The sequence below is a fragment of the Anolis sagrei genome, chromosome 5 (assembly GCF_037176765.1).
Source record: "Anolis sagrei isolate rAnoSag1 chromosome 5, rAnoSag1.mat, whole genome shotgun sequence".
Lineage (NCBI taxonomy): Eukaryota > Metazoa > Chordata > Lepidosauria > Squamata > Dactyloidae > Anolis > Anolis sagrei.
In genome coordinates, this window is record NC_090025.1 from 198561609 (window position 1) to 198625390 (window position 63782).

The following is a 63782-nucleotide window of genomic DNA, read 5'->3' on the forward strand; positions in this document are numbered from 1 at the left end:
ATGGGCCATCATCCAGTCCAACCCCATTCTGCCAAGAAGCAGAAATATTGCATTCAAAGCACCCCTGACAGATGGCCATCCAGCCTCTGTTTAAAAGCTTCCAAAGAAGGAGCCTCCACCACACTCCGGGGCAGAGAGTTCCACTGCTGAACAGCTCTCACAGTCAGGAAGTTCTTCCTCATGTTCAGATGGTATCTCCTTTCTTATAGTTTGAAGCCATTGTTCCATTGCATCCTAGTCTCCAAGGAAGCAGAACACAAGCTTGCTCCCTTCTCCCTGCTCCCAAAGAGCACACAGGCAGTAGTCTTTATGGTTTATTAAAGTAAAAGATAAAAAGTTCAAAAAACCAAAAGTATAGTTCCAAAGATCAATACAAAGATCAATACAAGTACGTGTGAAAAGGATCTTGGAGTCCTCGTGGACAACAAGTTAAACATGAGCCAGGAATGTGATGTGGCGGCAAAAAAAGCCAATGGGATGTTGGCCTGCATCAAGAGGAGCCTAGTGTCTACATCTAGGGAAGTCATGCTCCCCATGCTCTATTCCGCCTTGGTCAGACCACACCTGGAATATTGTGTCCAGTTTTGGGCCCCACAATTCAAAAGAGATATCGACAAGCTGGAATGTGTCTAGAGGAGGGCGACGTTTGGATGAGAGTCCACACCAAAGTCTCAGCTGAAAATAAACATACCTCCAGAAAGGATTGTTCTTGGCATTATCTCTCCTATTTGCTGCTACACAGATGCACCCAGGGACTGCAAAGAACTAGCCATGGCCACTCCGATGTCACAAGAAATTCAATGTGCAGATTTGACAAATAGGGATTTAATATGAGGTGTGGGAATGAATGGAAGAATGAAAGGTTGTATGAATGGAGTTAATAATTTTGGAAACGCCAGTATAATATTAAGGCCTGCAATGACTAACTACCTGCTTGCTGGAACTGTGATCAAAACCTGCTAATGAGAAACCCTGATAAGAATTGGGACAGTGATAACAGAAGTGTTTGCAACATTCCTTATGTTAAGAAGGAAGTCAACATAAGATCAACACCAATCAAGAAGATCAACATCTAGCCAGGAAACTGTTGGGGTTCAGCCTGCATGTGAACCTGACCCTGATTCTCTGATGGTATTTCCTGATGCAACTGAACAGGCTACTGAACATGAATTTGTCCTTGATGGTTTGAAAACTGTTGATTCTGAGGTCAGTGGCTTGGAAAGTGAAACCATACAGCCTGATGAGAATGTTTCAGAAGCAAGCAGGGATAGCTCTCCAGAGGAGCTAACACCTGGCTTCCTTAATGAGGATAGAAAAGAGCAGATTTGGAAAAACAGGAGTGAATCACAGACTCTGCGAAGGTCAAGCAGATTAAAGGAAAGGGAGGCCCAGGCTGCAAAGCCTGGAGGCATGTCCCAAAACAGTTTCTTTAGTTTTAAGTGCCTCTCCCCGGGCTGTCTCGTTAGATCAGGCATCGTTTAGACTGAGGCATTACCTTGGCAGATTTCCCGTGGCCTGCACCCCAAGAGGCTTCTAGTGTTCCAAGTACGGTTAGTGAAATGCTAACAGGTTCCAGGTTTTTACAGCATTGCTTTTGGCATTTTGATCTAGTTCATAGATATTCCTGACTGCTGAATTTTACTGTGGCTTTTTGACTTTGCATTTTTCTCTATTTTGTAACCATTTTTTCATCAATAAAAAAGGATTGTTTTTCCCCACAGTCAAGTGTGGTGGATGGTTATCTTATGGTCTCGTTTCCTGATCTGGATTGCAACAGAAACTGAGATGGAGCCAGGATGGAAGTCGTCTATCATTAATTTACAACTTTCGGACTGCATCAACAGAATATTCCTATAAAACACTCAGTCTAATAATGCTCAAAGTGTGGCAGACCTGAGGAGTCTGGTTCATCCGCTATGCTCCACTCCATGGGAAGGAGAGAGATAGTGTACCTATGGATAGTGGCAGATCTGCATGGGAGCAGCCTGGTCACTTTGGGGCTTCTTTCTCAAGGGAAGAGGAAGATGTGCACCTTTGGAGTCTTGGATTTTGTGCAGGGAGTCAGGTTCTGCTGTATGGAAAACAGAGATCTGGTCCTTGGCATTGTGCTTAGGGAAAAAAGTTCTGGCATTTCAGCATTTTGAAGTTATGGTGTTATGGAAGTTATGGAACTATGCATTGGCAGGCTGCAGGAAAGCAGCATCTGGCCTAAGAGGTGCTTCTCCAAGGAGGGAGAAAAAGATATGATAACATTTGGATGTATGTGAATGAATGTGTGTACATGTGTTGTGGATGTTGAGTGAAAATGTAATTCCCTTTGTTTGTTTGTTAACCAATGTAATTGTAAATCCAATGTAGTCGTATAGAATCTATATGTCTGTGTGTCCAATGTCATCCTTTGTCTAAATGTTTTTTCTGTAATCTGATAGACCCTCTCACACTGGAAATTGTAATAAAAAGAACCTATGTTTTAAAATCACTGAAAAGTCATTCATGACGTAATGGGGGAGATAAGAAAGTCCTGGTACCAACAGAGATAAGTAAGAAACAAGGAGTTTGTCTCCCTCCCTCCTGACAGGTCAAAAGAAGGCCCCTGACGCATGTAAGCTGCTCTTTAGGGAAAAAAATACGGAGACATGCCTCTTGCATGTTGGAAGATAGAATTTGATATTTCTATGATGTTTAAGGTGACGTAGTGATTATGTTAACGTATGTAGAAGCATGTTTCTTTGTTTGCATGCATTTGAAGATGTAGAAAAGGGAAAGTCAACACCTATATCAAAAACAAGTCATGCCAGACTCATCTGATCTCTTTTTTCGATAGAGCTACAAGCTGGGTAGATGCGGGGAATGCCGTGGATGTAGCATACCTGGATTTCAGGAAGGCCTTCTTTGACAAGGTCCCCCATGACCTTCTGGCAAGGAAACTAGTCCAATGTGGGCGAGGCAAAACTACGGTGAGGTGGATCTGGAATTGGTTAAGTGGACGAACACAGAGAGTGCTCACTAATGCTTCCTCTTCATCTTGGAAAGAAGTGACAAGTGGAGTGCCGCAGGGTTCCGTCCTGGGCCCGGTCCTGTTCAACATCTTCATTAATGACTTAGATAAAGGGTTAGAAGGCATGATCATCAAGTTTGCAGACGACACCAAATTGGGAGGGATAGCCAATAGTCCAGAGGACAGGATCAGGATTCAAAACGATCTTGACAGATTAGAGAGATGATGGGCGAAAACTAACAAAATGAAGTTCAACAGGGACAAATGCAAGATACTCCACTTTGGCAGGAAAAACGAAGTGCAAAGATACAGAATGGGGGACAATGCCTGGCTCGAGAGCAGTACGTGTGAAAAAGACCTTGGAGTCCTCGTGGACAACAAGTTAAACATGAGCCAACAATGTGATGTGGCGGCAAAAAAAGCCAATGGGATTTTGGCCTGCATCAATAGGAGCCTAGTGTCTAGATCTAAGGAAGTAATGCTACCCCTCTATTCTGCTTTGGTTAGACCACATCTGGAATATTGTGTCCAGTTCTGGGCACCACAATTCAAGAGAGATATTGACAAGCTGGAATGTGTCCAGAGGAGAGTGACTAAAATGATAAAAGGTCTGGAGAACAAGCCCTATGAGGAGCGGCTTAAGGAGCTGGGCATGGTTAGCCTGAAGAAGAGAAGGCTGAGAGGAGATATGATAGCCATGTATAAATATGTGAGAGGAAGCCACAGGGAGGAGGAGGGAGCAAGCTTGTTTTCTGCTTCCTTGGAGACTAGGACGCAATGGAACAATGGCTTCAAACTACAAGAGAGGAGATTCCATCTGAAGATGAGGAAGAACTTCCTGACTGTGAGAGCCGTTCAGCAGTGGAACTCTCTGCCCCGGAGTGTGGTGGAGGCTCCTTCTTTGGGAGCTTTTAAGCAGAGGCTGGATGGCCATCTGTCAGGGGTGATTTGAATGCAATATTCCTGCTTCTTGGCAGAATGGGGTTGGACTGGAGGATGGCCCAGGAGGTCTCTTCCAACTCTTTGATTCTATGATTCTATGATTCTATGATTCTATGATTCTATATCCTGGCTCTGGTTTGCTTTTGGATGAGAGTCCATGCCAAAGTCTCAGCTGGAAATAAACATACTTTTCTGCCTCCAGAAAGGATCGCTCTTGGTATTATCTCTCCTATCTGCTGCTACACAGATGCAGCCAGGGACTACCGTCCGGTCAGCCTCACGTCAATACCAGGCAAGATTATGGAACCTTCCATTCTTCCATTCATTCCCACACATCGTATTAAATCCCTATTTGTCAAATCTGCACATTGAATTTCTTGTGACATCGGAGTGGCCATGGCTAGTTCTTTGCAGTCCCTGGGTGCATCTGTGTAGCAGCAAATAGGAGAAAACTAGCCATGGCCACTCCGATTTATCTGTGGCTATTAAGGGTATCTGTATTTACAAACTCTATGTAAAGATTAATCCGTTTATCTGTTCATTCCTCATTCTATCTATCTTGCTGGTGTTTTTGCTGTTCTTTTCAGTGTCAAGGATCCCATTCCCTAATTTCCGATTGGTCAACCCATTCCTTGTTTGGGTATCAGCCAGCACGTCAACGACTTAAATCTAGAAATAGTTTTCTAAGATCTAAAGCTTTTAAGCTTTTAAGCAGAGGCTGGATGGCCATTTGTCAGGGGTGATTTGAATGCAATATTCCTGCTTCTTGGCAGAAGGGGGTTGGACTGGATGGCCCATGAGGTCTCCTCCAACTCTTTGATTCTATGATTCTAAAGAGACACTTGCTGGAACACCCCAGCAAGCGAGAGTCCAAAAGTGGCAGGCTCAAACCCAGAACCTCAATCCATGGCTGATACCAGATGAGAGACTCCCCCCTGGGCACACAGAGGACTGGGCGACACGGAAGGCGCTGAACAGACTGTGCTCTGGTACCACGAGATCCAGAGCCATCCTCAAGAAATGGGGCCACAAAGTGGAATCCACGACATGTGAGTGTGGAAAAGAGAAAACCACTGACCACCTGTTGCAATGCACCCTGAGCCCTGCCACATGATGCACAATGGAGGACCTTCTTGCGGCAACACCAGAGGCACTCCAAGGGGCCAGAGACTGGTCAAAGGACATTTAATCAACTACCAAGTTTGCAAATTTTGTGCTTTGTCTGTCTGTTTGTTTTGTTCTGTTAGAAATGTAATACAATGGTCTGGTTGCCTGACACGATAAATAAATAAATACCCATCCAAGAGGGAGCCCCTGGTGGCGCAGTGGTTTAAAGCACTGAGCTGCTGAGCTTGTTGATCGAAAGGTCGCAGGTTCGATTCCGGGGAGCGGCATGAGCTTCCGCTGTCAGCCCTAGCTTCTGCCAACCTAGCAGTTCGAAAACATGCAAATGTGAGTAGATCAATAGGTACCGCTCTGGCGGGAAGGTAACGGCGCTCCATGCAGTCATGCTGGCCACATGACCTTGGAGGTGTCTACGGACAACGCTGGCTCTTCGGCTTAGAAATGGAGATGAGCACCACACCCCAGAGTCAGACATGACTGGACTTAAGGTCAGGGGACTACTACCCATCCAAGACATGACTTTGGCAGAAAACCTCAATATTTTGCTTCAAGGAGTGAACACTTACCACCATTACATCTCAAAATATAACTTTTTAATTTGGGAACTTTGAGGAGCATTTTTAGGAATATGCAGTAATTTACATATGAAGTTGTACAGAGAAATTGCAGAAGAAGGCAAAGGCGGGCGGCTTTCTCAGACTCCTAGATCCAATGGCAACTGTTCCGGAAAAGCAAGAGTTTAAACTGGGAGGACGCGTGTTTTTGCAAGGGAAGGTCAGATTGCAGGCCGGCTTTGGGGTTTAAGGAAATCCCTCCAAGTCTGTCCCTTGGCATCTGTATATTTGGTATCCCTGCAGATTGTATCTCTGCACGTGGCCCGTCCTTCACTTTGTCTTCTCCGAGGGTTCTTGGTCCTGAGGCTCAAATTCCAACTCGGGACCGTCATACCCCTGGTCCCAGTCGTAGTAGGCATTGTACTCCGGCTGGGCCTCCGCTTCTCCCTCCTCTGCCTCTGGGAGGATGCCATGCCAGCCTTCTGAGGGTGTCGGCGGGACCCAGGGAGCATAAGGGATGGGCACGGGGTGGAACATCCGCCGCATGGTGGGCTTGTAGGTCAGCCATGAGAGGTCCACGGTGGGGACGGGTGGGTGGTAATAGATGGGTCTCAGAATGTAAGGGGGCCTGTGCTGATTTGCGGGCCTTGCGGTCAGAATTGTCGATACCACATAAGGAGGCCTTTGGGTGGCCGGGTACTGATAGGCAGGGTATCTGGTGGCGGATGGCCGATAGACAAGTGGTCTTCTGCTAGCTGGACGATAGGTTGGGTATTGGGTGGCCGGAGTCCAGGGCTGATAGGTCGGGTACTGGGTGGCTTGAGGCCGATAGGCAATTGGCTGTCTGGTGGCTGGTGGACGATAATTTGGGTATTGAGTGGCCGGAGTCCAGGGCTGATAGGTTGGATATTTGGTAGCTGGAGGCCGGTAAAGGATTGGGAATTGAGTGAATGCAGGTAGTGTCTGATAGGTTGGGTATTTTGTGGCTGGGAATTGAGTAGCTGCAGGTGGCGGCTGATAGGTTGCTTTTTTTGTGGTTGGGGGTCGGTAAAGGATTGGGAATTGAGTGAATGCAGGTAGCGTGTATTTTGTGACTGGGGGCGGTGGCTGATAGGTTGGATATTTAGTGGCTGGGGGTTGGGTGGCTGCAGGTGGTGGCTGATAGGTTGGGTATCTAGTTTTATATGGCCGATAAATGATGGGGTTTTGAGTGGCCAGATTAGGGCGGTGATAGCTTGGGTATTGAGTGGCGGACGGTGGTTTGGGGTGAAAAGGCACTGGCAGAGTAGGAGATGGCGTTTGGGTCTTGCGGGTGGTGGGACGGGTGGTGGTGGTAGTGGTAGTGGTTGTTGTTGTTGTTGTGGTGGTGGTGGTGGTGATTGGTTCCGGTGAAGTCCAGGCCTGAGCCAAAAGCGGAGGATAGCTGGGCGTGAAGATGTTCTGCTGGGTGACGTTCTTGATCCAATCGACATAGGGCTGTGTGCCGGTGAAGACGATGGGCTTCTTGGGGTTGGAGCAGGCTCTGTTGCCCCAGCTGGTGACGGCAATCACCCAGTAGCGCTCCGACCGGTCCTCCCGGCACATGAGGGGGCCTCCACTGTCACCCTACAGCCGCAAGGAGATTGAGAGAGAGAGAGAGAGAGAGAGATGGGGTCAGGAGCAGAAGTCTGGCTCTGTTCTCTTAAGTCACACCATGCTGCAACTGTGCCTTGACTCACTGCTATGAAAATGTTGGGGCTCACTGCTGTGTCCCTCTTTCTTTCTGGCCCCAAAACTTCTAGGGCCTCTAGCTAATCAGACATAGTAGAAGCAAGGAAATCATTCAATAGGTTTATTTGGCCAAGTCGCCCTGCTGGGTGGACCAACAAAAGAAAAGTGCCACCAAAAAACTAAGTCACAATTTAGCTTTATAGTCAAAACTTGGAGCATACTTTGAGCATGTGCATGTTCAGCCCTGAGGCATCTCTTCACCCAGCACCACACCAGAAACTAATAATTCAAATATAAAGAGTTTATTGAATAAAGAATAATAGGAAGGGTAAAAATGTTTATATCTCTAAAGCAGCAGGTATAAGCAGCAATATAAACAGCAGTCAGAATTCATCAAAAGTTCTTAGAAAGTTCTTAGAAATCCATAGAAACTTCACAAGAACTAGAAATCAACGTTGACTGTTAAATGCAGTCGTAAGATAGCTTCAAACTGTGGATGCTAGGCAACATCAGTGCTCTTTGGTTTGTCTCATCCCCATCCAGGCCCTGGTTCTAGGATTCCCTATGTAACCATCTATGGTGTGCAACCACTTTCTTTGCGTATATGGTGAACTCCCATCTGTCAGCTCCAGCTTCCCATGCCCAGGGGACGCCCGGATGATTGATGTATTACCATCAATCCTGCAAAGGGATTCTCAAGGTCTTGAGCCTGGGAAAGGCTCAGTTATCTCCAGGTGAAGATTTTGATAAAGCCTTGAACAGAAGAAGTGTTTTCAGCCAGCAAAGACAAACAAATCAGAAATTAAGGGGCTCAGCCAGATTAGAGAGAAGCTAGAAGTGAAACCAAAATTGAGGAAAAATACGTTCTTAGCTGTTTGGGAAACAAAGTAGGGATATAGGGACAACTACCGTCCGGTCAGCCTCACGTCGATACCGGGCAAGATTCTGGAAAAGATTGTTAAGGAAGCGGTCTGCAAACACTTAGAAACAAATGCAGTCATCGCTAATAGTCAACATGGATTGATCAAAAACAAGTCATGCCAGACTAATCTGATCTCTTTCTTCGATAGAGTTACAAGCTGGGTAGATGCGGGGAATGATGCCGTAGATGGAGCGTGTCTGGATTTCAGTAAGGCCTTCTTGGACAAGGTCCCCCATGACCTTCTGGCAAGGAAACTAGTCCAATGTGGGCTAGGCACAATTACGGTGAGGTGGATCTGGAATTGGTTAAGTGGACGAACACAGAGAGTGCTCACTAATGCTTCCTCTTCATCTTGGAAAGAAGTGACAAGTGGAGTGCCGCAGGGTTCCGTCCTGGGCCCGGTCCTGTTCAACATCTTTATTAATGACTTAGATGAAGGGCTAGAAGGCAGGATCATCAAGTTTGCAGACGACACCAAATTGGGAGGGAGAGCCAATAGTCCAGAGGACAGGAGCAGAATTCAAAACGATCTTGACAGATTAGAGAGATGATTGGCCAAAACTAACAAAATGAAGTTCAACAGGGACAAATGCAAGATACTCCACTTTGGCAGAAAAAATGAAATGCAAAGATACAGAATGGGGGACGCCTGGCTCGAGAGCAGTACGTGTGAAAAAGATCTTGGAGTCCTCGTGGACAACAAGTTAAACATGAGCCAACAATGTGATGTGGTGGCAAAAAAAGCCAATGGGATTTTGGCCTGCATCAATAGGAGCATAGTGTCTAGATCTAAGGAAGTAATGCTACCCCTCTATTCTGCTTTGGTTAGACCACACCTGGAATATTGTGTCCAATTCTGGGCACCACAATTCAAGAGAGATATTGACAAGCTGGAATGTGTCCAGAGGAGGGCAACTAAAATGATCAAGGGTCTGGAGATCAAGCCCTATGAGGAGCGGCTTAGGGAACTGGGCATGTTTAGCCTGAAGAAGAGAAGGCTGAGAGGAGATATGATGGCCATGTATAAATATGTGAGAGGAAGCCACAGGGAGGAGGGAGCAAGCTTGTTTTCTGCTTCCTTGGAGACTAGGACGCGGAACAATGGCTTCAAACTACAAGAGAGGAGATTCCATCTGAACATGAGGAAGAACTTCCTGACTGTGAGAGCCGTTCAGCAGTGGAACTCTCTGCCCCGGAGTGTGGTGGAGGCTCCTTCTTTGGAAGCTTTTAAGCAGAGGCTGGATGGCCATTTGTCAGGGGTGATTTGAATGCAATATTCCTGCTTCTTGGCAGAATGGGGTTGGACTGGATGGCCCATGAGGTCTCTTCCAACTCTTTGATTCTATGATTCTATGATAAGTGCCAAGTACTGAGTCTAGCTTCAGATGAAGCAAAGTTGGATTCACGATAAGTTCTTCATGCCAAGTTCCTGGACTTTTGTCTTTGTTGATTGCTGCTTTAAGTGCCTTTGCTGTTATTTTGCCTTTGAAATCAAGCCTCTAGTTTCATGGACTATCTGGAATATTTCTCATTGGGTTAATTGCTCTTTTTACTTTCGAATCAATTGGATTTACCTTTTACTGTGGATTACTTTTTTATTGCTTCGCTTTTTATGACCCTCAATCTACTGCTTGCTATTTTAACTTAACTGTGTGGTATTTGAAGTCAGAGGGAATCCTTCTCTGGAGTGCAACAGGAAGAGTAAATTATCGTTAAGATCAGACATACTCCATTTTGAAATTAAATGGGTGGTTTTCCATCGCACACTAGCAAACTATCCATTTTATTCAGGAATTCTCAGTTGATCATAGAATCATAGAATCCTAGAATCAAAGAGTTGGAAGAGACCTCCTGGGCCATCATCCAGTCCAACCCCATTCTGCCAAGACACAGGAATATTGCATTCAAATCACCCCTGACAGATGGCCATCCAGGGGTGCTTTGAATGCAATATTCCTGCTTCTTGGCAGAATGGGGTTGGACTGGATGGCCCAGGAGGTCTCTTCCAACTCTTTGATTGTAGAGAGTTGTTCCCATCACGGTCCCTCCCCTGTTTCCTATGTGAAAAGAACCACCTCCTCTCCTGGACTAGGAATTTTGTTCTGGGCTTATCAATGTCATTTCCTAATTGGTTCTATCATAAACACATGGGAAAAGTTTATTAATCTGCAACAACTTTACCTTTGCAGGAGGGACATTATCCTGCTAGAGCACATGTTGCTCCTCCGGGAGCCAAAGGTAACGATGGAGCCTTTTTCTCAAAGGGGTGTTTCGGCTTCTCCCACAAATTGCACAATTGTATCATTTTAAAGCTGAGAATGATGAATACGATTATGATGAAGTAGAATGTTTGTGTGAACGCTTGCCTGCTTTCGTCACGTCTCCTGCCCCGTGGCAATGGAACGTCTGACCCTCTTCAAAAGACTGATCCCCTTTCAAGAGAGGCCTGTTGTGAGTACGGGTGAATTAATGTGTGTGTGATTGAAATCTTATGATACTGAATTAAATGTAATGTCTTATTTCCAACCAATGTGACATGCATAGTGATAAAATCAACTTTGGTCTCCCTGTTTCTCTTTGCACATATCATAAGGGAATTTCCCCCTTATCTCGCTCTGCATCAAAAAGAACATCAGGCTCATAACACCATCACATGGCAGAACTGGTCATTTTGCCCATCTCTACCTGGATGGTAGAGATGGAGTAAAGATGAAGATCCACCCAGAGGAAAAGTGTTCTTGCCATACATCAAGGGAACCACTGACCGCAGAGGGAAGCTGATGAGGAAACATAACATACAAACCACTTACAGACCCACCAAGAAAGTCCAACAAATGCTCCGTTCAGCAAAGGACAAGAGGGATCCTCTCACTTCTGCAGGAGTCTACCATTGTATACCATGCAGCTGTGGACAAGAAGTCTACGTAGGGACCACCAAACACAGTAGCATTGCCCAAACACCAATCAAGGAACATGAAAGGCACTGCAGACTCCTTCAACCAGAGAAGTCAGCCATAGCAGAGCACCTGAGGAACCAACCTGGACACAGCATATTATCTGAGAACACAGAAATGCTGGACCACTCTCACAACCACCATGTCAGACTACACAGAGAAGCCATTGAAATCCACAAGCATGTGGACAATTTCAACAGAAAAGAGGAGACCATGAAAATGAACAAAGTCTGGCTCCCAGTATTAAAAAAACTCTGAAATTACAACAGCACAACAACAGAGAGGAAACAAACAAGGACATCTAATCACCTCTCAACAAAAGATTCCCCCAGGCACTGTTAGGCCATCTAATGCTAATCAAGGTGGTCAGTTGAAACATTCACACCTACCTCCAGCAGACAAGAGTCCTTTGTCCCACCCTGGTCATTTCACAGATATATAAACCCTTTTTGCTAGTTCCAACAGACCTCATTACCTCTGAGGATGCTTGCCATAGATGCAGGCGAAACGTCAGGAGAGAATGCCTCTAGACCATGGCCATAACAGCCCTAAAAAACCTACAACAACCCAGAATTTATATTTTGAATCCATTATCTTCACTCCATACAATTACTAAAATTAACAAAATGTGTGATTGGCCTTCCGCTTCGCCCCCTGACCTTGCAAGGGGAGACCCCTCCTTCGATCTTCCCGGCGCACATGTTCTCCGGGTGGATGCGCGTGAACCACCACTCCCAGGTCGTGCACAGCTCTCGCGGAATGATCTCCACCTTGGCCTCCTGCAGAACGTCGGACATGACATTCGGATCTAAAGGACCACAAAGAGAAGAGGCGGCTCAGTTTCAGAGAAGCATAGAATCGTCAGAGATCCCCCACAGTGACATCCAAGACTTCCCAGCAGGTGGAACACTGTGTCCAATTCTGGGCCCCACAACAGATATTGGCTCCAAGTTGGAAGATGTCCAGAGGAAGAGGGTGACTAGAAGGTCAAAGGTCTGGAGACCATGAATGATCCCTCTGAGGAGCGTCTTAAAGAGCTGGGCATGTTTAGCACTGTGTCCAATTCTGGGCCCCACAACAGATATTGACTCCAAGCTGGAAGATGTCCAGAGGAAGAGGGTGACTAGAAGGTCAAAGGTCTGGAGACCATGAATGATCCCTCTGAGGAGCGTCTTAAAGAGCTGGGCATGTTTAGCACTGTGTCCAATTCTGGGCCCCACAACAGATATTGACTCCAAGCTGGAAGATGTCCAGAGGAAGAGGGTGACTAGAAGGTCAAAGGTCTGGAAACCATGAATGATCCCTCTGAGGAGCGTCTTAAAGAGCTGGGCATGTTTAGCACTGTGTCCAATTCTGGGCCCCACAACAGATATTGGCTCCAAGCTGGAAGATGTCCAGAGGAAGAGGGTGACTAGAAGGTCAAAGGTCTGGAGACCATGAATGATCCCTCTGAGGAGCGTCTTAAAGAGCTGGGCATGTTTATTACTGTGTCCAATTCTGGGCCCCACAACAGATATTGACTCCAAGCTGGAAGGTGTCCAGAGGAAGAGGGTAACTAGAAGATCAAAAGTCTAGAGACCATGAATGATCCCTCTGAGGAGCGTCTTAAAGAGCTGGGCATGTTTAGCACTGTGTCCAATTCTGGGCCTCACAACAGATATCGGCTCCAAGCTGGAAGATGTCCAGAGGAAGAGGGTGACTAGAAGGTCAAAGGTCTGGAGACCATGAATGATCCCTCTGAGGAGCATCTTAAAGAGCTGGGCATGTTTAGCACTGTGTCCAATTCTGGGCCCCACAACAGATATTGACTCCAAGCTGGAAGATGTCCAGAGGAAGAGGGTGACTAGAAGATCAAAAGTCTGGAGACCATGAATGATCCCTCTGAGGAGCGTCTTAAAGAGCTGGGCATGTTTAGCCTGCAGAAGAGAAGGTTCAGAGGAGACAAGATATCCAGGTATAAATATGTGAAAGGATGTCATAAGGACTTCCTTTCTGCTGCTCTTGAGACCAAGACCAGGAGCAATGGGTTCAAATGACAGGAAAAGAGATTCCATTGAACATTAGGAAGAGCTTCCTGATCATACAAGCTGTTCATTAATTGAACTCTCTGCCTCGGAGTCTGGTGGAGACTCCTTCCTTGGAAACCTCTAAGCAGAGGCTGGATGGCCATCTATCCGGAATACTTCGCTTTTCCTGCATGGCAGGGGGTTGGTCTATATGGCTCATGTGGTCTCTTTCAGCTCTGTTATTCCACGATTCTATGATTCTACGAGGGTTGAATGAAAAGTAATACCTCCACCTTTCTAACTCCTCAAGAGATGGCAGTACTGGTATGCAGCAGGTACTGGCTTGTTCAGTAGACTCTCCTCTACAGTTCCATGTTGGTGGGAAGCCTTAGCATTGAATGGTTGTGTTGTTAAAGTGCGAAGTATGGTACCCTGTACAGATGGTCTGTCAATGTGACTTAAGCAACGTATGCAGCAGGTACTGCTTGTTCAGTAGACTCTCCTCTACAGTTCAATTTTGGCGGAAAGCCTTAGCATTGAACAGTTGTGTTGTTAAAGTGTGAAGTACAGAACCCTGCGCAAACGGTCGGTCAATGCAACTTAAGCAACATATGTGGCAGGTATTGGCTTGTTCACTAGACTCTCCTCTACAGTTCCATTTTGGTGGAAAGCCTTAGCACTGAATGGTTGTGTTGTTAAAGTGTGAAGTATGGAACCCTGCACAGATAGTCGGTCGATGTGACTTAAGCAACGTGCAGTCATTGAATTCTTGACGGCAGAAGGTGTCACCCCAAAGGAAATTCATCAGAGAATGCAAGCTGTTTATGGTGATTGTGTTGATGTGAGTACTGTGCATTGTTGGGTGAGTAAGTTTAAAGATGTTGAGGTGACACCTTCTGTTGTCAAGAATTCAATGACTGCACATTGCTTAAATCACATTGAGTGACTGTCTATGCAGGGTTCCATACTTTGCACTTTAACAACACAACTGTTCAATGCTAAGGCTTCCCACCAAAATGGAACTGTAGAGGAGAGTCTACTGAACAAGCCAGTACCTGCCACATACCAGTACTGCCATCTGTTGAGGATGTTACGAAGGTAGAGGCATTACTTTTCATTCAACCCTCATATGTGGCCATCCACATGAGAGAAGAAAGTTCTCATTGTCAAGAAGTTCTTCCTTCTGATTGGATGGAATCTCTTTTCCTGCCATTTACTCCTTTGTTTGCAGAGTAGCAGCAAAGAAGGTTGACCCTTCCTCAACTGGACATCCTTCCCAATATTTTCACATGGTTCTTGTGCCTCTCTTAACTTTATGTTCTCCAAGTCCAAAATCTCAAGTTCCCTAAACTACTCCTCAGTGGGATTCTTGGCTTCCAGACCTTGGAGCTTTTTGGTTGCCCTTCTCTGGACAACCTTCCATCTTGGGTTGTTGAAGGTTTTTCCGGGCTATATGGCCATGTTCTAGAGGCATTCTCTCCTGACGTTTCGCCTGCATCTATGGCAAGCATCCTCACTACCTCTGAGCATGCTTGCCATAGATGCAGGCGAAACGTCAGGAGAGAATGCCTCTAGAACATGGCCATACAGCCCCAAAATACCTACAACAACCCAGTGATTCTGGCCATGAAAGCCTTCGATGATACATTGAACCTTCCATCTTGTCCATCCCTTTCTTGAACTGCTTACCTATGCTATTACTCCAGGTAAGCAGAGCAGAAGAGAGTAGGGCTATGATTTCCCTTGGTCTGTACACTTTACTACTATGGATGCAGCCTAGAATTTGTATTGGCTTTTTCTGCTGCTGCATCACGCTGTTGGCTCATTTTGAGCTTGTGGTCTCCTTTGGTCTCTTTCACAGGGACTGTTTTCAAGCCAGGGGTAACCCATCCTATAGCTGAGCATTTCATGTTTAATGCCAAAGTGTTATCCCATCCATTTCTCCCTGTTGAAACACATTTTGGTCAATCAGCTCTCCAATCTATGTAGGCCATTTTGAATGCTTTGCAAATTTACTAAGCACACCCTCTCTTAGAATCATAGAATCATAGAATCATAGAATCAAAGAGTTGGAAGAGACCTCATGGGCCATCCAGTCCAACCCCATTCTGCCAAGAAGCAGGAATATTGCATTCAAATCACCCCTGACAGATGTCCATCCAGCCTCTGCTTAAAAGCCTCCAAAGAAGGAGCCTCCACCACACTCCGGGGCAGAGAGTTCCACTGCTGAACGGCTCTCACAGTCAGGAAGTTCTTCCTAATGTTCAGATGGAATCTCCTCTCTTGTAGTTTGAAGCCATTGTTCCATTGCATCCTAGTCTCCAAGGAAGCAGAAAACACGCTTGCTCCCTCCTCTTCCCTGTGGCTTCCTCTCACATATTTATACATGGCTATCATATCTCCTCTGAGCCTTCTCTTCTTCAGGCTAAACATGCCCAGTTCCCTAAGCCGCTCCTCATAGGGCTTGTTCTCCAGACCCTTGATCATTTTAGTTGCCCTCCTCTGGACACATTCCAGCTTTTCAATATCTCTTTTCAATAGCCCAGAATTGGACACAATATTCCAGATGTGGTCTAACTCTTCTGCAGTTTGACTCCATTGTATCCTCAGCTGCATCCACACCGGAGTCTGGTCCACCCACCAAGCTCTTTTCCATGGGAAGGAGAGAAATTGGTGTACACAGAGTCTGGCCACTTCCTTCTTTATCAAAGGAAGGGAAAGGATACATATTGGAAGTTTGGGAAGTTTTGGAAATATTGGAAATCTGGCCTAAGAACTGGTGTTCTTCTCCAGGAAACGGAGGAAGAATGCTGAGGTATGCATGTGATGAATAAATGGTTCAGGCCACTCCTATCTTCGCGATTGCATCTCCATCTAAGAATGCTAAGATCCTCCGGGAAAGCCCTCCTCTCACTCCTACCTCCATTGCAAGTATGGTTGGTGGGGACAAGAGAGAGGGCCTTCTCAGTGGTGGCCCCCTGCCTCTGGAATGCCCTTCCAAGGGAAATAAGACAGGACCCATCCCTCCTTTCTTTTCGTAAGAATTTGAAGACTTGGTGGTTTCAATAAATCTTTGAGAGTGACCAGTACTAGCTCAGCCCAGACACTGTCCGGACACAAACAAGATCCCTATATGTTACCCTGGTCATTCTCCTAACAGGCCCCTGGAAATAGCCCGTCCCCACTTTTGTCGTTTACCTATTACAGTGCTGTACCCAAATGCCGGTCCCATCTTATTTCAATTTGTATCAGTGTTGACCCGGCCTTTTTAATTGTCCTGACCCATTCCTTTTCCATGCCCCAAAAAAACAGACATAAAGAGCAGGCAGGATTTTTCCTGCCTTCCACCGGGGAAGCATGCGGGGAATGCGGAAGTGCTTCATCAGCGTCGCAGATGGACGAGGAAAGCGACAGCTCCCCTGGTGGCCGGAAAAAGTTAAATAGCCTCTGTGTATGTCTGTATATGTTTGTATGTCAAAATTGGCATTGAATGTTTGCCATATATGTGTACACTGTAATCCGCCCTGAGTCCCCTGCGCAGTGAGAAGAAGGGCGGAATATAAAAGCTGTCAATAAATAAATAAATAAATAAATAAATAATGTTTATGTGTTGTTGGGTAATTCCAGGTTTATGTTGCTGTTACTGTTATTGTTTGTTCATGTTGTGACTCTGTATGTTTTGATGTTGTTGCTTGGAAACTGCCTTGAGTCCCCCCGGGGAGATAGAGCGGTATATAAAAAAAAGAATAGTCCATGAACTTCAAGGCACAAGGTAAAACACAAGATTCAAAGGTACTTTAGCCTTGCAGACCTTTTCCCTATTTGGCTATTTGTTTGAATTCTTCTTTGGTGATTTCTCCCTTTTTCCACTTCTTGTGCATGTCTCTTTTGTGTCTCAGCGCAGTTCCAAAGAACTTCTAACTGTGCTGAGACACAAAAGAGACATACACAAGAAGTGGAAAAAGTCCCCTTCGGGGTGAGAAGGGCGAGGTATAAGAACCCGAAATAAATAAATAAATAAATAAATTATTATTATTATTATTATTATTATTATTATTATTATTATTATTATATGTGTAAGTGTGGATGCTGAATAGATCTGGTAAAATCCTCTTTGCTTGTTTGCTAGCCAATGTAGCTGTAATTTGTTGTTGTGTCCAATGTAGGTATATAGAGTCTGTATGTCTAATGTTGTGTAGAAGTTGTTCTGATATTCTCCCTCACTGAAAATGTCATAAAAAGAACCTTTGTTTAAAAAGTATTCATGACACAACAACAGCAACAATTTGCAGCAATGGAAGCAAGCCAAAGACAAAGGGAGAAAGTGTGAGAGGAACTGAAAGCCCTTTAAAAGCAGATGGAAAGTGGGTCGGCAGAGGGGTCCTGGGTTCCTTACTTTGGGGGTCCACGGTTCCCCACCCGGTGACGTAGCAGTGGTCCAGCGTGGCAACGGGGATGTGGGCCTCGGGCAGGCAGGCCGGTTGGATGTAGTTGGTGCAGGAGACGGGCTCGTCCAGCTCGACCACAGCCATGTCATTCTTCATCCCATTGCGCTTGGACATCCGGTTCTCGAACCCTTCGTGGGACACAACCCGCTTGATCTTGCGGATCTGGACATCAGGGCCCAGCTGGGACATGCGGTTGGCCCCGATGACCAGCTTGAACTCGGGGATGTAGCTGCAACGAGCACAAAGCAGGACGTCACTCACAAAGCAACACCATGAGCTTACATTTACAAAGGAAAACAAACTGAAAGAAAACTTTTATGAAATGTTTCACAGATAGCCCTTGTTGCATCACCTGATACCCATCTAGAAATAGCAACCAGCAATGAAAGGACCAAGGCATTGACATCTCTGGCCCATCCTCTGTTCAGATATCAGCCAGCAAGACAGTGCCTTAAATCAGGAAATAGCTTCCTAAGATCTACAGAGATACTTGCAGAAACACCTCAGCAAGCAAGAGTCCAAAAGTGGCAAGCTGTTGTACTCCAGAGCAGGAACACCTCTGACCCTAAACACCACACCAGCTTGGTAAAATCAGAAAGCAGTTTATTGAAGAATAGAATCATAGAATCATAGAGTTGGAAGAGACCTCATGGGCCATCCAGTCCAACCCCATTCTGCCAAGAAGCAGGAATATCGTATTAAAAGCACCCCTGACAGATGGCCATCTAGCCTCTGTTGAAAAACCTCCAAAGAAGGAGCAGGAAAAAAAATGGTAAAACCAGTATAGTCCCAAGAATAGTCCATGAACTTCAAGGCACAAGGTAAAACACAAGATTCAAAGGTACTACAAATTCATAGAACAGGACAGCATGAAAATCCAATACACAGATCAGGAGCCTGGCAAAACTTGGTACATGAAACTAGGAACACTTGGAAAGCATCCTCAGGGGTAGTTTGCTTGGCATAGATGCAGGCGAAACATCAGGAGAGAATGCCTCTAGAACATGGCCGTATAGCCCGAAAAAACCTACAACAGCCCAGTGCTTCCGGCCATGAAAGCCTTCGACAATACAAAGACTTGGTTGTTTGAACAAGCGTTTGAAAATGCAAGGTAAATGACATCGGAATTGGAACAACTGGACAACGAGATTGGACAATGTGTTTAATAGGAGATGGAATTGGTGTTTGTTTTTAATACTCTTGTTATGGTTTTATATTATGTTTTAATATGCTTTTAAATGTTTTATGGTGTATTAGGGCATTGAATCGTTGGATCTGTAAACCGCACTGAGTTGATCGTGCCATTACCACTCAAGCAGGGAGCTTTGGGATGGTTGAACAGAAGCTTTCCAAAGCTCTAGGTGCTCTTACTGCCTATTCCAGGGAAAACCATCTGATCCCTAATCCATCTAAAACACAGACATGTGCCTTTCATCTCAAGAACAGACAAGCATCCCGAGCTCTGAGGATCATTACCTGGGAAGGAATCCCACTGGAGCATTGCAGCACACCCAAATCCCTGGGAGTCACTCTGGACCGTGCTCTGACCTACAAGAAGCACTGCCTGAACATCAAGCAAAAAAGTGGGTGCTAGAAACAATATCATACGAAACTGGCACAACCTGGGGATCACAACCAGACACAGTGAAGACATCTGCCCTTGCGCTATGCTACTCTGCTGCTGAGTATGCATGCCCAGTGTGGAAAACATTTCACCACGCTAAAACAGTCGATGTGGCTCTTAATGAGTCATGCTGCATTATCCCGGGGTGTCTGCACCCTACACCACTGGAGAAATTACACTGCTTAGCTGGTATTATGGAACCAGGCCTTTGGGCAACCAGGCAATTAAATAAGACAACTAAACAAGACAATCAGATGTGTAAGATCAGCAGGATTGTCGAAGTGGAATCAAAAACAGATCTTTGAGTTAGTGTACACTCATAGGTAGGAGGAAGAATTAGGTTTGTATTGTTCTTATTGATTTTATCGATTTTATGGATTTTATTGGGATAATGGTTTGAACTGTGGGAACTTGAATTGTTGTACTTTTGTGATGATTGTTTGTGTGGCAGGCATCTTAGTGTGCCTTGCAGTTGTGAGCCGCCCTGGGTCCCCTTCGGGGTGAGAAGGGCGGGGTACAAGAACCCCAAATAAATAAATAAATAAATATTGCACCACCTGACATCCGGCAGGAAGTAGCAGCCAATAGTGAAAGGACTAAGGCAGAGACATCTCCAGCGCATCCCCTGTTTGGGTATCAGCCAGCACGTCAACGACTTAAATCCAGACATAGTTTTCTAAGATCTACAGAGACACTTGCTGGAACACCTCAGCAAGCGAGAGTCCAAAAGTGGCAGGCTCAAACCCAGAACCTCAACCAATGGCTGATACCAAAGGAGAGACTCCCCCCTGGGCACACAGAAGAAGACGGGGCGACCTGGAAGGTGCTGAACAGACTGCACTCTGTCCAATCTTAAGAAATGGGGCTACAAAGTGGATCCACGACATGCGAGTGTGGAGAAGAGCCAACCACTGACCACCTGCTGCAATGCAACCTGAACCCCACCACATGCACAATGGAGGACCTTCTTGTGGCAACACCAGAGGCACTCCAAGGAGCCAGAGACTGGTCAAAGGACATTTAATCAACTACCAAACTCACAAATTTTGTATTTTGTCTGTTTGTTTGTTTGCTTTGTTGCTGTTAGAAATGTAATATAATTTACTGGTTGCCCTGACACAACAAATAAATAAATACTGAGTTGCCTGAGGGCTGAGAAGGGCGGTATAGAAATACAGAAAGAAAGAAAAAGTTTTTGCTAGGTTTCTGATCTGTGTTTCGAATTTTCGTGCTGCCTTGTTCTATGAACTGCATACCTTAGGATCTTGTGTTTTCCCTTTGTGGCTTGAAGCTGATGGACTATCTTTTTATCCTGGGACTAGACTTTTTTTTTTTTACCATTTTTACTGCTTTGTTTACATATATTCTTACATATATATGAAGTTCAACAGGGACAACTGCAAGATACTCCACTTTGGCAGAAAAAATGAAATGCAAAGAGACAGAATGGGGGACAATGCCTGGCTCGAGAGCAGGACGTGTGAAAAAGATCTTGGAGTCCTCGTGGACAACAAGTTAAACATGAGCCAGGAATGTGATGTGGCAGCAAAAAAAGCCAATGGGATTTTGGCCTGCATCAAGAGGAGCATAGTGTCTAGATCTAAGGAAGTAATGCTACCCCTCTATTCTGCTTTGGTTAGACCACACCTGGAATATTGTGTCCAATTCTGGGCACCACAATTCAAGAGAGATATAGACAAGCTGGAATGTGTCCAGAGGAGAGCGACTAAAATGATAAAAGGTCTGGAGAACAAGCCCTATGAGGAGCGGCTTAGGGAACTGGGCATGTTTAGCCTGAAGAAGAGAAGGCTGAGAGGAGATATGATAGCCATGTATAAATATGTGAGAGGAAGCCACAGGGAGGAGGAGGGAGCAAGCTTGTTTTCTGCTTCCTTGGAGACTAGGACGCAATGGAGCAATGGCTTCAAACTACAAGAGAGGAGATTCCACCTGAACATGAAGAAGAACTTCCTGACTGTGAGAGCCGTTCAGCAGTGGAACTCTCTGCCCCAGAGTGTGGTGGAGGCTCCTTCTTTGGAAGCTTTTAAGCAGAGGCTGGATGGCCATCTGTCAGGGGTGATTTGAATGCAATATTCCTGCTTCTTGGCAGAATGGGGTTGGACTGGATGATGGCCCAGGAGGTCTCTTCCAACTCTTGGATTCTAGGATTCTATGATTCTATGATTCTTCAATAAACTGCTTGCTGATTATACCAAGCTGGTGTGACATTTAAGGACAGAGGTGTTCCAGCTTTGGGATTATAACAATGCCAGACACTGGAAAGAAAGTATTATTCCACCTGTAAATGAATGGTGGACCAAACTGCTAAACTTTGAAGAATTTGATAATCTTGTCTCCTAGAAATGAAACAATACAATATTTTCAAAATGATTGGAAGCCTTTCACAAAAATAAATTTAACAGGAAATAACACTTTCAAACCAGGAACAGAAAATCTTCCAAATTTTGTTACATAGTGATGGGCATTGCCATTGGTTGTGACAGTTGAGGCATTCTGGGCATTGCAGAATCTAATGTCTGCGGGAAGGGCGTTGCAAAGCCGAGGGGCCACCACTGAGAAGGCCCTGTCTCTCGTCCTCACCAGATTGTGAGGCTGACCTGCTTCCCTTCTCTACTAATTTGGGGAATTGTTTATTTTGGTGGGACTATAGTCCATGCATGGGCCAACTTTGGGCCTCCAGGTGTTTTGGACTTCAACTCCCACAATTAATAACGACCTATTGGATGGGTTGTTGTAGGGTTTTTTTCTGGGCTATATGGCCATTTGAGCTGTGGTGTTGGAGGAAAGTCCTGAGAGTGCCTTGGACTGCGAGAAGATCCAACCAGTCCATCCTCCAGGAAAGAAAGCCCGACTGCTCACTGGAGGGAAGGAGACGAGAGACAAAGTGGAAGTCCTTTGAATGCCACATCATGAGGAGACAGCAAAGCCTAGAGAAGGGAATGATGCTGGGGAAAGGGGAAGGCAAAAGGAAGAGGGGCCGACCAAGGGCAAGATGGAGGGATGGATGGCATCCTTGAAGTGACTGGACTGACCTTGAAGGAGCTGGGGGTGGTGACGGCCGACAGGGAGCTCTGGCGTGGGCTGGTCCATGAGGTCACGAAGAGTCGGAGACGACTGAATGAATGAACAACAACAACATATGGCCATGTTCTAGAGGCATTCTCTCCTGACATTTCGCCTGCATCTATGGCAGTGTTTCTCAACCTGAGGGTCGGGACCCCTGAGGGGGTCACGAAGGGGTGTCAGAGGGGTCGCCAAAGACCATCAGAAAACACAGTATTTTCTGTTGGTCATGGTGGGTTCTGTGTGGGAAGTTTGGCCCAATTCTATCATTGGTGGGATTCAGAACGCTCCTTGATTGTAGTTGAACTATAAATCCAAGTATCTACAACTTCCAAATGTCAAGGTCTATTTTCCCCAAACTCCACCAGTGTTCACATTTGGGCATATTGAATATCCGTGCCAAGTTTGGTCCAGATCCATCATTGTTTGAGCCCACAGTGCTCGCTGGATGTAGGCGGACTACAACTCCCAAACTCAAGGTCAATGCCCACCAAACCCTTCTAGTATTTTCTGTTGATAATGGGAGTTCTCTGTGCCAACTTTGGTTCAATTCCATTGTTGGTGGGGTTCAGAATGCTCTTTGTTTACATGTTAACTATAAATCCCAGCAACTACAACTCCCAAATGACAAAATCAATCCCCCCGCCAACCCCACCAGTATTCAAATTTGGGCATACCGGATATTTGTGCCAAATTTGCTCCAGGGAATGAAAATACATCCTGCAGATCATTATTTACATGGCGATTCATAAAGTTAGGGTTATGTTTGGGGGTCACCACAACATGAGGAACTGTATTAAGGGGTCGCGGCATTAGGAAGGTTGAGAACCACTGATCTATAGCAAGCATCCTCAGAGGTTGTGAGGACATCACAACCTCTGAGGATGCTTGCCATAGATGCAGGCGAAACGTCAGGAGAAAATGCCTCTAGAACAGTGTTTCTCAACCTTCCTAATGACGCGACCCCTTAATACAGTTCCTCATGTTGTGGTGACCCCCCAACCATAGAATTATTTTCGTGGCTAATTCAAAACTGTAATTTTGCTACTGTTATGAATCGTAATGTAAATATCCGATATGCAGGATGTATTTTCATTCACTGGACCAAATTTGGCACAAATACCCAATACGCCCCCAATTTGAATACTGGTGGGGTGGGGGGTGGGGATTGATTTTGTCATTTGGAAGTTGTAGTTGCTGGGATTTATAGCTAACTTACAATCAAAGAGCATTCTGAACACCACCAACGATGGAATTGAAGCAAACTTGCCACACGCAACTCCCATGACTAACAGAAAACACTGGAAGGATTTGGTGGGCATTGACCTTGAGTTTGGGAGTTATAGCTCACCTACATCCAGAGAGCTCTGTGGACTCAAACAATGATGGATCTGCACCAAACTTGGCACATATACTCAATATGGCCAAATGTGAACACTGGTGGGGTTTGGGGAAAATAGACCTTGACATTTGGGAGTTGTAGTTGCTGGGATTTATAGTTCACCTACAATCAAAGAGTCCCTTGAACCCCACCAATGATAGAATTGGGCCAAACTTCCCACACACAACTCCCACGACTAACAGAAAATCTTGTGTTTTCTGATGGTCTTTGGCGACCCCTCTGACATCCCATCGGGACCCCCCCCCCTCCAGGTTGAGAAACTGCTCTAGAACATGGCCATATAGCCCAAAAAAACCTACAACAACCCAGTGATTCCGGCCATGAAAGCCTTCGACAACCTATCGGATGTTAGGAATTGTGAGAATTGCAGTCCAAAATGCCTGGAGGGAGGGCCTAAGTTGGGCCATGCCAGCTATACACCATCTGTTGCACCCAGGCCCATAGCGAGGGGGGGGGGGTTAGGGGTTCAACCCCCCCCCAAATGTTTCAGATTTTTTAAAAAAACCTGGTTTACTCATGAATTTTAACTGGTTAACCCAATCCCCATGCTGCTAAGTCTATGAGATGCAAAAAATCAAGAGTTTCGGAGTTTCGGACTAAGATGCTATCTCTATGCAGATGACGTCCAAATCTGTCACTCCTTCTCACCTGTCACCAAGGAGGCGGTCCAGACCTTGAATCGGTGTTTAGCCGCTGTGTCGGACTGGATGAGAGCTAACAAATTGAAATTGAATCCAGACAAGACAGAGGTCCTACTGGTCAGTCGTAAGGCCGAACAGGGTATAGGGTTACAGCCTGTGTTAGACGGGGTTACACTCCCCCTGAAGACGCAGGTTCGCAGCTTGGGAGTGATCCTGGACTCATCGCTGAGCCTGGAACCCCAGGTCTCGGCGGTGGCCGGGAGAGCTTTTGCACAATTAAAACTTGTGCGCCAGCTGCGCCCGTACCTTGGGAAGTCGGACTTGGCCACGGTGGTCCACGCTCTGGTTACATCCCGACTGGATTACTGCAACGCACTCTACGTGGGGCTGCCTTTGAAGACTGCTCGGAAACTCCAACTGGTCCAACGGGAGGCAGCCAGATTGCTCACCGGAGCGACATACAGGGAGCACACCACCCCCCTGTTGTGTCAGCTCCACTGGCTGCCGATCCAATTCCGAGCACAATTCAAAGTGCTGGTTTTGACCTATAAAACCCTATACGGTTCCGGCCCAGTGTATCTGTCCGAACGGATCTCCCTCTACGTCCCACCTCGGAACCTAAGATCTTCTGGGGAGACCCTGCTCTCGACCCCGCCTTTATCACAAGTGAGACTGGCCGGGACGAGGAGCAGGGCCTTCTCGGTGGTGGCCCCCCACCTATGGAACTCCCTCCCCGGGGAAATTAGATCGGCAACGTCCCTTCTTTCATTTAGGAAAAAATTGAAAACCTGGATATGGGACCAGGCATTTGGACACCCGGGCAGCTAAAAAAAAACCTTATGTCGAGCTGGATCTTGTCGAGATGGAATGGACTTATGAAACATCGAACGCTGAACTCAGGATTAACCAACTACTGTATTATTGTATTAATGTGTACTGATATTTTTAAACTCTAATTTGTAATTGTTGATTTGTTTATATATGTATGTATGTGATAAAGGCATCGAATTGTGCCTTCCTCTGTAAGCCGCCCTGAGTCCCCCCCCGGGGGTGAGAAGGGCGGGGTAGAAGTGACGGAAATAAATAAATAAATAAATAAATAAATAAATAATAAATAAGAGTCCCTCCAGAACTGCAAGCACTATCTCAGGCAAATATTGACCATTTACTCACACTGTCATTACTTGCAGCAATAACTGATGTTGTTCTGGTACAGCTGTACCAGGAACTCCAACTTTATTTGCTTTGTACTAAATGTTTGCTTGCAGTCCTAGGTTTCGGGGACTCTGCAGATAGGTGGCTTCTTTGGTTGCAGTCATAGGGCAAGTCACCTGTCCATCATAGTTAAGTTTTGGTCCCGCCCCTTGCTCAGGGCAATTGGGAAGGGAAGGGAGCCATTTTTAGTTAGTCTCAGCAAGGTAAGCTTATGTATAGGATGTGTGCAAGCTTCCCCTGTACAAAAGCTTCAACCCTTAAGACCTTCCGGGGGAGAAAGGTCTTAAGAGTCTCCAAAGGATTTCCAGGAAAACAGCCCTAAAGACCAAAGAACTCCAGCTGGAGAACATCTACTGCCTTGCTGGTAGGTCCACTCGGCGTTCGAGATGCAGTTCGACCCGGTAGCGGAGCCCACATCAGTCAGGGTTAGATTACAGTCAGCCTGGGAGAAGTTAAAAAGGGGATTTTCCTTTAAAGAAGAAGTTATTGAAGACAGTTGCCTGTCCTTCGTGGGCAAGATTAGGAATTCACCAGTTGCCTAAAAGCTTGGAATCATTTGCTTAACTTTACTGAAGACAAGAGAAGTTTCTGTTTGATCGTTCATTAATAAAAGACTTTGTTGTACTTCTCAAGCCATCTAAAGACTGTTTGTGGTGGAAACCTCTGAGAACTTCCCTTTAGGCCCCCTGGCTTCCCGCTGGGCTAAGGTTGCACATCCTGTTCTAAAGACAATTATTTACAGGCCCAGCGCGCGACAGAACAGTCGTGAAGCAACCAAGTGGGGGGGGGGGGGATGTTGAATACTCTCATTAAGGAGGCCAGACTTGGTGGAGGTGGTTGACAAGGGTGGAGCTGCAGGCTATTGAAGGCTGCTCTGCCCCCTGCAGATGTGCTCTTGGCTTCAGCGTGAGCTAGGAGGCAGGTTTCAACCCCCCCACCCCCCCCCCGAGAAATTTTCAACCCCCTCCCCGAAAATTTCAACCCCTCCCGAAATTTTTTTCTGGCTACGGCCCTGGTTGCACCCACTGGCTATCAGCACCATCCATGTTGTCTTCTAGTAACGAGATCTGTCCAGTTTTGAGTTCCTCCATGAGACCTTGGAGAGGTTTGCTCCAAGTTCAAGCTCACAGCAAGTGATGGACCCGTGCCTATGGGCTTACTGTTTGAAGTAGAAGCAGTGGGCGGCGGTGACGACCCATCGGGAGCTGATCAGGGACCCTCCGCACACGTTTTCGTAGCCATTCTTCTTGATCAAGTGGAAGCTGACCATCCAGGGCCACGATCCAGGGAGGGCGTTGCTTCCGCCAACCACTCGAAGCAGGTCGTGGCTCACCGCCAGCGGGCGCCGTCCGCAGATGCCGCTGCGAAGCGACAAAAGGGCAGAGGTTGGAGCAACACAACCCTACAATCCTAGACTGAAGGGATCCACAAGGGTCATTCAGTCCAACCCCAATCCTGCCAGGTAGGAAGACACCATCCAAGTCCTCCCTAGAGATGGCCAACCAGCTTCTTCTTAAAAGCCTCCAGAGACTCCATCGGACTCATATTCCACTAGAATTAGAAGGCTTCCAACCCAACCCAAATTCATTCCATCATGCAGAAGATACAGCCAAGCCTGCAGCGAGGGGGGGGGGGGGTTAGGGGTTCAACCCCCCCCCCCCCGAAATGTTTCAGATTTTTTTAAAAACCTGGTTTACTCATGAATTTTAACTGGTTAACCAAATCTCCATGCTAAGTCTATGAGATGCAAAAAATTAAGAATCCCTCCAGAACTGCAAGCACTATCTTGTCTAGATCTAAGGAAGTAATGCTACCCCTCTATTCTGCTTTGGTTAGACCACATCTGGAATATTGTGTCCAATTCTGGGCACCACAATTCAAGAGAGATATTGACAAGCTGGAATGTGTCCAGAGGAGGGCGACTCAAATGATCAAGGGTCTGGAGAACAAGCCCTATGAGGAGCGGCTTAAGGAACGAGGCATGTTTAGCCTGAAGAAGAGAAGGCGGAGAGGAGATATGATGATAGCCATGTATAAATATGTGAGAGGAAGCCACAGGGAGGAGGAGGGAGCAAGCTTGTTTTCTGCTTCCTTGGAGACTAGGACGCAATGGAACAATGGCTTCAAACTACAAGAGAGGAGATTCCATCTGAACATGAGGAAGAATTTCCTGACTGTGAGAGCTGTTCAGCAGTGGAACTCTCTGCCCCGGAGTGTGGTGGAGGCTCCTTCTTTGGAAGCTTTTAAGCAGAGGCTGGATGGCCATCTGTCAGGGGTGATTTGAATGCAATATTCCTGCTTCTTGGCAGAATGGGGTTGGGCTGGATGGCCCATGAGGTCTCTTCCAACTCTTTGATTCTATGATTCTATGATCTCAGGCAAATATTGACAATTTATTCACACTGTTTGGGATCTGTCTTCCTGCATGACTGCATCTCTGTGTACGAACCCACACGATCACTTCATTCATCTGGAGAGGCCCTACTCACCATCCCACCTGCATCGCAAGTGCAGTTGGCGGGGACGAGGGATAGGGCTTTCTCGGTGGTGGCCCCTCGACTCTGGAACTTTCTCCCTAAGGACATCAGGCAAGCCCCAGCCAGGATAACTGCATGCCCATCCCCCTCCAAACACCTACCCTTTTCACCTGGTCATGCCCAGCACTTTTTAATTTTAATTATTACATTTGGCCCTGCCACAGATTCTAATTGCGTCATGGTGTGTTGTTAATGTTATTGCCTTGTTTTTGAGTTATTTTGCTGTATTGTTGTTGTTGTTGTTTTTACTGTTGTATTTGGGCTCGGCCTCTTGTAAGCCGCACCGAGTCCTCCGGGAGATGGTAGCGGGGTACAAATAAAGGATTATTATTATTATTATTATTATTATTATTATTATTATTGTCATTGTGGGGTGTGTGTGTTGAATGTTCTCATTAAGGAGGCCAGACTTGGTGGAGGTGGTTGACAGGGGCAGAGCTGCAGGCTATTGAAGGCTGCTCTGGCCCCTGCTGTGCTCTTTGCTTCAGTGTGAGCTACGAGGCAGGTTTCACCGCCCCCCACCGCGAAATTTTCAGCCCCCCCCCCCCGAAAATTTCAACCCCTCCCGAAATTTTTTTCTGGCTACGGCCCTGGATACAGCCCAAGCTATATTGAAATCCTAGAATCGATAGAATTGGAAGGGATTCCCAAATGCCTTCCAGTTCAGGATTACTAGGAGTAAACCTAGTAAATGCCAGAAATACAGCTTAATGGCGTAACATTAGAAAATGTGGACCATTTTCACTCCCTTGGTAGCCACCTCTCCACCAAAGTCAGCACTGAAACTGAAAAACAACACCGCCTGAGCTCTGCGAGTGCAGCATTTTCCCGAATGAAGCAGAGAGTGTTTGAGGACCGGGACTTACTTACTTAGGCGATCCTTTGTTGGAGTAAGATGGTCTTCCATGATGGGTTTCCTTCTGAGTCCGTATGTGGCTGTGGAGCCCTATTCTTGACTCGCATCTTCTCCCACAGTGAAGGCATTGGTTTCCAGGCGGAAGGCGGTCCCGGTCAGGGTTGGCTTGACGTGCCTTCCTCTTGGCACATTTCTCTCTTTCACCCTCCACTCATGCCTCCTCGAATTCTGCAGCACTGCTGGTCACAGCTGACCTCCAGCTGGAGCACTCAAGGGCCAGGGCTTCCCAGTTCTCAGTGTCTATGCCAGAGATTTTAAGGTTGACTTTGAGCTCATCTTTAAATCTCTTTTCCTGTCCACCAACGTTCCGTTTTCCGTTCTTAAGTTCAGAGTAGAGCAACTGCTTTGGGAGACGGTGGTCGGTCATCCGGACAACGTGGCCGGCCCAGCGGAGTTGATGGCGGAGGACCATCGCTTCAATGCTGGTGGTCTTTGCTTCTTCCAGCACGCTGACGTTTCCCCGCTTGTCTTCCCAAGAGATTTGCAGGATTTTCCGGAGGCAGCGCTGATGGAATTGTTCCAGGAGTTGCATGTGACCTCTGTAGACAGTCCACGTCTCGCAGGCGTATAGCAGGGTTGGGAGGACAATAGCTTTATAGACAAGCCCCTTGGTATCCCTACGGATGTCCCGGTCCTCAAACACTCTCTGCTTCATTCGGGAAAATGCTGCACGCGCAGAGCTCAGGCGGTGTTGTATTTCAGTGTCAGTGTTGATGTCTGTAGACAGTCCACATCTCGCAGGCATATAGCAGGGTTGGGAGGACAATAGCTTTATAGACAAGCCCCTTGGTATCCCTACGGATGTCCCGGTCCTCAAACACTCTCTGCTTCCTTCGGGAAAATGCTGCACTCGCAGAGCTCAGGCAGTGTTGTATTTCGGTGTCGATGTTGACTTTGGTGGAGAGGTAGCTGCCAAGGGAGCGGAAATGGTCCACATTTTCTAATGTTACACCATTAAGCTGTATCTCTGGCATTGGGGAGGGGATGGCTGGTGACTGTTGGACTGGGACATCCATAGGGAAACCAAAGTGCTTGTCTATAAAGCTATTGTCCTCCCAACCCTGGAATATGCCTGTGAGAAGTGGACTGTCTACAGACATCACATGCAACTCCTGGAACAATTCCATCAGTGTTGCCTCCAAAAAATCCTGCAAATCTCTTGGGAAGACAAGCAGGGAAACGTCAACGTGCTGGAAGAAGCAAAGACCACCAGCATTGAAGCGATGGTCCTCCACCATCAACTCCGCTGGACCGGCCACGTTGTCCGGATGCCCGACCACCATCTCCCAAAGCAGTTGCTCTACTTCGAACTCAAGAATGGAATGTTGATGGGCAGGAAAAGAGATTGAAAGATGGGCTCAAAGCCAACCTTAAAAACTCTGGCATAGACACCGAGAACTGGGAAGCCCTGGCCCTTGAGTGCTCGAGCTGGAGGTCAGCTGTGACCAGCAGTGCTGCAGAATTCAAAGAGTCACGAATGGAGGGCAAAAGAGAGAAACGTGCCAAGAGGAAGGCATGTCAAGCCAATCCTGAGCATCTGGAAACTGATGTCCTCACTGTGGAAGAACATGTGGATCAAGAATAGGGCTCCACAGCCACCTACGTACCCACCACCAGGACACCGCCCTTACTCGGACAACAAGGGATCGCCTAAGTAAGTAAGTAAGTAAATTGCCTGAGTGTCATACCTTCCTCCCTATTGAAATTCATGTTATGAGTTGTGGTCCAGCCTCAGCACCACCCCCAAAAGTAATGGACCCCTCCCTGATTCTTTGGGCCCAAATCCCCCCCTCCAGGCCACTTACTCGCAGCTGCCATCGTCGGCTTTGGTTGCCGCAAGAGCCGCAAGCAACAGGATGGGGAGGAGAGGCCATTTCTTCATCCTTCTCGTGGTGCCCGGCTCTGATGCTCCTTCCTTCTCCTCCACATTTTCTTGGAATCTGTGATGTCACAAAATGCGGAAGCTCCCGGGTTCTGTCCGGTCAACACTCTGACATCACACAGGCCAACAGCTCATGGCTGTGGAATCATGGGAGTTGTGGTTTGACAAGATTACCTCAATCCATGGCCAATACCAAATGGGAGACTCCCCGCTGGGCACACAGAAGACGGGGCGACTTGGAAGGCGCTGAACAGACTGCGCTCTGGCACCACGAGATGCAGAGCCAACCTCAAGAAATGGGTCCACAAAGTGGAATCCTCGACATGCGAGTGTGGAGAAGAGCAAACTACAGATCACCTGCTGCAATGCACCCTGAGCCCTTCTTCCACATGATGCACAAGGGAGGACCTCCTTGCAGCAACACCAGAGGCACTCCAAGGGGCCAGAGACTGGTCAAAGGACATTTAACCAACTACCAAACTCCCAAATTTTGTATTTGTTTCTGTCTGTTTGTTTTGTTCTGCTAGAAATGTAATATAATTGACTGGTTGCCCTGACACGACAAATAAATACCTATCCAGTCTTCAATATCAGGGACTTGTTCTTGTTTCCAATATTTTGCAAAGGAGATTCTTGCTGCTGTTGTCATGTATGTGAATAGTCTATGTGTCCAGAGAAGGGCGCCTAAAATGATCCAGGGTCTGGAGAACAAGCCCTATGAGGAGCGGCTTGAGGAGCTGGGCATGTTTAGCCTGAAGAAGAGAAGGCTGAGAGGAGATATGATAGCCATGTATAAATATGTGAGAGGAAGCCACAGGGAGGAGGAGGGAGCAAGCTTCCTTTCTGCTTCCTTGGAGACTAGGACGCAAGGGTACAATGGCTTCAAACTACAAGAGAGGAGATTCCACCTGAACATGAGGAAGAACTTCCTGACTGTGAGAGCCGTTCAGCAGTGGAACTCTCTGCCCCAGAGTGTGGTGGAGGCTCCTTCTTTGGAGGCTTTGAAACAGAGGCTGGATGGCCATCTAAAGCTAAAGAAGCTAAAGATGTTGTGATACTACAAGGTCTAACTGCATCCATTCTACAGAGTAGATCAGGCACTTGCAAAAGCAATGCATTTTGAAAATAATAAGTCCTGAATTCTGCATCTACACCAGGCATGGGCAAACTTTGGCCCTTCAGGTCACACAATACCTAACACCCTGAGGGGGTCGTTGGGGGTATCAAAGGGGTCGCCAAAGACCACCAGAAAACATAGTATTTTCTGTTGGTCATTGAGACTCTGTGTGGGAAGTTTGGCCCAATTCTATCGTTGATGGGGTTCGGAATGCTCTTTGATTGAGCCGTTCAGCAGTGGAACTCTCTGCCCCGGAGTGTGGTGGAGGCTCCTTCTTTGGAAGCTTTTAAGCAGAGGCTGGATGGCCATCTGTCAGGGGTGATTTGAATGCAATATCCCTGCTTCTTGGCAGAATGGGGTTGGACTGGATGATGGCCCAGGAGGTCTCTTCCAACTCTTGGATTCTATGATTCTATGATTCTATCTTTGTTTTCATCGAGGCTCAGGTCTGAATCGGTAATTCCTAGTCGATAATATTCCAGTTTTGTTTCCATATGCGATTAGAGAGCAGGGCCCTCTAATCATTAATCACACCAGACCTTGAATGAAGGAAGAGTCCTTTTTATTGAAGAATACTGGAGCCAATAAAAGAGGTAAATAAGAAATAGGCAAAACTCCAAAAGCAAAAACCCAAATCATAGAATCATAGAGTTGGAAGAAACCTCATGGGCCATCCTAAGTGGAGTATCTTGCATTTGTCCCTGTTGAACTTCATTTTGTTAGTTTTGGCCCATCTCTCTAATCTAAACACACAGATGTCTATAATATGCAATAGACAGGAAAGAGGGTGTATGGTATAGAGGGTTAAGTAGTATAACTCATGTAATTTTACTCCAAACTTGCTAAGATTCTCAAGTATAACTAAGGCTTCCTACTAGGTTAATAATGCATCCTTAACATAAAGTTGTACATATAGGTAACACTTATTCTAGTAGTACCTATATGTACAACTTTATGTTAAGGATGCATTATTAACCTAGTTGGAAGCCTTAGTTATACTTGAGAATCTTAGCAAGTTTGGAGTAAAATTACATGAGCTATACTACTTAATATGTTATGAGTATACTTTGTGAAAAGTGGATAAATAGAATACCTATATGAGAAGTATTACACTACTCTATACCATACACCCTCTTTCCTGTCTATCCCATCTCTCTAATCTGTCAAGATCCCTTTGAATCCTGCTCCTGTCCTCTGGAGGACCCCCAAGCTATGACGGGGGTATTGGGTGGCAACCTACTGGGGACAGAATGGGGGACAATGCCTGGCTCGAGAGCAGGACGTGTGAGAAAGATCTTGGAGTCCTCGTGGACAAGTTAAACATGAGTCAACAATTTATGTATTTATTATTTGAACTTATATGCCGCCACTCCCCTGGGGCTCGGAGCGGCTTACAAGAACGGCTAAAATCGAACACAATTTAAAACAATTTAAAAACAATCAGAGATCAAAGGCCTGTCGAAATAGATGTGATGTGGCGGCAAAAAAAGGCCAATGGGATGTTGTCCTGCATCATTTTTATTTTTACTCCTTTATTTAGTGCATTAAGTATAATGTGATAACAGACTACATCCTGAAGAAGATAATTATTCGAAACAAGGAGAACATACCGAGAGACCTTGTTGAAATTTTGTTACCTAAGGAAGACTCTGTTGCCTAAGAAGTACTCCTTAAGACTGTGTTGCCAAAAGAAGAATTCTTTTGAGGATAAAGACAGAGACTGTTGAATTCCTTCACTGAAATCCGACTCCAGGAAAGGATGGACTTTATTATATTTAGTCTACTGTTCATTTCTCTATGTTGAGAAGATTAACTACATTTACTTATAATGTGCTGATAACATTACTGTTAAATGCTATAAAGTCTAGACAATTTACTCCATTAGAGAACATATAATCCTGATTTATATTACTTTCTTGAGAGTCTTATAAAATACACATACATACATTCTTGTTTCTATGTTACTATAGATATTTGTGCATTGTTTGCTGCATCAAGAGGAGCCTAGTGTCTAGATCTAGGGAAGTCCTGCTCCCCATGCTCTATTCCGCTTTGGTTAGACCACTTTACCTGGAATATTGTATCCAATTCTGGGCACCACAATTCCAGAGAGATATTGACAATCTGGAATGTGTCCAGAGAAAGAGGGCGACTCAAATGATCAAGGGTCTGGAGAACAAGCCCTATGAGGAGCGGCTTAAGGGGCTGGGCATGTTTAGCCTGAAGAAGAGAAGGATGAGAGGAGATATGATGAGAGCCATGTATAAATATGTGAGAAGAAGTCACAGGGAGGAGGAGGGAGCAAGCTTCCTTTCTGCTTCCTTTGAGACTAGGACGCAATGGAACAATGGCTTCAAACTACAAGAGAGGAGATTCCATCTGAACACGAGGAAGAACTTCCTGACTGTGAGAGCCGTTCAGCAGTGGAACTCTCTGCCGCGGAGTGTGGTGGAAGCTCCTTCTTTGGAAGCTTTGAAACAGAGGCTGGATGGCCATCTGTCAGGGGTGCTTTGAATGCAATATTCCTGTTTCTAGGCAGAATGGGGTTGGACTGGATGTTGGCCCAGGAGGTCTCTTCAAACTCTATGATTCTATGATTCTATGATTATGGACCTAGCACTCACCAACACCAGAGTAGGAGGGGAGGAAACTGGTCACCTGTCACAGGTGTGCCTGGGGGTAGGCCGCAGGTCAGAGGCGGGCCAAGTCTCCCACCGACTCAACCTCCCTCTAGTATTCGGCCTGCGCCTACCGTCGTACCTCCCCTTCCCAGAGATCATAGGAAGGCAGTAACAGAAGTTTTATTCATCTGGCCAGATGAATGTCAGAACAGCATAATTAGATGCCATATATAAAAATACATGTTGTTGTTGTTCATTCGTTCAGTCGTCTCCGACTCTTCGTGACCTCATGGACCAGCCCACGCCAGAGCTCCCTGTCGGCCGTTACCACCCCCAGCTCCCTCAAGGTCAGTCCAGTCACCTCAAGGATGCCATCCATCCATCTTGTCCTTGGTCGGCCCCTCTTCCTTTTGCCTTCCACTTTCCCCAGCATAATTGTCTTCTCTAGGCTTTCCTGTCTCCTCATGATGTGACCAAAGTACTTCAACTTTGTCTCTAGTATCTTTCCCTCCAGTGAGCAGTCAGGCTTTATTTCCTGGAGGATGGACTGGTTGGATCTTCTCGCAGTCCAAGGCACTCTCAGCACTTTCCTCCAACACCACAGCTCCAAAGCATCTATCTTCCTTCGCTCAGCCTTCCCTAAGGTCCAGCTCTCACATCCGTAGGTGACTACAGGGAAGACCATGGCTTTGACTAGGCAATGGATCTTTGTTGCCAGTCTGATGTCTCTACTCTTCACTATTTTATCGAGACTGGACATTGCTCTCCTCCCAAGAAGGAAGCGTCTTCTCATTTCCTGGCCACAGTCTGCATCTGCACTCATCTTTGCACCTAGAAATACAAAGTCTGTCACGGCCTCCACGGTTTCTCCCTCTTTTTTCCAGTTGTCAATAAAAATACATATATCGGTTAAAACAAATAAAAATCACATCACAATACATTTTAAAAGCAATAAACAATAAAAAAATTATAAAAACGAAGTCTTCTTGTTCAAATCCTCAACTGTTCCGTCGTCTACGCTGTTTCTAGTTCATATTCCAATTTGTGTTTATGTGGTCATGCTGAAGTTTCAAACGTTTGTTCAAAGAGCCAAATTTTCACTCTTTTTTTGAAAGGTCAATCTAATATCCCTAGGCAGGGAGTTCCACAGCCAAGGGGCCACCACAGAGAAGGCCCTGTCTCTCGTCCCTGCCAGATGTGCCTGTGAAGCAGGTGGGATCGAGAGCAGGGCCTCCCCAGACGATCTCAACTTCCTGGAAGGTTCATAGGGAGAGATGCGATCAGATCTGAGCTGTCTGGGGACTTCCTGTGATGTCCAAGGTGGCTGGAGTCTTCCTTGTGGCAGGAAAAATAGAGAGCTACTATTTATCCATTTGAAGCTGGAGCCATTTGGAAGATCCTCCCTGTTGGGGTTCAGCCTGAGTTTGAACTTGAACCTGATTCTCTGTTTGTTCCTCCTGATGCTAATGAAAGTATATTTACTGATGCGAGTGGAAATGTACCTCTTGATGCCAATGCTCCTGAAATTAGTGAGGAAGAATCTGCTGTAGGTTTGGAAAATGCCAATGTTCCTGAAATTAGTGAGGAAGGAACTTCTGTAGATTTGGAAAATGAAAGTACCAGTGTTCCTGAGAATGTTTCAGAGGGAGACCTTGAACTTTCCCTCCCTTCTGCACCTGTTAACTGTAATGACAACAGAAGGGGCCAAATTTGGGAAGACAGAAGTAAATCACTCAGTTTGCGTCGATCCTCCCGAATTCAAGAATTAAAAACATTGGCTTCAAAACAGAAGGGCGGTTCACGGAACCGATTCTTGAGTTTTAATTGCAATACGCCAGGCTGATTGCCTCAGTTCAGGCATCGTTTCAGAATTGATGAAGACCTTGGCAGTTCTCCCGGTTCCCTGGCCATAGTTTGGGAAGATTTCTAGGATATCAAGTACGGTTAGTAAATTGCTAACAGATTCCAGTATTTCTCAGAGAGGCTTTTGGTTTTGCTTTGTCCATTTAAATTCATGTTTGCTGATTTTGCTGTGGCTTTTGACTTGCATTTTTCCTTTATTTTGTAACCATTTTTCTTCAATAAAAAAGGATTGTTTTTCACAGCCAAGTGTGGTGGATAGTTATCTTAGGGCCTCGTTCTCTGCTCTGGATTGCAACACTCCCAGGGAAAACTTGGGAAATAGCCTGGGATGGGCTTATGGGATTTACAATAGGTGCCAGCCCCAGAGTCAAAACACAAAGCTTATGTAAATGTACACACTGAATAGGAAACATATAACACAATACAGATTTCATTCTTGGAACCTGACCTTAATTACATCTCTAAAGAGGCCTTGGTCCCCTGAGGGGATTATCTCCCACCCGGATATTGAGCTGGCTTTCTGGATGTCTACACACACTCCAACAGTGTCACGAGCTCATGTTTTATATCAAGTTTCTTTGGGTGCCCAGGAATATGTTTATGATTGCACCCCAGTTTTTATGTATGTATATTTGAGAGTTTGTGTGTGTAATAAAGCATAAACCTGAATATAGACACAATTTTTTCAAAGTATTTTGCCAAGGAAAACCTCTATAAGAGATGTGGGGCCATTGTCTTCTTTGGATGAGCATTGCCTCTGGTCTGAGAGGAGTTTCCTGCCAAACCAGTTTTAGGTTTGGTAAATGATTAGGTTAATCCTCCCAAGAATGTTTGGAGCTGGGCTGGGGCTGGAAACCCAGCTAAGCTGTGTAAGAATATGCTATAAATGTGGTGTTGTTGTTGTTGTTAGAGGAGGGGGGTTAATTCTTTTATTTATTTATTATTTACTCTATTTCTATCCCGCCTTTCTCAGACCTGAAGTTGACTAAAGGCGACTTACAACCAGTAGCCTTTCGATGCTGTAACAATATACAATGTATAGTTTAAAACATGTAAAATGAATTTATAAATTCATACAATAACACCATTTAAAAAACATATATGTTTTGATAATACAGAAACTCAGTGGACATCTATATGGAGGAATTAATGTAATTCTGGCATCACTTGAACTGCCATGACTTAATGCTACGGAATCATAGAATCATAGAATCATAGAATCAAAGAGTTGGAAGAGACCTCATGGGCCATCCAGTCCAACCCCATTCTGCCAAGAAGCAGGAATGTTGCATTCAAATCACCCCTGACAGATGGCCATCCAGCCTCTGCTTAAAAGCTTCCTAAGAAGGAGCCACCACCACGCTCCGGGGCAGAGAGTTCCACTGCTGAACGGCTCTCTCAGTCAGGAAGTTCTTCCTCATGTTCAGGTGGAATCTCCTCTCTTGTAGTTTGAAGCCATTGTTTCCTTGCGTCCTAGTCTCCAGGGAAGCAGAAAGGAAGCTTGCTCCCCCTCCTCCCTGTGGCTTCCTCTCACATATTTATTATACATGGCTATCATGCCTCCTCTCAGCCTTCTCTTCTTCAGGCTAAACATGCCCAGCTCCTTAAGCCGCTCCTCATAGGGCTTCTTCTCCAGACCCTTGATCGTTTTAGTCACCCTCCTCTGGACGCATTCCAGCTTGAAAAGCATAAACCTGAATATAGACATAACATTTTCAAAGTGTTTTGTCAAGGAAAACCTCTATAAGAGATGTGGGTCCATTGTCGTCTTTGGATCCTCCCAGGGATTTTTGGAGCTGGGCTGGGATTGGAAACCCAGCTAAGACGTGTAAGAATTTGCTATAAATGTGTAGTTATTATTATTGGAGGGGGGGGGGGTTAATTCTGTTATTTATTTATTATTTACGCTATTTCTATCCTGCCTTTCTCAAACCTGAAGTTGACTTACAACCAGTAGCCTTTCGATGCTGTAACAATATACAATGTATAGTTTAAAACATGTAAAATGAATTTATAAATTCATACAATAACACCATTATATAAAACATATATGTTTTGATAATACAGAAACTCAGTGGGCATCTATATGGAGGAATTAATGTAATTCTGGCATCACTTGAACTGCCATTACTTAATGCTACTGGATCCTGGAAGCTGTAGTTTGATAAGGCACCTGCATTCTTTGGTAGTTAGATCTTATAAAGCTATAACTCCCAGGATTCCATAGCATTCATAGAATCATAGAATCAAAGAGTTGGAAGAGACCTCCTGGGCCATCATCCAGTCCAACCCCATTCTGCCAAGAAGCAGGAATATTGCATTCAAATCACCCCTGACAGATGGCCATCCAGCCTCTGTGTAAAAGCTTCCAAAGAAGGAGCCTCCACCACACTCCGGGGCAGAGAGTTCCACTGCTGAACGGCTCTCACAGTCAGGAAGTTCTTCCTCATGTTCAGATGGAAAGCCTGCTATGTGAAAAAGATCTTGGAGTCCTCGTGGACAACAAGTTAAACATGAGCCAACAATGTGATGTGGCGGCAAAAAAAGCCAATGGGATTTTGGCCTGCATCAAGAGGAGCCTAGTGTCTAGATCTAAGGAAGTAATGCTACCCATGCTCTATTCTGCTTTGGTTAGACCACACCTGGAATATTGTGTCCAATTCTGGGCACCACAATTCAAGAGAGATATTGACAAGCTGGAATGTGTCCAGAGGAGAGTGACTCAAATGATCAAGGGTCTGGAGAACAAGCCCTATGAGGAGCGGCTTAAGGAGCTGGGCATGTTTAACCTGAAGAAGAGAAGGCTGAGAGGAGATATGATAGCCATGTATAATAAATATGTGAGAGGAAGCCACAGGGAGGAGGAGGGAGCAAGCTTGTTTTCTGCTTCCTTGGAGACTAGGACGCAATGGAACAATGGCTTCAAACTACAAGAGAGGAGATTCCATCTGAACATGAGTAAGAACTTCCTGACTGTGAGAGCCGTTCAGCAGTGGAACTCTCTGCCCCGGAGTGTGGTGGAGGCTCCTTCTTTGGAGGCTTTTAAGCAGAGGCTGGATGGCCATCTGTCAGGGGTGATTTGAATGTAACATTCCTGCTTCTTGGCAGAATGGGGTTGGACTGGATGGCCCAGGAGGTCTCTTCCAACACTTTGATTCTATGATTCTATGATTCTATGTTCAAGTGGTGCCAAACAGCATTAAATGTGCAGCACAGATGCATGCGAAATGTATCTCAAAAGTATAACTCCTCGGATTCCATAGCACTAAGCAGCAACAGAAGCAGTTCAAGTGGTGCCAAACTGCATTAAGGCTACAGTGTAGATGCAACACTGATTAGATCATGGTGCTCAAAACGAAGAAATGCGATTTCCTTTCTACCAAATCAATTCCGTTTTATTTTCTTGTCCTTATCATAGAGAGGCCTGACCTCTACAAGGTAACGCATTAATGTTCCTGACTGGGTGGCCGCAGTGGGCGTGGAGTCTGACTGGGTGTCTATCAAATACAGTTCACTGTAGAGGTTCCTCAGCTCGGTTTGAGCACTGCGTTCATGGTGAGGGCTGTCGTGGCTGATGTAAAACCTTCGCGTGGTCCAGGGCCGGAGTGTGCGCCTGATCCACCCGGAGGGCCTCAGCATGAGGTGCCACCTGGTGGTCCTCCACCGACCGTAACTCATCCACGGGGGCAGCCACGGGGTCACCTGGGTCGGCCGGGCCCAGGTCAAGTACCAGTAGGGGGCCCAAGTGACCACTGGTGGGGTCGTGGGCGCAATTGTGGTCGTGGCTGTAGTCGTGGTGAGCTGCGCCAACAGCGGTGGTTGAGGTGGGCGTTGGAAGGTCTCCTTGGAATGTTCTTCGATCCAGTCAAGGAAGTACTGGGTGGAGATGAAGATGCTCGGCTTCTTGACCACGGCGCAATCCAAGGATCCCCAGCTCAGCACCCCCAGGACCCAGAAACGCTCGGACCGAGACTCCCGACACTGGACTGGACCCCCGCTGTCGCCCTGCATGGGGGAGAGGTCCATTGAAATCACGTTTATGATATGGCTTCAACACTTACTAGTTTTAGTGATGGCCAAGAGGAATACAATAGATGTACTGCAACAATTTACCCCCTTCATTCCAAACAAACCCACCATCTCCCATCCGTCCCCCCAAAGGGTGCTGTTGTTTGTTGGTGCTATTGTTATATCTGTACCCCTTCATTCCAAAAAACGCTGCTTCCCTCCACCCAAAATAACAACAACAACTGCAACAACAACAGATATAACGGTTGTGGGAAAAAAATACGTGCTTTTATTATAGACATTGCAGTCCCAGGAGACAGTAGAGTAGAGGACCAAGAGTTGGAAAAGATCGTGAAATACAAGGATTTACAAACGGAAATGAGACAACTATGGCAAAAGAGATCAACAATGCTTCCTCTTCATCTTGGAAAGAAGTGACAAGTGGAGTGCCACAAGCAGGGTTCCGTCCTGGGCCCGGTCCTGCTCAGGATCTTCATTCATGACTTAGATGAAGGGTTAGAAGGCATGATCATCAAGTTTGCAGGCGACACCAAATTGGGAGTGAGAGCCAAGACTCCAGAGGACAGGAGCAGGATTCAAAGGGATCTTGACAGATGAGAGAGATAATTGGCCAAAACTAGCAAAATGAAGTTCAACAGGGACAAATGCAAGATACTCCACTTTGGCAGAAAAAACGAAATGCAAAGAGACAGAATGGGGGGCGATGAGGCCTGGCTCGAGAGCAGAACGTGTGAAAAAGATCTTGGAGTCCTTGTGGACAGGAAGGGGAACATGAGCCAGGAATGTGATGTGGTGGCAAAAAAAGCCAATGGGATTTGGGCCTGCATCAAGAGGAGCCTAGTGTCTAGATCTAGGGAAGTCCTGCTCCCCATGCTCTATTCCGCTTTGGTTAGACCACTTTACCTGGAATATTGTGTCCAATTCTGGGCACCACAATTCAAGAAAGATGTGAATGTTTCAACTGACCCCCTTGATTAGCATTTGATTGCCTGGCAGTGCCTGGAGCAATCTTTTGTTGAGAGGTTATTAGATGTCCTTGTTTCACACCTAGCTCCAACAGACAAGAGTCCTTTGTCCCACCCTGGTCTTTCCACAGATATATAAACCCCTTTTCCTAGTTCCAACAGACCTCACTACCTCTGAGGATGCTTGCCATAGATGCAGGCGAAACGTCAGGAGAGAATGCCTCTAGAACATGGCCATATAGCCCGAAAAAACCTACAGCAACGCAATGTTTGCCATGTTTGTGTATTATGATCCACCCTGAGTCCCCTTGGGGAGATAGGGCGGAATATAAATAAACTTGTGGTGTTGTTGTTGTTGTTATTATAGCAGGTCAAGAGGTGTCAAACTCCATTAATTCTACAATGTCTATGATCCCAATATCTAACCAATTTACAATTCCCATGATCCCATAGTTGGCCGATAAAGTGGTGCCAAACTGCATTCATTCAACAGTGTAGAAGCATCTATAGCAGGCATGGGCCAAAAGTCCAAAATACCTGGAGGGCCAAAGTTTGCTCAGGCCTGACCTATAGTGATCTGTCTTTCCTTTCTTCCCACCTCTTTCCGTCTTTCTGTCTTTTCTCTCTCTTCTTGGCCCACAATTTCTTTCCAAACAGTGGCCCAGTCTCACCTGGCAGAAGTCAACGGATCCGCTTTCTGTCCCGGCGCAGAGGTTCATGGGAGGCAGGATCCGGTTCCACCACTGAGAACAGTTCCAACGGGGAATGAGGTCCACTTTCCCTTCTTGCAGGATGTCGGGGTAGATTTGCTCTGAGGATAGAAAAGACAATCTGGCTACAGTGGCTGCCACAATCATTACAAAAGATGTGTAGCAAGGCTGTACTTGGGACAATTCATGGAATCAACTAAATACACTGTCACAAAAATATCATTGCAGATTTGATAAATGTGGATTTAATATGATGTGTGGGAATGAATGGAAGGATGGAAGGATGTACGGATGGATGGAGCTAATAATTTTGGAGACACCAGTAAAACATTATGGCCTGCAATGACTCACTACTTGCTTGCTGGGCTGTAATTAAAAGTTGCTAATGAGAAATGAAGAGTAAACTGATAAGAATTGGGATAGTGATAACAGAAAGGTTTGCAACGTTAAGAAGGAAGTCAACATAAGATCAACACCAATCAAGAAAATCAACATCTGGCCAGGAAGCTGAGATGGAGCCAGGATGGAAGACCTCTATCATTCATTTACAATTTTGGGATGACATCAGCAGAAGATTCCTATAAAAGACTCAGTCTAATAATGCTCAAAGTGTGGCAGATAGAGACGCTGTCCACGCGCTATGCTCTGCTCCATGGGAAGGAGAGAGATGGTGTACCTAAGGAGAGTGTCAGATATGCTATGGGAAAGTATGATTCCGGTCACTTTGGGGCTTCTTTCTCTGATGAAGAGGAAGAAGTGCACTTTTGGAGTCTTAGATTTTGTGCAGGGAGTTGGGTTCTGGAAACAGAGACCTGGTCCTTGGCATTGTTCTTAGGGAAGAAGTTTTGGCATTTTGGTGTTTTGAAGTTATGGAACTATGCATCGGCAGGCTACAGGAAAGCAGGGTCTGGCATAAGGTGCTTCTCCAAGGAGGGAGAATATTTGGGTGCATGAGGATGAATGCATGTACATGTGTGCAAATGTTGAGTAAAAATGTAACTCCCCTTTGTTTAATTGTTTGTTTGAAGTTCAACAGGGACAAATGCAAGATACTCCACTTTGGCAGAATAAAGGAAATGCAAAGAGACAGAATGGGGGACGATGAGGCCTGGCTCGAGAGCAGGACGTGTGAAAAAGATCTTGGAGTCCTCGTGGGGAGGAAGGGGAACATGAGCCAACAATGTGATGCAGCGGCAAAAAAAGCCAATGGGATTTTGTCCTGCATCAAGAGGAGCCTAGTGTCTAGATCTAGGGAAGTCATGCTCCCCGTCCTCTATTCCGCTTTGGTTAGACCACACCTGGAATATTGTGTCCAGTCCTGGGCACCACAATTCAAGAGAGATATTGACAAGCTGGAATGTGTCCAGAGGAGGGCAACTAAAATGATCAAGGGTCTGGAGAACAAGCCCTATGAGGAGCGGCTTAAGGAGCTGGGCATGTTTAGCCTGAAGAAGAGAAGGCTGAGAGGAGATATGAGAGCCATGTATAAATATGTGAGAGGAAGCCACAGGGAGGAGGAGAGAGCAAGCTTGTTTTCTGCTTCCTTGGAGACTAGGACGCGGAACAATGGCTTCAAACTACAAGAGAGGAGATTCCATCTGAACATGAGGAAGAACGACTGTGAGAGCCGTTCAGCAGTGGAACTCTCCGCCCCGGAGTGTGGTGGAGGCTCCTTCTTTGGAAGCTTTTAAGCAGAGGCTGGATGGCCATCTGTCAGGGGTGATTTGAATGCAACATTCCTGCTTCTTGGCAGAATGGGGTTGGACTGGATGATAGCCCAGGAGGTCTCTTCCAACTCTAGGATTCTATGAGGCTGGATGGCCATCTGTCAGGGGTGATTTGAATGCAATATTCCTGCTTCTTGGCAGAATGGGGTTGGACTGGATGATAGCCCAGGAGCTCTCTTCCCACTCTAGGATTCTATGATTCTATGATTCTTAATTTGGTTCACTGACTGACCGTATCCTCTTAAAGGCAGAAACTGGAACTGGAAATCATAGAATCACAGAGTTGGAATTAAAACCCTGAAGGCCATCCAGTCCAACTCCCTTCCATGTAGAAAAACATAATCCAAGCTCTCCTGACATATAGTCACCCAGTCTCCAGAGAAGGAGACTCCACCAGACTCTGAGGCAAGCATATCCCACTGATGAACAGATCTTACCACCAAGAAGTTTAGGTGGCTTCAATGGCGTTTTGAAAATGGAAACCAATGTCTATCTCGCGAAATAGGAGTTTGAAAAAGTCCCAATTCATATTGTCGAACGCTTTCTCAGCGTCGACAGTCAATAGAGCCATTTCCTTTTGGTGATGCAATTCATAGTATTCTAAAACATCTAACACAGTTCTAACGTTATCCTTTATATTTCTGTTTGGAAGGAAACCACTTTGCTCCTCTCCAATCCAGTCTTTTAAAAAATCTTTGAATCTATTGGCTAATATGCTTGTAAAAATTTTATAGTCCGAGTTCAATAAAGAGATGGGCCTATAATTTTTCATTTCTTCCTTTGCAGTTCCTTCCTTATGAATCAGGATAATATCTGCCTCCTTCCATGATTTTGGAATCTCCTGATTTTCCAAGGCGTTGTTTAATACTTTTTGTAAAGGTATTAAAATTTCTTCTAGCATTGTTTTGTAAAAGCAAGCAGAATATCCATCAGGTCCCGGGGCCTTATTATTTTTTAGGTTTTGAATGGCTTTTTTAATTTCATCCAATGTGATTGGTTTGTTCAATTTTTCCCTTTGTTCTTCTGAAATTCGATCTAATTTTTGTTTATTCAAATATTGCATAATTTTCTCCTTGTCTATATTCCCCCTAGTATATAGGTCTTGATAAAATTTGGTAAATTCTCTCAATATCTCTTTCTCGGTAGTTACCGCCTTTTCACCTAAACTTATTCTATTTATTATTTGAGTTTGTTTCTTTTTTTCTTAATTTCCTTGCCAACCACCTCCCTATCTTATTTGCATTTTCAAAGGAGGATTGTTTAATAAACTTCAATTGCTTTGCCAATTCTTCTAGCTCTAAATTGTGTTTCTTCTTCTTGAGTAGTTCCAACTCTTTAGTGATTTCTCCGTTCTCTGGATCGTTTTTTAGCTCCATTTCTTTCCTGCTAATTCCGTCTTTCAAATCGTTCATTTTCGAATTTTTGATTCTATTTCTTATCGTGTTGTGCTGAATAAAGTGTCCCCTCATAACTGCTTTGTATGCATCCCAGACTGTTATTATCTTAGTATCTTCATTATTATTTATTTCAAAATATTCTCTCGATTTCTCCTTATATTTATCTATATCTCCTTGTACTTTTAATAGATTATCATTGAGCTTCCATTTCCTCCTTGGTTTCCTATAGTTGATATTCATTATTATCGGGCCATGATCCGAAATGTCTCTTGGGAGAATTTTAATCTTATCCACTTTCAACGTTAGAGATCTTGTAGTCCATACCATGTCTATTCTAGACCAGACCGCATGTCTGCTAGAGTAGAATGTAAAGTCTTTTTCATTAGGGTTATGAACTCTCCAGGTATCATCTAGATCAAATTCCGCTTTTAACGTTAAAAAACTCTTAGGTAGACTACTTTGGTTTCCTTTATTATATCTTCCCTGCCGTTTTGTTCTATCATTCTGTGTGTCTATTATGCCATTGAAATCTCCCATTATTATCAAATGATCAATTTGTAAATTTAGCAGATTTTCTTTTAGTATTTTAATGAATTTTGTTTTCGGGCCGTTGGGGGCGTATATATTGCATATTATCAATGCTTCCGTACCTAATGTTATTTTCACTATTACAATTCTGCCTTCTTGGTCCCGATAGACCAATTCTGATTGGAATTGTTCATTAATATATAAAGCAACCCCTTTTTTCTTTTCTACTGCCGAGGAGTGATAGAGTTTGCCCAATTGTTTTTGTTCTAGATAGGATATATGTTTTTGCGATATGTGTGTTTCCTGTAATGCAATAATACTATATTTACCACACTTTAATTGTTTGAATAGCTTTTTCCTTTTATTAGGGGAATTCAATCCATTCACGTTATTAGAAAAACAATTAATTTGGTACGTAAACTCTGTCATCTCATTCATCTGTTGGTACCACTTCTGATTCTTCTCCTTCTTCCTCATCATCTCCATCTTCATTAGTCGATTGCATTTCTGCTGTAGCTCCTTTTAATTCTGGGGACTTTGATCTTTTCCTCTTTGGCTTCTTTCCTCTCTCCGCTGATTTGGGTGTTGTTCTTATTACTTTCTCTTTCTCCAGTCTTTTGTAAAAATCCTTAGCCTTTTCCTCTGATGTGATCCAATATTTTTCTCCCTTGTATGTTGTCATGATTCCCTCACTTTTTTCCCACCTGAATCTTATGTTAAGTTTTTTAAGCTCATCCGTCAAAAAAAAATATTTCTTGCGCTTGTTTAGGACCGTTAGGGGGTATTCTTTGAGAATCAAAATTTTGGTATCTTTATAAAAAAGTGGTTTTTGCGTGTTTTGTCTCAGGATGTCATCTCGAGTCTTTTTTCTCACGAATTTCACAATTATATCCTTAGGAACTTTATGTTTCTTTGCATAACTGGTTTGGATTCTAAATACTCGGTCAATTTCATTGTTCATATCTTGTTCCGGGCATTCCAATATTTTTGCTGTTATCTTTATCATTATCTCTCTTATATCTTCATTTTCAGTTTCCATAACATTTCTAAATCTTAATTGATATTCCGTCTCGTTTTGTTCTAATTTCTCCTGCAGTTTTTCTAATTTTGCATTTTTATTATCCAATTGTTCCACTTTTTTCTGTATTTTGACATGTGTTTTTTCAATTTTTACTTTGTCTTTTTTGAGATCACTAATTTCTTTATTCATTTTTCCCAATTCTTCTCTCAGATCTTTTTTAATTTCCGCCATCTCTTCCCGGATCAATTTCTGTTGTTCTTCATGTCTTATTGCTCTCTTTTCAAAATCCTTTTGCAACTCATCCTGTTTTTCAGACAATTTTTGTATTTCTTTTAGGATATCCTTCCAACCCGTCGGTCCCGTAGTTCCAGATGTCCCTGCTGTAATTGCTGTACTTGTATCTTCTTGTCCTGAACCCCTTCTCAGTAATCCTTTAATGTCCTTCGGTTCTGTTTTCTGTTTAGGGGTTGTCATTTTGTATTTTTATTTATCTTTATTGAACTTAGCTGACTTTGTTGGCTCTATTAATTGCTTCAGATTGTTATTCTCCCAATTCCCGGCTTGATAATATAGTTATTGTTCTTATTATTCTTTATATATTAATCAATTATTATTTGGTTATTTAATTAATAAATTTGATCAAATAATTACTTATCAGTTAATTTTAAACACTTTTGGTTCCCCGTTTACTTAGTTGATTAATATTGATTAATTTAGTCCTTTTAAATTTATGTATATATATAAATCTATATTCAATTTTGTGGTATAACTCTATGAATAATTGACTGAGTTTCGTAAGTTGAATTTCTTATTACTATATCTAAGTCTCTTCTTTTTCTTTCTTTATTTCTCCTTCTTCCTCTTCTTTATTGCAATAGTCTGCTGAGCTTATGGTATTTAAACAATTTTGTCCTTCTTTGGGGAGTGTCTACTTCTCTTCCGGGTCTGGCGCTCGTCTTTTTCTGCTCCAGGTCCGCTGCCCGTCTTCTTCTCCTCCTGGTCCGCCGCCCGTCTTCTTCTCCTCCTGGTCCGCCGCCCGTCTTCTTCTCCTCCTGGTCCGCTGCCCGTCTTCTTCTCTTCCTGGTCCGACGTTTTGTATACTTTAATTAATCCACTATTAGTTTTCTTGATTTTCGTAGCTCTGTTATTCTATATTCTATATTTCTTCTACGTAATTCTTCTTCTCACTTCCGCTTCCTTTCGCTGCTACAGTGTCTTCTAGACTTTCGTAGCTCTATGTCTCTTATGTGCCTCTTATGTGACTTCCTTCCCTTATCGTCCCGCCTCTTCCTGGCTTCTTCCACTCTTCAGTCCTCCAGCTTTATTTACAAGAAGACACCGACGTAGCCTAAACAACTGGGCATTCCAAGGTCAGCATTTACTGTTGTTTTTGCTTCTTTACCCTTTAAGCCGCCATAGCCGCCATAGCCGCCATTATTCCCCCAAAAATTTGTTTCGTCCCTTCTCCTTCAATACTTCCTTTGGTTAAGATTTAGAAGTTTAGTAGGGGGGGGAACAATCCAAATTATTTTGAATTTTTCTTCTCTCTCCAATATGCTTCCTCCCCCCTCTTTCCTTGCGGGCTTTCTGGGACTCCGCTGTACTTCCCGAGGGTCCCACAGCCCCCTTTCTTCCCTTCTTCCCTCACCAGAGGCTTTTCGCCCGCATGTCCTGCGGGTCTTTCTTATGGCTTGTCTTATGTTTATTTGTTTATTTGTTATTGTCTTCCCCCCGGGTGGGGGTTCTAAGAGCGGATTTAGGTCCGTAAGAGAAATTATTTTTTTGAGAACTTACGTGTCCTCTTTGCCAGCTTGTCTGGCACTTTCTTTAATGATGCACCTTCACCCTTTAAAATGGGTGCGAAGGCAGTTTGTTGCAGCAGACGCTTGTCCGCCACATCCCGATCTCCGATCCGCAGCCCGACCTCACCTCTCTAGACCCTCTCGTCCCCCTCTCCTTGAGGGTGGGGGGGACTTTGGGGCCAAGGAAGGGGTCGACTGGCTTCTGCGACTCTTCCCGTCTCGATCCGCGGGTTGAGGAGAGGATTTAATCCTCTCGATCCTTGGTTAGATCGGGTGGCTTGAGGAGAGCTCCTCAAGTCGTGCCTGTCTCCATGTTCACCCACCGGAAGTCCCGAAGTTTAGGTCTATGAGGGCCAAAATGCAAAATTATTAATCAATGGAACTTCGACAGAGGACATCAAAATTGAAAAAGGAACAAGACAGGGATGCCCCCTGTCACCACTAATATTCATATTTGCCTTGGAAATCTTGTTAAAGGATATTAGAAAGGACGCTACTTTGAAGGGTATAAAATTGGACAAACAAGAATATAAGATCAGGGCGTTTGCCGATGACCTTATAGGGATAATTGAAAACCCGAGAGAAAATATCATAAAGTGGATAAATAAATTAGAGGAATATGGAGAAGTAGCAGGCTTAAAAATAAACAAATCAAAAACAATGGTACTCACGAAGAACATTACACGGGCAAATCAAAAAGATCTAGAAGAAATAGCGGGAATTAAGGTAGTACCCAAAATCAAATACTTGGGGATTTGGGTAACAGCTAGAAATCTCCAGTTATTTGAAAATAATTATTTAAGTAAATGGAAAGAGATTAAACAAGAAATGTCAAACTGGGAAAAATTGAATCTATCTATGTTGGGGAGAATTGCAGCGGTTAAAATGAATATTCTGCCTAGAATGTTATATCTGTTTCAGAATCTGCCAATTATAAGGAATAATAATTACTTCAAAGAATGGAATAGGGATATCACGAAATTTGTTTGGAAAAACAAAAAACCCAGGATTAATGTAACAATTATGAACACGGCGAAGGAAAAGGGAGGATTTGGTTTACCCAATTTGAAATTATATTATGAAGCTGCCGCTTTAATGTGGATTTTAGAATGGAGTAAATTAGTTAATGTGAAAATGCTAACATTAGAAGGTTTTGATCTAAGAAAAGGATGGCATTCATACATTTGGTATGAAGGAAAACAAAGAAAAAAACTTCGGAAACCACTTTATTCGGTCTGCCTTATTGAAAATTTGGGAGCATTATAAAAGCTACCTCTTCGAGAAAACTCCTCAATGGGTCTCGCCCCTAGAAGCAAATCAAAGACGACTTCTAGGCTGGACGCACTGGCCGACTTATAGCGATTTGTTAATTAAGAGTGGAGACACGTATGTGTTGAAATCACAGGAAGAAATCAGAGGCAAATTTAAAAATGTTTCATGGTTGCATTATAGGCAAGTGCAGGAAACATTTAAACGAGATAAAGAAAAAGGTTTTGGAACCAAAGAAGATTTTTGGGATAAACTACAGAAAGGGGGGAAAAAGATAATTACAAAAATATATAAAAAATTGCTAGAATGGGCAACAGAAAGAGAAGTTATAAAAGAATCCATGATACGATGGGCTAAAAATATCGGAAGGGTAATCAGACTTGAAGAATGGGAAGTTATATGGACAAAGAGGCTGAAATACACCTATGCATCGGACCTCCAGGAAAACTGGTTGAAGATGCTGCATAGGTGGTATATGACCCCCCAAAAATTGAACATTATGAATAAACAGATTGACAATAAGTGTTGGAAATGTAAAAGTCAAGAGGGCACTTTCTATCATCTTTGGTGGTCGTGTGGAAAAATTAATGAATATTGGAAAATGATTCATAAAGAATGCAAAATAATATTAAAAAAGGAATTTCCGTTTAGGCCAGAAATGTTCTTACTGGGCATGTTTGATTCAGAAATATTTAAAGATGAAAATACTGAGAAGTTATTTACCTTTTTAACCACAGCAGCGAGAATGGTATTAGCCAAAGTGTGGAAATTGGAGAAAATCCCTCAAAAAATGGACTGGATAGAAAAAATTATTGACATTAAGGACATGGATGAATTAACATTTTGGTTAAGACAAGGTAACGGTCAAGGGATGAAACAAACAGATTGGAACCCTGTGGAAGTATATATCGGAAAGAGAGAATGGTTAAAAGTAACTTAAATAAGAGAGTGGGAAAGAAATGTATAAAATCCTCCTTGTATATATCAATTAGCGAAGTTGGAAATAAAGAAAAGAAAGAAAGGAGGTTATGGAAAATGTATTAGAGGAAAGTAAGATGAAAGGAAGTCACACTAGGGTGTAGAACAGGTCGTTTATTGTTTTTAATTTCTTTTCTTTTTCTTTCCTTGGGTGCTTTGGGGTTCTATATCTGTGGTGGTGGGTTATTAATGTACGATTATGTCACTTTCTGTTTCTCTGTTTTTATGTTTTTGTTTATTATGGTGAAAACTCAATAAAAATTAAAAAAAAGAAAAAAAAAAGAAGTTTAGGTGGAATCCCGTTCTCATCTTAGGAGAAAGAAGCTACCAATGTTGGGTCTGGCCCCATTTCCCCAGGACTCACTTTTCTGGTCGGTCCTGCCCCATCCGCTGAGGTAGCAATGCGTGAGGTCCGTGACGGCCATGCTGTTGTCCGGCAAACAGGCTGGCTGGATGTAGTCGCTGCAGTTGACCGGTTCGGACATCTCCACCAAGGCGATGTCATTGAAGATGGTCCCGCCCGTGTTGAGGGTGTTCCGGAAGTCTTCGTGCTTGACCAACGTCTTGATGAAACGCTCCCGGGAATCGGGGCCCGGCAGGTTGACCCGGTTGCAGCCGAGGAGGAGCTTATACTGGTCTCTGGGTTGGGAGCAGAGAAGGTTGGCAATTCATTTGGCATGCAGTCACTCTTTAGGGATTGATTTGCCACCTCCAGTTATGGTTGTAGAACAGGCATGGGCCAACTTGGGCCCTCCAGTTGTTTTGGACTTCAACTCCCACAATTCCTGACAGCCTAATGGCAGTTGAAGTCCAAAACACCTGGAAGGCCCAAGTTGGCCCTTGCGTGGTATAGAAGCATAAAGTGGGAAAGGAGCCCCAAGGCCATCCAATCCAACCTACTTCTTCTAGAATTATAGATTTGGAAAAGACCGCCAGAAACAATCCAGTCCAATGTATTGCCGAAGTCTTTCATGGCCGGAATCACTGGGTTGTTGTAGGTTTTTTCGGGCTATATGGCCATGGTCTAGACCAGTGGTTCTCAACCTGGGGTCCCCAGATGTTTTTGGCCTACAACTCCCAGAAATCCTAGCCAGTTTATCAGCTGTTAGGATTTCTGGGAGTTGAAGGCCAAAAACATCTGGGGACCCCAAATTGAGAACCACTGGTCTAGAAGCATTCTAGACCGTGGCCATATAGCCCGGCCGAAAAAACCTACAACAACCCATGCCTCTAGACCGTGGCCATATAGCCCGAAAAACCCTACAACAACCCAATCCAGTCCAACCTCCTTGTTCTAGGCAGGAAAACACAACCTGAGCTCTCCCAATAGACAGACCTCCAGAGAAGGTGTCTAACAAATTCCAAGGAAGCTGCATATCCCAACCTCAAGCCCCTGGGGGTGTGCATTCCCCCCCCCCCGCTTGCTTACTTTGGCTTCCCGAAGCAGTGGGCAGCAGAGAGGACCCAGCGAGCGCTGATGAGTGTTCCGCCGCAAATGTGCAGGTAGTAGCCTCCCCGCATGAGGGCTTGGATGCTGACCTGCCATGGCCAGGTGCCGGGGAGGGCGTTGGTGCCACCGATCAGACGTGACATCTCCTGGCTGGCCGCCAGCGGGCGCCTTCCGCAGGTCCCACTGAGGAAGGAAAACAGGGGAAAGCATATGGGATTGTGGCTGTTAAGTGTCCTCAAGTGGACTATGGACATCATCACATGGGGCATGTAAAGTGCTTTGGATAGTTGCTTTTCTCTTAAGCTTGAAAAAGCCCTGTTTGGAAATTAAAAAGATGATTTCCCTACCCCATCACTCCCATCTCTTTCTTCCTTCTTTAGGATTTAGCTGTTTCATTGGCCCTCCCACTGCCTTTTCTTTTCTTCTGTCTTTGTAACATCAGGAGTTCAACAAACAACATACATAGAGAGATTAGTCTTACATTCTTACAGAATGGGAGGGAGGGGAGGCAGAATGAAGTTTTATCTCTCTTATGTCTCTCTCTGCTAACCTTTTGATAGGCAAAACAAAAACCTGACAGCACAGCAGGAGTTTCAGAGAGGCAATTGAGAGGAGAGATCACAAAGATGGGGGAATGTTGAAAGAACTCAGAGACAAGCGCAGGTTCTTTCTCCTGAATGTTTTGAATATCTTTATGTTTGCTATACCTCCTCAGTTTATTTATTTACTTACTGTATTTGTGTACCTCCTTTCTCAGCCAATCGGCGATTCAAGTCGGTTATAGTGGGAGAAGAAAGGAATCAATACTGCCTATCTCGACTCCTCCTTCTATGACAATGATTGTTTATTCACGGGCAGAGAAAACTCAAGGCCTTGTAAAAATACAACTCCCAGGCTCAATGGTGTGGGATCCTGGGAGTTGCAGTTTGGGAAAGCACCAGCACCCTTTGGCAAGGAAGGCTAAAGGAGATTATACAAATACAACTTCTATGATTCAATATATAATGTTTGTATATTTTGAATTGTATTGAAATGCTTTTCACGTAAGCCTCTTTGAGTCTCCTTGTGGAGAAAAAAATGCAGGGTATAAATAAACATCAACAACAACAATAATAACATTGAGTCCTAGCAGTTAAAGTGGTGTTGATCTGCATTAACGTAGATGCACCCGTAGTTCCCAGAAGTAACCTTAACCGTATACAAACTCCTTTGTGTTCTTTCTGGATTCTTGCTTTGATGCACTAATTCCCAGGGAATTCTAGTTTTGGATTGCAGCTCCCAGAAGCCCCAGCTGGCATGAGCCATGGGCAACCTCATAGCAAAGTCTACGAGTGGGTTAAATGTTTATATGTTTGCACAGGACTAGAAGCCACATCTAGATATTGGGCCTTAAGAAGAAGGCCAATGGACACTGGCCACACCACAAGGAATGGGGTTCAATCCCTTCCTTGCGGTTTTGGTCTCAGAGTCATCTGGTGCTACTTACTCGCAGTTGCTGACCTCGGTCTTCAGCGGCTGGAAAATGGCAAGCAGCAGCATCTGAAGGAAGGCCCATTGCATCCTCCTTCTGGTTCTAGATGGCCCTTCCACCATACTTTTCCCTGGAATTCCTGACATCACAAAATGTGTTCAGGTTCTATCCACCCAGCTCTGGATTGCTCTGACATCACACACCAGCTCTCTTTCTTTTGGAATGGCAAAGCAATATTGCTATCGAACACCACGACCCCCACCTCTAATAAAAAGGGATTTACAGTTTTCCAAGGGCAACAAGCCAGAATGAGAAAGAGCAGCATCCTCTCTTTTACATAAAGCTTCTAGTCCTCATCACCCCCAGAGTGACCTCGCTCTGTCTCTCTCCTCTATAAATTATATTTTATTCCATTTTTTTCCTATAACTCTATTAAAAATGCTGTATTTTACTTCTAGGACCAAAAAACACGATTCTCTCCATGACCTAGCTTAAGAAGCAAATTATCCAGATTTTGATTCACATTGAGAACTGGCCCCAGGCGTGATGACAACGTCGTCTGTGCGCCTTCAGAAGAAGACCTCCAAGCATACGAGAAGCTTGGCCTCCCATTGAACATCGAGAAAACCAAAGTGCTGTTCCAGTCAGCAGCTAATCCCTCTCCAATGCCAGAGATACAGCTTAACGGTGTCACATTAGAAAATGTTGGCCATTTCCGCTCCCTTGGCAGCCACCTCTCCACCAAAGTCAACATTGACACTGAAATACAACACCACCTGAGCTTTGCGAGTGCAGCATTTTTCCGAATGAAGCAGAAAGTGTTTGAGGACCGGGATATCTGTAGGGAGACCAAGGTGCTTGTTTATAAAGCTGTTATTCTCCCAACCGTGCTATACACCTGCGAGACATGGACAGTCTACAGACATCAACATTAAGACTGAAATACAACACCACCTGAGCTCTGCGAGTGCAGCATTTTTCCGAATGAAGCAGAGAGTGTTTGGGGATCGGGACATCCGTAGGGAGACCAAGGTGCTTGTCTATAAAGCTATTGTCCTCCCAACCCTGCTATACGCCTGCGAAACGTGGACAGTCTACAGACGTCACATGCAACTCCTGGAACGATTCCATCAGTGCTGCCTCCGAAAAATCCTGCAAATCTCTTGGGAAGACAAGCAGGGAAATGTCAGCGTGCTGTAAGAGGCAAAGACCACCAGCACTGAAGTGATGGTCCTCCGCCATCAACTCCACTGGACTAGCCATGTTGTCCGGATGCCCGACCACCATCTCCCAAAGCAGTTGCTCTACTCTGAATTCCAGAATGGAAAACGGAATGTTGGAGGACAGGAAAAGAGATTTAAAGATGGGCTCAAAGCACCGGGATTGTGGCGCAGCTGGCTGAGTGTCAGCTGCATTAAAGATCACTCTGACCAAAAGGTCATGAGTTCGAAGCCAGCCCGGGCTGGAGTGGGTGTCCAGCCATTGTGTAGCCCATTGTCGACCTTTGCAACCCGAAAGACAGTTGCATCTGTCAAGTAGGAAAATAAGGGACCACCTTGTGTGGGAGGCTAAATTTAACTAATTTATGAGGCCATAAAGAAAGAAGACTCCGGGGAATGTGGAATGCGGAAGAACTTCATCGGTGTCGTTGATGGACGATGAAAAGCAGCAGCTCCCCTGGCGGCCAGAAAAAAGTTAAATAGCCTTTGTGTGTTAAATGTTGTTTGTCAAACTGGCATTGAATGTTTGCCATATATGTGTTTACTGTAATCCGCCCTGAGTCCCCTGCGGGGTGAGAAGGGCGGAATATAAGAACTGTAAATAAATAAATAAATAATAAATAAACCTCAAAAACTCTGGCATAGACACTGAGAACTGGGAAGCCCTGGCCTGTGATTGCTTCAGATGGAGATCAGCTGTGACCAGCAGTGCTGCTGAATTTGAAGAGGCACGAATGGAGGGCAAAAGAGAGAAATGTGCCAAGAGGAAGCCGTGTCAAGCCAACCCCGATCGGGACCGCCTTCCACCTAGAAACCGATGCCCTCACTGCGGGAGACGATGCAGATCAAGAATAGGGCTCTATAGTCACCTACGGACCCACCTTGGAGGATTATCCTACTCAGACAATGAGGGATTGCCTAAGTAAAGTAAAGTAAGTAAGGAGCCCTGCTGGCCTGGAGTGCCAGCACCTCCTAGAGACTACTTTCCACCCAGAGAACTTTCCCTGCCTGGCTGGGAATGGATTTGCAGCCACATCATCAAAGCTCAGCCAACCAGAAACAGACGAGAGATACTTGAAAATGGAACAATGGGCCTTGTTGTGTAAAAACTATTGTGCAGAGCACATGCTCTCTTATGCTTGTAATTTTGGAGAAGGCATGCAAGCATCACATCTTGGCCAAGATGCAATAAAATGCCATTGTCCTTTATTTGATGAGTTTTAATATCAGGAACTTTGGTTATTAATTACGGTTGGCATAGCTTAGCAGGTGGTTCCCTCTCATTTAATTGTGGTCTAAATTCAACACAGCAAGGCCATCAATCCTCTCATAAAATGATGGGGGAAAACAAGGAGGCTTATTAGCTAGCACAGACATAATGAGTTCTATTTATTTATTTATTTAGACCAGTGGTTCTCAACCTTCCTGATGCCACGACCCCTTAATACAGTGCCTCACGTTGTGGTGACCCCCAACCATAACATTATTATTATTGCTACTTCCTAATTGTAATTGTGCTACTGTTATGAATCATAATGTAAATATCTGAAATGCAGGATGTATTTTCATTCACTGGACCAGATTTGGCACAAATACCCAACAACAGCGCTCCATGCTGTCATGCCAGCCACATGACCTTGGAGGTGTCTATGGACAACACCAGCTCTTTGGCCTAGAAATTGAGCACCAACTCCCAAAGTTGGACACGACTGGACTTAATGTCAGGGGAAAACTTTTACCTTACGTTACCCAATATGCCCAAATTTGAATACTGGTGGGGTTGGAGGGAAAATTGATTATGTCCTTTGGGAGTTATAGTTGCTGGGATTTATAGTTCACCTACAATTAAAGAGCATTTTGATGGAATTGGACCAAACTTGGCACACAGAACTCCCACAACCAACGAAAAATACTGGAAGGGTTTGGTGAGCACTGACCTTGAGTTTTGGAGTTGTAGTTCACCTGCATCCAGAGAGCATTGCAGATTCAAACAATGATGGATCTGGACCAAACTTGGCACGGATACTCAATATGCCCCAATGTGAACACTGGTGGAGTTTGGGGAAAATAGACCTTGACATTTGGGAGATGCAGTTGCTGGGATGTATAGTTCACCTGCAATGAAGAGCCCTTGCGTGCTCCGCACCGCCATCAGAACGAGATAAGGGACAGGCGGATGGCTTCGCACGCGGGAGTGCCAGTGGCTCAGAGGGTCGGCCACCATTTTGGAGGGGGCGTGGCCAGCCAATGTGGCTTCGCGACCCCCAGAAAATGGCCGAACAACCCCCTGAGGGGTCGCGACCCCCAGGTTGAGAACCGCTGATTTAGACCATTTCTACCCCGCCCTCCTCACCCCCGAGGGGGGACTCAGGGCAGCTAACGCAGGCAACAATTCAATGCCAACAGTATCAAAACAACAATATAAACCAGCAATATAAAATCCATTACGTAACAATTAAGCAGTGATATTAATTAAAATTACATAACCACATAGAACAAATAACATAATCACAGGTCATAAAGCCATTTCCAATTTTCAAACAATCCTATTTTCCGAGTTCAGTGCCTAAAGTGCTGCTGTGCCCACTAGCCAAAGGCCTGGCTCCAAAACCACATCTTTGGTTTTTCCCTAAAAGTAAGGAGGGAGGATGCCGATCTAATCTTGCAGGGGAGCGAATTCCATAAGCGGGGGGTCACCACCGAGAAGGCCCTGTACCTCGTCCCCACCAGACGCGTTTGAGACGCTGGTGGGACCGAGAGCAGGGCCTCCCCAGTAGATCTTAAATTACAAGGGGGAACGTAGAGAGAGATACGTTTGGATAAGTAAGCTGGGCCGGAGCCATATAGAGTTTTATGGGCCAAGACCAGAACTTTGAATTGTGCTCGGAGGTGGACGGGCAGCCAATGGAGCTGACGCAGCAGGGGGGTGGTATGCTCCCTGTATGGCACTCCAGTGAGTAATCTGGCTGCTGCCCGTTGGACTAGCTGAAGTCTCCAAACAGTCTTCAAAGGCAACCCCAGTAATCTATTCGGGACCACCGTGGCCAAGTCAGAGCATGGACCACTGTGGCTAAGTCAGACTTCCCAAGATACTGGCGCAACTGGCGCACAAGCTTTAACTGTGCAAAGGTTCTAATGAGTGACTAAGGAGTTTACCAGGACTGCAACAATTTTTGGATGACACAGCCGGCCTGGACACTTTTCAGTCAGGTTTCCGCCCTGACCATGGGACGGAGTCAGTCCTGGTTGCCATGACAGATGAACTTCGTTGTCAGTCTGATAGCGGCGGATCGGCGCTACTGGTCCTTCTCGATCTTACTGCAGCGTTTGACACCATCAACTACGACCTAATGATTCACCGTCTTGCCATGTCCGGAGTTCGTGGTCAGGCCCTCAATTGGTTCAACTCATTTCTCCGAAACCGGAGTCAATGCGTGGAGTATATGGATCAAGTCTCTGAAAGATCTCCCCTCCTATGTGGGGTCCCCCAAGGTGCCATTCTCTCCCCTCTTCTCTTCAACATCTACGTTAGACCCCTTGCTAGTTTGGCTCGGAGTTTCGGCCTGGACTGCTGTCAATATGCGGACGACACCCAACTCCTTCTGCGCTTGGAGCCTGGAGCAACGTCAGTACCTGACAATTTCACCTTATGTCTGGAGGCTCTGTCAAACTGGCTACGCGCTAGCAGACTGAAGGTGAACCCGGCGAAGACTGAGATTCTCTGGCATGGCCGCTCGATAGAATCATAGAATCAAAGAGTTGGAAGAGACCTCCTGGGCCATCATCCAGTCCAACCCCCTTCTGCCAAGAAGCAGGAATGTTACATTCAAATCACCCCTGACAGATGGCCATCCAGCCTCTGTTTAAAAGCTTCCAGAGAAGGAGCCTCCACCACACTCCGGGGCAGAGAGTTCCACTGCTGAACGGCTCTCACAGTCAGGAAGTTCTTCCTCATGTTCAGGTGGAATCTCCTCTCTTTTAGTTTGAAGCCATTGCTCCGCGTCCTAGTCTCCAAGGAAGCAGAAAACAAGCTTGCTCCCTCCTCCCTGTGGCTTCCTCTCACATATTTATACATGGCTATCATATCTCCTCTCAGCCTTCTCTTCTTCAGGCTAAACATGCCCAGTTCCCTAAGCCGCTCCTCATAGGGCTTGTTCTCCAGACCCTTGATCATTTTAGTCACCCTCCTCTGGACACATTCCAGCTTGTCAATATCTCTCTTGAATTGTGGTGCCCAGAATTGGACACAATATTCCAGATGTTCCAGAAGTTCTTCCTCATGTTCAGAGGGAATCTCCTCTCTTGTAGTTTGAAGCAATTGTTCCATTGCGTCCTAGTCTCCAAGGAAGCAGAAAACAAGCTTGCTCCCTCCTCCCTGTGGCTTCCTCTCACATATAGGTCTGACCCATTTGCTACCCACCTTCGATGGTGCTGCCCTATCTCCTTCGCCTACCGTTAAGAGCTTGGGTGTCGTTTTGGATTTGCAGCTGACAATGGAAGCTCAGGTCGCTGCTGCCAGCAAACAGGCCTTTTCCCATCTATGACGAGCGAGGCAACTGGCACCCTCCCTCTCTGACGAGGCTCTGGCAACGGTCATCCATGCCACGGTCACGTCTAGGCTGGAATATTGCAACGCCCGGTATGTTGGCCTTCCTATTTCTACGACCCGAAAGCTCCATATTGTTCAGAATGAGGCAACCAGGCTACTCACAAGAACGCCCATGAAATGCCATATGACACCAGTGCTGCAACATTGACATTGGCTTCCAACTGAGTCCCGTGGCCTGTCTAAGATGCTAGTTCTGGCCTTTAAAACTCTTTACGGCCAGGGTCCATCATACCATAGGGACCGCCTCTCCTTCTCCCATCATCAGAGGTCGCAACGACCAGCCCAACTTGACTTACTCTATATACCAGGTCCTAGAGAAGGGTTCTTAGTGGGATGGGCATCCCAAGCCCCCTTCCCTCTCTCCTGAGGAATCTGTACAAGGACCAAGGAGCAACAGTCAGAACTGACCACGGAACAACAGACTGGTTCAAGATTGGGAAAGGCGTCCGGCAAGGCTGCATCCTCTCACCCAACCTTTTTAACTTGTATGCAGAACACATCATGCGAGGATGTGAGGGTCTGGATGAATGCAAAGCTGGGGTGAAAATTGCTGGAAGAAACATTAACAACCTCAGATATGCAGATGACACCACTCTGATGGCCGAAAGCGAGGAGGAGCTGAGGAGCCTTCTCATCAAGGTGAAAGAAGAAAGCGCAAAAGCCGGGTTGCAGCTAAACATCAAAAAAACCAAGATTATGGCAACAAGAATGATTGACAACTGGAAAATAGAGGGAGAAACCGTGGAGGCCGTGACAGGGTTTGTATTTCTAGGTGCAAAGATTACTGCAGACGCAGACTGTGGCCAGGAAATCAGGAGACGCTTCCTTCTTGGGAGGAGAGCAAGGACCAATCTCGATAAAATAGTAAAGAGTAGAGACATCACACTGGCAACAAAGATCCGCCTAGTCCAAGCCATGGTCTTCCCTGTAGTCACCTATGGATGTGAGATCTGGACCTTAGGGAAGGCTGAGCGAAGGAAGATCGATGCTTTTGAGCTGTGGTGATGGAGGAAAGTTCTGAGAGTGCCCTGGACTGCGAGAAGATCCAACCAGTCCATCCTCCAGGAAATAAAGCCCGACTGCTCACTGGAGGGAAAGATACTAGAGACAAAGTTGAAGTACTTTGGCCACATCATGAGGAGACAGCAAAGCCTAGAGAAGACAATTATGCTGGGGAAAGTGGAAGGGAAAAGGAAGAGGGGCCGACCAAGGGCAAGATGGATGGATGGCATCCTTGAAGTGACTGGACTGACCTTGAGGGAGATGGGGGTGGTAACGGCCGACAGGGAGCTCTGGCGTGGGCTGGTCCATGAGGTCACAAAGAGTCGGAGACGACTGAACGAATGAACAACAACAGAGAAGGGCACTTGGAAAGGACCAGGCACAGAGCTTTTTCCATTTCTGCCCCGGCCTTATTGTGGAATTCCTTGCTGCCCTACTTGAGAGCCATGCGTGATTGAGGGCCTTTTACCCTAGCACTTAAGACCTGGCTTTCTACTAGAGCAGTGGTCCTCAACCTTGCAAATGCTGCGACCCCTTAATACAGTTCCTCGTGTTGTGGTGACCCCCAACAATAACATTATTGTCATTGCTACTTCACAACTGTCATTTTGCTAATGTTGTCCCGTGATATGAGATTAGGTCTCTGGTTGGAGAGAGCTAAGGAAACATTAATCAGTGCTTCTCAACCTTGCTAATGCCGCAACCCCTTAGTACAGTTCCCCGTGTTGTGGTGACCCCCAACCATAATGTTATTTTCGTTGCTTCTTCATAACAGTAATTTTGCTACTGATATGAATTGTAATGTAAATATCTGATATGCAGGATGTATTTTCAGTCACTGGACCACATTTGGCAGAAATACCCGATACGCCCAAAATTTGAATACTGATGGGTTTGGGGGTGATTGATTTTGTCATTTGGGAATGCTGGAGTTGCTGTGATTTATAGTTCACCTTAAATCAAAGAGCCTTCTGAACTCCATCAATGATGAAATTGAGTCAAACATGGCACACAGAATTCCTATGACTAAGAGAAAATACTGGGAAGGTCTGGTGGACATTGACCTTGGGTTTTTGGAGTTGTAGTTCACCTACATCCAGAGAACACTGTGGACTCAAGCAATGATGGACCTGAATCAAACTTGGCACAAATACTCAATATGCCCAAACGTGAACACTGGTAGAGTTTGGAGAAAATAGACCTTGCCATTTGGGAGTTGTAGTTGTTGGGACTTATAGTTCAGCAACAATGAAATAGCATTCTGAACCCCACGATAGAATTGGACCAGACTTTCCACACAGAAGCCCCATGACCAACAGAAAATACTATGTTTTCTGCTGGTCTTTGGAGACCCCTCTGACACTCCCTCGCGACCCCCTCAGGGGTCCCGACCCCCAGGTTAAGAAACACTGTACTAGAGCTTTTGATCTATGTTAATTTTGTCAATACCTGTATGTATGTATTTTTATCCTTTGCAATTTGGCCTGTAAATCGCCTGGAGCATCTTGGATGGAGGGCGATTAATAAGTAATAAAATGATGATGATGATGATGATGATGATGTGGTGCAGCTGGCTGGGAGTCAGCTGCATTAGATCACTACTGACCAAAAGATCATGAGTTCAAAGCCAGCCTGGGTCAGAGTGAGCTTCTGACCATTGTGTAGCTCGCTGTCTACCTTGCAGCCCGAAAGACAGTTGCATCTGTCAAGTAGGAAAATTAGGTACCGCTTATATGCAGGGAGGCTAATTTAAACGAATTTACAATGCCGTAAAAATCTCCAGCAAGCCTGCAAAGAATGAGGAAAGTACTCCATCAGTGTCACAAATGGACGGTGAAGCGACAGCTCCCCTGGTGGCCACAATGTTGTTGTTCATTCGTTCAGTCGTCTCCGACTCTTCGTGACCTCATGGACCAGTCCACGCCAGAGCTCCCTGTCGGCCGTTACCACCCCCAGCTCCCTCAAGGTCAGTCCAGTCACTTCAAGGATGCCGTCCATCCATCTTGCCCTTGGTCGGCCCCTCTTCCTTTTGCCTTCCACTTTCCCCAGCATAATTGTCTTCTCTAGGCTTTCCTGTCTCCTCATGATGTGGCCAAAGGACTTCAACTTTCCCTCTCGTCTCCTTCCCTCCAGTGAGCAGTCGGGCTTTCTTTCCTGGAGGATGGACTGGTTGGATCTTCTCGCAGTCCAAGGCACTCTCAGCACTTTCCTCCAACACCACAGCTCAAAAGCATCTCTCTTCCTTCGCTCAGCCTTCCCTAAGGTCCAGCTCTCACATCCGTAGGTGACTACAGGGAAGACCATGGCTTGGACTAGGCAATGGATCTTCGTTGCCAGTGTGATGTCTCTACTCTTCACTATTTTATCGAGACTGGACATTGCTCTCCTCCCAAGAAGGAAGCGTCTTCTGATTTCCTGGCCACAGTCTGCATCTGCACTCATCTTTGCACCTAGAAATACAAAGTCTGTCACGGCCTCCACGGTTTCTCCCTCTATTTTCCAGTTGTCAATCATTCTTGTGGCCACAATACCCTCATGAAAAAGCTGGAATGTTAAATTGCCTCTGTGTCTGTCTATATATGTTGTGTGTCTATGGCATTGAATGTTTGCCATGTAATATGTACATTGCAACCTGCCCTGAGTCCCCTGCGGGGTGAGAAGGGCGGAATATATAAATACTGTAAAATAAATAAATAATAGTATGCATGCTCACAGAAATAAGAATAATAATGCAATGATTCTGGGAAAGATTGTTAAGGAAGCGGTCTGCAAACACTTAGAAACAAATGCGGTCATCGCTAATAGTCAACATGGATTGATCAAAAACAAGTCATGCCAGACTCATCGGATCTCTTTTTTCGAAAGAGTTACAAGCTGGGTAGATGCGGGGAATGATGCCGTGGATGGAGCGTGTCTGGATTTCAGGAAGGCCTTCTTTGACAAGGTCCCCCATGACCTTCTGGCAAGGAAACTAGTCCAATGTGGGAGAGGCAAAACTATGGTGAGGTGGATCTGGAATTGGTTAAGTGGACAAACCCAGAGG

The 63782-nt window shown here is 45.3% G+C and overlaps 1 protein-coding gene across 1 annotated transcript; it reads right to left on the minus strand.

Moving 5' to 3' along the window:
• Nucleotides 1–5949: 5949 nt before the first annotated feature.
• LOC137097151 (acrosin-like) lies at nt 5950–30960 on the minus strand. The gene is made up of 5 exons (XM_067468537.1): nt 30884–30960; nt 26786–26986; nt 17598–17888; nt 11865–12000; nt 5950–7224 (listed from the first exon to the last, which is right to left on the minus strand). Exons 1-5 carry the CDS (start codon nt 30958–30960, stop codon nt 5950–5952), a joined length of 1980 nt encoding a protein of 659 aa, XP_067324638.1.
• Between the last annotated feature and the right edge of the window lie 32822 nt (nt 30961–63782).

What these genes read in the sequence shown, in the direction of transcription:
- LOC137097151 (XM_067468537.1), bottom strand. Translation starts at nt 30,960, where the DNA reads ATGAAGAAATGGCCTCTCCTCCCCATCCTGTTGCTTGCGGCTCTTGCG. An exon ending in GCCGACGATGGCAGCTGCGA is followed by an intron (nt 26,987 to 30,883) that starts GTAAGTGGCCTG and finishes GTCGCTTCGCAG; the next exon opens with CGGCATCTGCGGACGGCGCC. An exon ending in GAGGGGTCTCCCCTTGCAAG is followed by an intron (nt 7,225 to 11,864) that starts GTCAGGGGGCGA and finishes TTGCGGCTGTAG; the next exon opens with GGTGACAGTGGAGGCCCCCT.